General features: G+C 38.0%; 5 protein-coding genes across 10 annotated transcripts in view; all 5 read right to left on the reverse strand.

Annotated features, from left to right (window-relative positions):
• Nucleotides 1–4,751, reverse strand: part of LOC139147794 (monocarboxylate transporter 13-like) — a 5,005-nt gene extending 254 nt beyond the window's left edge. Inside the window, exons 1-4 of one of the 2 annotated variants that reach the window (XM_070718996.1) lie at nucleotides 4,289–4,751; nucleotides 1,996–2,139; nucleotides 749–1,552; nucleotides 1–66 (exon numbers count right to left, since the gene is read on the reverse strand). The exon at nucleotides 1–66 is cut by the window's left edge and continues 254 nt beyond it. In XM_070718996.1, the coding sequence (XP_070575097.1) occupies nucleotides 1–66; nucleotides 749–1,552; nucleotides 1,996–2,098 (973 nt within the window). In that variant the 5' untranslated portion in view covers nucleotides 2,099–2,139; nucleotides 4,289–4,751. The remainder of the gene's footprint in view (nucleotides 67–748; nucleotides 1,553–1,995; nucleotides 2,140–4,288) is intronic. The other variant, XM_070718995.1, reaches the window with a different exon arrangement.
• Nucleotides 4,752–9,133: 4,382 nt separating this feature from the next.
• Nucleotides 9,134–31,983, reverse strand: LOC139147796 (monocarboxylate transporter 13-like). Its single transcript, XM_070718998.1, has 4 exons — nucleotides 31,528–31,983; nucleotides 29,423–29,566; nucleotides 12,369–13,172; nucleotides 9,134–9,437 (listed from the first exon to the last, which is right to left on the reverse strand). Exons 1-4 carry the CDS (start codon nucleotides 31,745–31,747, stop codon nucleotides 9,220–9,222), a joined length of 1,386 nt encoding a protein of 461 aa, XP_070575099.1. The 5' UTR covers nucleotides 31,748–31,983; the 3' UTR covers nucleotides 9,134–9,219.
• A 1,134-nt stretch (nucleotides 31,984–33,117) lies between these two features.
• Nucleotides 33,118–41,291, reverse strand: LOC139147797 (monocarboxylate transporter 13-like). Of its 5 annotated transcripts, none has more exons than XM_070719002.1 (5): nucleotides 41,039–41,291; nucleotides 39,649–39,912; nucleotides 38,265–38,408; nucleotides 34,978–35,781; nucleotides 33,118–34,439 (listed from the first exon to the last, which is right to left on the reverse strand). In XM_070719002.1, exons 2-5 carry the CDS (start codon nucleotides 39,905–39,907, stop codon nucleotides 34,225–34,227), a joined length of 1,422 nt encoding a protein of 473 aa, XP_070575103.1. In that variant the 5' UTR covers nucleotides 39,908–39,912; nucleotides 41,039–41,291; the 3' UTR covers nucleotides 33,118–34,224. The 5 variants fall into 5 exon arrangements, with proteins under 5 accessions (XP_070575103.1, XP_070575100.1, XP_070575104.1 ...); XM_070718999.1 differs by having other exon boundaries at nucleotides 39,649–39,915; XM_070719003.1 differs by lacking the exon at nucleotides 41,039–41,291 and adding an exon at nucleotides 40,394–40,968 and having other exon boundaries at nucleotides 39,649–39,915.
• Nucleotides 41,292–59,613: 18,322 nt separating this feature from the next.
• On the reverse strand, nucleotides 59,614–68,097 carry LOC139147799 (uncharacterized). Its single transcript, XM_070719004.1, has 6 exons — nucleotides 67,269–68,097; nucleotides 66,302–67,099; nucleotides 64,474–64,714; nucleotides 63,182–63,325; nucleotides 61,947–62,750; nucleotides 59,614–60,785 (listed from the first exon to the last, which is right to left on the reverse strand). The coding sequence occupies exons 1-6, from the start codon at nucleotides 67,890–67,892 to the stop codon at nucleotides 60,565–60,567; spliced, it is 2,832 nt and encodes a 943-aa protein (XP_070575105.1). The 5' UTR covers nucleotides 67,893–68,097; the 3' UTR covers nucleotides 59,614–60,564.
• Nucleotides 68,098–70,812: 2,715 nt separating this feature from the next.
• Nucleotides 70,813–72,089, reverse strand: part of LOC139147050 (monocarboxylate transporter 12-like) — a 3,188-nt gene continuing 1,911 nt past the window's right edge. Inside the window, exon 2 of the mRNA XM_070717902.1 lies at nucleotides 70,813–71,627. Coding sequence (XP_070574003.1) covers nucleotides 70,813–71,627 — 815 coding nt within the window. The remainder of the gene's footprint in view (nucleotides 71,628–72,089) is intronic.

Raw genomic sequence — 72,089 nt, forward strand, 5'->3', positions numbered from 1 at the left:
AGACAAGAAGACTTCCGTAGAAATAAAAGGAGTTATCGTATTCGTCAGTGACGTCATATATGTAACCTTAAAGAGAAAGAATACAATTGTGTTATCTTACAGTGTATTTCGCGCAAACGTTAATAAGTTGTGTATGAAGCGTTAATATTGCTTGTGTGCGAAGCGTGATGGAGAGTGTACGAGCGTGAGCAGGGTCAGTAGCACTAACTTTTAATTATTTTTGTAAATTAATTTTGTCGTGTATGTCAATCGCATGTTCTACTCCCCAGAACATGTTGAAACACTCATCATTTAGCTTATCGACACATCGTTATTGTTCATTATTGTTTACATTTAAATTCTATAGTGCGGACTAGAATTCATTTGTCAACAACGATGATGCAGTCTATACACGTACAGGCTGGGTTGACAAGCTGAAGATTGTGTATGTCAACACACTTTACGGAGTAGAACAAGAGACTGAAGGAACAATCACGAAAAAGTAACAGTTACTGGCCCTTTATTTTTTCCCTTGCATAGTTGTATACTTTATATTTTTCTTTCCTTTGATATAAAAAAAATTCTAGAGATGTGATCTGCTGAATTTGCCCTTTTCCCGAAAGAACTGTAATAATTTCCCAATATGGTTATGCTTTGAAACTCGAAGGACATTTTAAATATTGCGTAGTCAACATTTGACACTCCAGGGATAGTCCATCTGAAATGATCAACCCAACTTGCAAATGATACAGAGAATACAATTCTATACCTCCAGTAGGCGGTCCTATTAAAGCTCCAAAAGCGATGCAAAACTTCATGAGACCGATGCCTGCTGTAACCTTTTCAGGGCCAAGAATGTCACGTGCAATTTGAGGTCTTATGCCCATTACTATGCCCATGAAAAGTCCATAAATGAATGCATAGGTGCTGTACCCTCCATAATTACTCGCCAAAGGACTGAACAAATTGCACGTCCCGGAGAGGACAATTGCGACAGAGTACAATTTTAGGCTCGTCGTGTACTTTCCCGTCAGATATAAAAGAATAGGAATTACAAGCCTTCCGATGATTGTTGCCAATCCGAAAATCGAGACGAGCAGCGAAATGTCTGTGATGGATCCGATATGTTTAGTCTTTGCGCGTGCCAGCATGTGTGAGGGCGAACCCTGGTATCCGATGCCATCCGATATTCCGGTTGCCAGCACGAAAATCGCGAATGTGGGAAACTTCTTCAGTAGCCAGAAATCGCAGGTATCGACAGCGCTTGTCAAGCACGTCCGTGAACTTTTTGCAATTTTCACATCTTCTTCCGACTTCGAAGCACTTCGATTATGCTCTTCCGGTGCTCTGAACAGGGCAGCAGCTATCCCCATTTGTGCATTCAAGGCGGAGAAGACTATGACAGCTCCTTTCCACCCGTAGTTGTCGATCAGTGTTTGCAACAACGGAGGAAAAATGAACACTCCAAGACCAGCTCCAGACCCTGCAAGCACGTTGGCAATGGGGAATCTTTTCTTGATGAAAAATGCCTTGATTCCAATGCATGCAGGTAATATAATAGCGTAGCCCAGTCCTGTATGAAACATGGTAAACATGGTTAGTACCTTTGAGTTGACTTTCATGTAGTTAATATTTATATCATGCAATATCTTAAACAAATTTATTAAGGAATCGCCAGCTCTTCTCTATGGATCTACCCCTCTGTATATTACATACATACACACAGAAAGGCACTGACAGAGAAACTCACAGATAGACACAGAGACAGATAATGATAATATATATATATATATATATATATATATATATATATATATATATATATATATAATGACAATATCGACAATATTCATCATATCATAGGGAGTTGAAGGATATTGGAAAATCTATCTTTAACTTTGTCAATATCTGCAAGCAGTGCAGGTGTTATACTTAATAGGAACAATATACCCAATCTTATAAACCAAAGCTAACATACTCATAGGTACTCAAATTTCCGAGATAGCAGTTACGCACCAATTGCGAGGCCGATGCTGAGGTACAGAAACTCTATGGTAGGAGCAAATGCACTGATGAAATAACCAGTCGATGAGATTATTGTTCCTAGCAGCACTGTCATCCGGAAGCCAATTTTCTTCACGAAAACATTTGAGATTGGTGCTGAGAGAGAGAGAGAGAGAGAGAGAGAGAGAGAGAGAGAGAGAGATTTAACAACTATGAAAACACGAAATGAAATACGAGCTGATGATGACTGGTACGACCATTGTAATGAGAACACTTTACCGCAACGATAAGAAGCTATTTTGAATTCTTTTACTGCCCGGAATAAAAAGGACGCGATGCGTTCTACGGACTCAGTACGCCCAAATAATCACGTGATGCCGGTACAAACAAACCCACATGTGTACTAACGCGTATGGAAATACACGTACGTCTATGCGCGTTTGCGCACATGGCTTTGTTTGTACCGTGGTCGATTCGAATTCCGGGTTTGGCCTATTCTTTTCGCGCTCGGATTAATATTATTACAACATTATTAAATACATGGAAGCAGCGCATAAGAATAATAACACAAAACATGACATTATTGTTAGTGTCACACATTCCTGTAAAACTTTCTTTTCGCCGCTGATTCCTCAGATTAGTCAACTGCTACGGTTTGATATGGATGGTACCAAATTTGTGAGCTTCGTTCAGGCGACTGTAGTAGCACAGGGTACCCAGAGGTCTGGCTGTTGTTGTTGTTTGTATTGTTATATATGTTTATTTGTGGTGTTTATGTTGTTATTGTTGACCAATAAAATTTAACGAACATAACTTGTGTTGTTTTTGTTACAAACGTAATGTGGATGTCATAAGGAACGCTACAAGGACACTATCATTATTTGACCCAATGCAACTCTCTGCCAGAGTACACTCTCTTCATGCCAAGTGCTATGTCCTTTTACCAACTTTGATCTGTTTTGGATTGAATTTGAATTGGATTTGTTTGTCTCATACACAGATCAGGATTGGTAGACGATATTCCCAAACGAATGAGTAATCCTTGTATCACAACAAACAATTTCAAGACGCTTCCGAAGCAAAGTCTTCACTGGTTGTATTCTAGAAGCGGCTTTTCAAAAACTTATTAAGCTTACTCCTAGGAGATGGCAGAAGGTTTTGCTGTAAAGAAACCAGGGGCCGAATCAACGCTGCTATTCATTTCAAGTGTTGAAGTTCCAAAATCGCAGGAACTTCGTTTACATGCGAACTGGGTCATATAAATCTGAGGAGTTAAACATTGTTTTATTTATTCAAGGATGAATAACAGTGCATTCGCAAAGCCCCTATATATGACAGACAATCACAGCTATATAGTGACCTACTTAAAGGGGCCCACAGAACACCTCTGTATGGGAATGGTTGTATTTGATCAGGGTAAGGAAGGACCAGTATAGTAGTGTAGCTGTAACTTTCGATGATTTTTTTCTTTTTATATCAATTGCAATTTCTTGTTCTATACATAAGCCTGTCGTTCATCAACAAAGTGTCTATACACCATGTAAAATACACTGTTGTTTACATTTGAATTCTAGTCCGCACAAGAATTCACTCGTCAACAATAACAGTGCAGTTTACACATGTGCAAGATGAGTTTACATGCTGAATACTGTGTATCTCAACTTACTCTCGGAACTAGAACTTAAAAATATGGTTGACATGTAAAACATCAACAGTGAATAAATCTTCAAAAGGTAATTTAGATTAGGCCACTTTCAACTTCAAGGAGCTATTAACCTTTCTGCTCCAGCAGTACCTAGTGCTTGCACTGAGGTCAGCTGTTGTGACAGAGGATCACAGCTGGTGACCCACTTTGGGGCCAAACTGAATCGTAACAGACAAAAAACAGTACTCTTTAACAAACACAACCACACTCTCTTCAATTACATGTTGTGGAAGACTTGCCATTAAAAAAACGACACAACAAACTATCGTTTACGAACATAACTTTCACGCGAGATCTCGGCGGCACTCCGGGTGTAGCTGTGCAACAACAAGCTGTATGCCCTTGTTTTTGCCCCAGCATTAAAGCCGACGCGTACTCTCGCTCAAAGCCGCCTGTAGTTATCCTTGAACGACTGTGCCCATTGCATATATTATAGCGAATAACTTACTACAATATTAGCTGCGTATCTCACATTTAAGCTCTTAAATGTCTGCTGATCAGATTTACGCTGGAGCAATTGACGGTATGCGCAGGTCCGCCCGATTGAAAGCATTCTCATACTTCTTGTTTATAACAATTCAGTTTCAACGAGATACTCACTTAACCCCTGGTCGTATGTTTTGCTCTAGTTTATACCTGCGTGTGATCGGAGACTGTTGGGAGCTGGATTTACGTTATGTAGATAAGTCGTCGACATACCTAACCCAAATTCTACAGACACGAGAAAGGCAATTATCCATGAAGTGCGAGCTGAGGTCTCGTCAAAATGACTCTGAATGACGACAAATAGCGGACCTATGGCCTGGAACGCTCCACCGACGAAAATGTGACATATGAGAGAACCCAGGACAACCAACCATCCGACGACACCGCCGTCCCTGGTCTGGGAATCGGGTGTCGAATCCTCCGAATCTGCAGCGGTCACATCTTTTGATGATTGTGAATTGGTCATTGTCAGCGGTATGTCGCAAGCCGAACCACATAAACATCGCTCTTGTTGTCACGAATCACCAACTTTCATGTTTTCTCCGGAAACGATAAGCCAATCCCCGGTGAGCGTTCTGTTCGTTCGGAACTATAGGTGGCGGTATGGCGAGCTTGACTCGTGACTCACGCGGGCCCATGTCATCAACAAAGCAAAGAGACGTCATTTGCCGTAAATCACATCGAAACGGACGCCTCTATATATTCTTGAAATGAGATAAACACTATTAAACTTCTAATCATAAAATCCATCATTCTATGAAAGCTGTGTCTCCTCTGAACTGAAAGAAATCACGACCCATACCACTTCACCATACGTGTTGCAAACTACAGCAACACTGTTTGATAGACCATGAAAGAAAGAATAAAATTGATAAAGTTTGTTGAAATAAATTCAGCGAATTAGTATTAACACGATATGAACTAGTTTGGGATAATTGGATCTTCATATTTTTTTCAAATTTCTCAAAAGTGTTAGGTGCCCTTTAGCTGAATGTTCCAATATTACAAATTACTCAAAAGGGAACGAGCACAATTAACGGCGAGGGGGTGGGGGGGGGGGGGGCTGGAAGAGAAAATATGTGGTGCATATATTTTTTACAGGCCCCCTAACACCAGCAAAAATTTTAGTGGCCCCCCATCACCGGCAACAAAATTTTTGTAGCCCCCCTCCCCCAAAAAAGAAAGATTACATAGGTACAAAGTTGTACACATATATATAATCCTTATAACTTTTAATGTATGCTTTAGTGAAAACAACATTCTTGCATTCTTGAAATAAATAATAAACAAATAAATATATAAATAATAAACAAACAAAATAACATATGTTCAAGCTTTACTACTTGTAACACCTACAGCTACTTTTCAGTATTGTGTTGTGCTATTTTAATCTCAAAGAATAATGAAAGTACCAAATACCTTATAAACAATCTACAAGTTCATTCAGTGCAGTTATAGTTGTTATAGTGAAGCATTGATTTAGACATAAATTATTTTTATTGATGACAGTGTTCACTGCACATCTGCAAGTTAGTCTAACAAGCTCAAGTCAATTTTCAATAATAATATTGCTAATTTTACACATAACAACTGCATTGTGAGGTTTGAGACTTGGTATTTCATCATGCTACAAGAAGTTTAACAAGGAACTCCAGCTTCAACAATAAACAAAAATGATGAAAAAATATTCTCTGTCTGTCATGGTGTAAAAAATTTTGGTGGCCCACCCTTTACCTTCCCTGGAATTTTCATGGCCCACCCCAAGAATACTCATTTTTTCGTGCCTCTCCCACCCCCATTTTCTCTTCCGCCCCCCTGCCGTTAATTGTGCTCGGTTCCTAAAAACAAGTGTATAACTTCAAAACAAAAGCAGATGAGCTTACATTTCCAGATTAAACCGACATTACTTCACCATCCAATTATCCCAAATTAGTTCCAATCGTAATAATATTATAATAGCAGCTTAAATGGCGCCAAATGCACAGTTCAGAACGTTCGATTTTCACGTTCGAATCTAATATACATGGAACGTTGAAGAAAGTATTAATCGGACAATATAATAATCTTTCGTATCTTGCTTCCTCTTCTCAAAGTCAAGATGCCACACAATTAATTTTATGATGGGTGGATAATGACTTCCGATACGAAGGCATTCATTAACCTTTCCCACTATCAAAAGGTCTGGCCGATTTTGCACCAATCATTTGTGTTGCTTCAGACAACTCTTTTATCATCGATTTTAAAACATGATTAAAAGACCCCTACGTTTTCATCTCTTTCCACACTTTATCAACACCTTACATATTATATCTTTTGCTGGCTCACCATTAAACTCTTGTAGATCTACTTATATACCATCTTTATATATATATATACTCTTTACTATGAAAAACATAAAATTTAGTAACAATGAGTCTGCAACAATTTCCAAATAGGAAGGAGGCAATCTAGGAGGGAGGGTCGTCCCGTCTTCGGCTGTGCGACTTTCTTGTTGATAAACATTGGCGGTGAACGTAGAACAATGTGAAGAATATTCAGCATTTTATACAGGATAATAGTTCACCAGTTTTGTGGCTTTCAAATCAATGCAATACTTCGCCAAATAAGCTTTTGCCGCGTTCCTTTGTTTATATGAAGCGGTTACCGGTTTCAGTACAGTCTCCGTTTTACAATTTTGGACATGAACAAGGTGTGTCGTGTATAGTATACGGACCCGTCGCGTGGGTCACATATCACAGAGGCGGGACGAACTCCCACTCCCTTTAACCGTGATTGTGGAGATTTCGATTTCTGGTCGTCAACGAGACTGATGAAATGAACAAATGACGTTAGTGACACTCGCAATACCTACCGGGAAGGAGCATCTAATCCAGCATGTAAACAATGTAGAGTAATCATCAGTTGGTTACACAAAAGCATAAGACCGTGGGCGATTTCTTCAGCTCGCATTATTCAGGGAACGTCTTGGTTGGGGTCACTCAGTCAAAGCAAGTGCCTCGGTAGGTCATTATCACACAATCTGAACTTGCAAATCACAGAAAAATTGGCCTTTAACCAGCATTCTTATACTTTTTTGTATTTAATATATACAAGATCATTTACCAAAATTTTGATTAGAGATAAGTTGGTGAATATGCATGATATAAAATGTTTAGAAAACTTAGGAAATTTATTCAGCAAGGTGACAAATTAAGGTGAAGTGAGGAAGATGGTTATTTTGCCTTAAAATTTAAAACTAAATGAAAATAATGTTAGTGAGGTCATTTGCTCCCAAAATACAGAGAATGTTAAATGGCAAATATTTAAACGTTTCTTTCTCTTTCATCTTTACATGTGCACTCTGGTTGCATAATCGACAAGAACGATTGGTTTTAAGTACAGTTGAATGGTAGTTTTATTGATAAATTGCAATTGAAGTCGTGATTTTGGCACGATTTAAAGTATAAACGCGTCTTTGTACAGCAAGGCGAGGATAGAATTGGAAGCATTTGTTGACGTTATCACTTTACTTTCAAATAAAATAATAGACTATCATTTTAAACACACTAGATCATTGTCCGTTTACCTATCTTCGATGATGACGGCTACATCGATACAAACTTTGCTCGAAAATCCGACAGAGAAAGATAATTGGAAGTATTACTGTAACTGCTTGAAGATTTGTTGGTTCATGATAAAAATTCGCTCGGCACCTCTGTAGCTGTAGCGAAATACCGAGGAACAGTGTTGTTTTCCTCTGGCAATATGAATAATAGTTTCGCATTTCCTGAATTTCTCGAATATTACAATCATCATCTTAAAGGAGTATAGTAAATATTATATATTACATGTATTATACATGTTTAATAATCGAACTATAATATATATATATATATATATATATATATATATATATATATATATATACACACACAGATAGATAGATATATCACTTATTCTGTCTGATGATTGCAGGATGCATGAAACTTAAGTAACATATAACAGTAACATATATCATTACCTTGTATATATATATATATATATATATATATATATATATATATATATATATATATATATATATATATATATATATATATATATATATATATCCCTCCTTGCATTTGCAATGTGAACTTAAAAAACTTATTACATAAAACCGAGTCAAAAATTGGTCAACCCTGACTCATATCTTGAAAGAAAATTATGATTCCAAATCTCTTCACATCACTCATGGATTATGTTGTTAGTATCCAAAATGAACATAAAAACGTCCCTTGAAAATATTAAACATTTATTTTGTTACTTATTACTGATGTTAATAATTTTTAATTGGTAAATTTGGATTCACGTATTGAATTTTGTGCACCTGATTTCTGATAAATTCTCAGAGTTTGGAGTAGTATAATAGTATAATCGTCAGTTGATGAAGCTAAGTGTTCTAGTTTTCTTAACCCCTTTTTTCTCTACTACTCTCGAACATTTTGGTAAATGTTGACAAAACTTTAAAGTATACAAAATTAAATATTTTGACGTAGACTTTCAATTTTTTGGTGATTCCGATGCAAATCAACATGCATCGAGTAAGATCAACAGTCCGAGACGAAAAAAGAGCAACCTGTCAGATGAGGAAAACACGTATCACATACGTGACAAACTGTCATTTGATGAAAACGAAAATCTTATTAAAACGCGACCTTTCCATACTTAAAGAAAGCACGATCAAATGAAACTTAACAACAAACAATCCACCGCATTTGTAAACCAAAAACGACAGCAAACTCATATTTTCAAATCATCATGGTATTGGACAACCTGTGTTCATTTCGCTTACCAATGATATGAGTTAATGTATTATGTTGGGTTGTTTTAGCAGATTGTCACCAGATGAAAAACAAAACCTATTGCTATACTTGCAATCATTTTTCTGAGTATGAAAATCAAATTTGTTACACAACATTTGACAAAATTACTACCCTTATGCAAAATGGTTGCTTTCCAAATGGCACAAATCACACATGCAGAGCAGACCATTAACGGAAGACGACGCAGTAGGTAACAGAAAGTTATAAAGAAATTGTGCCAGTTTGTGTTGCCACCTCAACAAAGTATACTTCCGAACAGCCGGGATCTTCCATTATTACACTTGTAGTACCCTCTGGCGTTCGCTTAAGTCTCCTCGTGTAAGGTTCCAAAACAAATATCATCAATCCACCAAAGCAGAGGAGACTTCCGTAGAAATAAAATGAGTTATCGTAGTTGCCAGTGACGTCGTATATGTAACCTTATAAAGGAAAGAAGAAGAATTATTTCGAAATGCATAAATTTTATTTTCGTGCTTTTCATTGCTAAGGTAGAATGCATCTTGGGAGGAGAGATCAGATTTGAAAATTGTCCAGTACTTTTCTGGACAACTTCCCCTATGGACTCATTTGAAGCTCTAAGAGTATAAGAACATTTCACCTTTTTTGTGTAACTTCGACAATTTGATTTTCCCCTGTATGGTTAACACTGAAATAGCGACAATTTTGGATTACATATATTGGTAAATGTCTCTCTCTAGCTCCAAAATTTCGACACTAAACTCTGGTTGTATTCTTGATTTTGTAAGAGAGTGGTTCACCTTTACGTGAGTAACTGATACGTCGACGTGTTGAAGCTTTTGAAATGAGAAATGAACTGTCTCAGAATACCTCTCTCAGGGACCGTGGAGAACGAAAACACGAGTGTGACAAGCGATACTAGTTGCGTGTAGAATGCATCTAGGGAGCCTTCAGTAATTACATTGGGGTGGGCCGGGGAATTTCGTGCGCATCTGTACTGTAAAATGTGACCCTCACCCTAACGCCTTGTCTAAAATGTGACCCTCCCTCTTGTCTGACGTTCTAAAACTTGACCGTCACCCCATCACTGCAGTATTATCCCCACGAATAACTGAACCAGTACCAGCTATTTTACATAACTATCATTGGTTGTTATGTAAATTATAAATTACGGGGTGGGGGCTGGCATTTTGGGAGGGAGGGTCGCAATTTATCATGCAAGAATTTTAGGAGGGCCATACTTTTGCGGGAGAGTCACCATTTGTGCAACTAAAAGAACGCAAGATGTGGCTGATACAATGCTTCATCCAAAAGTATCATATCATAATACACGGAACTCTGTCAGGCAAACTTTTGACAATTTTCCCTGCAAAACAAGCTATATCTCTACATTTATAAATGTTTGATAATGTATGTGTATCTAATATGCTTGAAGTGGGAAGTAAAACGTGCGTGTGTGTACAAGAAATTTGATTTTTGAATTTCACTGAAAATGTTGATTGACTATACATGGTAGTCTATGGTGAAACTATGAATAATTTTTTTTACAATACAAAACTGGGTAAATCTGTGTTAGGGTGGTTACATGAGGATGTGTGTGCAGGAAATTGAATGTTGGACTTTTACCGAAATGCTAATTCACTATACATGGTAGTTTACGAGGAAAGTATGAATAATTTTTTTCGGGTACCAAACTAGGTAAATCTGTGTAAATCTATGTACTCATTATTATTGATTTTGATGTACTTGATTAGACTAAAGTGGTTACAAGTGGATGTGAGCGGAAGAAGTTAGATTTTGGAATTTCACCGAAATGTTAATTTTCTATCATGTACACTGTAGTTTATGAGAGAACTATGAACATTTTTTCCAACATAAAACATAAACTAACAGTATGCATTTCTAGATGTTTAATAATTGATATACACTTTGCAACCCGATTCATATGCTTTTGTCTCTTGTATTTCATCAGTTTTAACTGTTCAAGGTGTTTAATGTAGGATACCACTGCAACTCCTTTGCTTGTGAAGCTTGTCGATGTGTATGTATTAAAAAGAATCAATGTATTTCGTCTGTGATTTCCAATTGAGGAAATATCACATGGAAAATCGAAGGTTTGGCCGTAACATCAGCTTCTGTTAAAATACCCTCCGCCCAAGATGGGTTTTTAAAAAATGCCCCCCCGGACAGTTTTCAAAAAGTGACCCTCCTTCCAATCCCTCCGGCCCACCCCCTGTTATTACTGAAAGCTCCCTTAGAAGAGAGAAGGTGTTATAGTGCTTACTATATGCCACTTAAACGTCATGGAAATTGCATATATGCGTGATACTCTACGTATACATTATCGTGCACATATGGTTTTAAATATTAGATGTTCAAAAACACTGTCAGCATTTGAAAACGCCACTGGCCCATTTCAGTAATTTATCGTAAAAAGTCTAATTTCGTCGTCGAAATTTTGCGCTTTCAAAATTTTGTTGAGGGGTCGGAAGAGGGTTTGTCTTTGTACGCATTCGGAATAGGTCCCATTTGCCATAAGCTTTTTTCAATTATCAACGATACCTGAGTTCGCCGTCAGGTCTGTTGCCTGATTTTCAATTTCCCCTTGTATCTAATCACTTTGTAGGTCCCTAGGTAAGGTATCAGTAATTTAGTTAAATTATTGCGAAACTTATAAAGTTTTCTTAGAATGCGCCTCGAGGACAGATACTCGGACACTAAAACTTCTTCAATACTTTTCTAATGTACCACTTGTTGGTGCTCAATTTAAAGCTCTTCGAGTGAGAAAACTTCTCAACGTTTTAGTTTTTCGAAAATATAAAAATGTTATTAACACAGGGTTGGCGGCCATTTTGATTATCGAATATGGGTAAATATTAGCATATTTGATTCTCTAGTACTAATATTTGCACGCTAACCCCCGATTTTTATTCTTGATTTTAAAAGAGAATGGTGTAAATTTTTTTGAGGAAAGTTTAAGCAAAAGTTTTATTCTTTTATTTTAAGGCGCGAACTACCGTAAGTTCAAGTTTGGTTTCAAATTGTTTTGTAATTAGAAGATATGTCAAGTGTTAAGGTAGAATGCGCCCCGGGAACAGGTATTAAGACTCTCAAAGTTCTACAATGTATGTGTGTGGTGTACCGCTTGCGGGGGCTTATTTTGAAGCTTTAGGAGTAACTTAGGAGTAAGTTTTCATCGGCTCATTTTGTAAAACTTAAAAAATTTATTTGTAGTCATCGAGTTCAACACAAGGATGGCGGTCATTAATTTTGTATTCCAAACGCTGGTAGATCATCAGTCCGATGAAAAGTTAAAGTATTTCAGTTTCGAGGCGCGTACTGCCTGAAGCTTTACATCTAAATTCAAAAACACAGAAGGCTTGGTAGTTTACCTCCAGTAGGTGGTCCGAGTAACGCTCCAATAGTCATGAATAATAAAAGTATGCCGGTGCCAGCCGTGACCATTTTAGGGCCAAGGATATCCAGGGCGATTTGTGGTTGTATTCCAAAGAAAATTCCGACGAAAATACCACAGACAAAGGCGTAGGTAATATACGTTGCATAGTTCATTGCCAAAGGACTGAAGAGATTACAGATTCCAGAGGAAAGGAGCGCGAAGGCGTAAATTTTTACACTTGTAGTGAATCGTTTTGTGACATGTAGTATTATTGGAATCATAAGTCGCCCAATCATCGACGCTAGTCCGAAAATCGAGACAATAAGAGAGATTTCTTCGCTAGATCCGAACTGTTTAGTCTCTGCACGTGCAAGCATATGTGCTGGTGAACTTTGGTAACCAATACCAACTGATATTACTGTCGCAAACACATATAGTGTGTGTGTTGGATATGCTGTTATAAGGCCAAAATCGCAGACATCTCTGATGCGTATCCAATATAGTTTTAAACCTTTTGCGTTATTAAGCGTCTGTTCTGGTGCAGCTTTATTTCGAATTTCCTCTTCTGGAGCTCTGAACAAGGCGGCAGATATACCCATCTGGGCATTCAAGGCCGAGAACACTATAAAAGATCCTCTCCAGCCGTAGTTGTCGATCAGTGTTTGCAGCAACGGAGGGAAAATAAACACTCCGAGTCCGACCCCGGACGCTGCAAGAACACTGGCGATGGTAAATCTCTTTTTGATGAAATGTGCCATGATTCCAATGGCTGATGGGAAGATCAGTGCGTAACCAAGTCCTTTTTGAGAAACAAAGAAAATAATTCGAGTCAGAAAACTGAGCTGACGACACTGTATGGAATTCAAGAATACCTTTATGAAATACGCATAGAACGATTACATGAATTGAAAAAATGAAAATTAGGACCAATTGCCTATCTGTGCGGAGTCACTCTTCAAATCTCGTAAAAGCCAGGCCTATAGGAATCATATCAGCTATTTGCAGTCAATGGATCTTTATTTATTGATTCAAATTTTCACAAGAGAATCAATTAATGAATAAGAGTGATGGCTATCGAGGCATTTGGCTTATTCACTACTGTTTATTTTTGGGTTATATGCAGGTTTTTCCAACCCTGCTAGTGGGTCAGACCTATAACGCCACCTAGATAGTCTGTAAGACTCACTACGGCGCGCCAAATGTTTCAAAAATATTTATCATCATAGAGTAAAAATAAACTGTCAATTTTTCTTTCTAAATAGTGTCTTAAACGTGTATGAATAATAAAGAAAAAAAATCTTTCGTCCATATCATTTTATTTTATTAATGTACTTTTTCACAAAAATAACATTCATTTGAAAATATGTGTCAATAAATATTTGAATGTGTCTGTACAGATAAAGATGACGTGCAACCGTCGTCCTCGATTGAAATAAAAATTAGATGGAATTACGGAAGAAAAAAAACGAGAAAAGTATTATTGCTTTACTGCTTTATTGACACACTTTACCCTAAGGAAAGGGTAAACATCGTCATACATAGAGACTTCAAAGAAGCAATACAATAAGTTGCCAAAAAAAGTCAAAATCAGAAATAAATAAATAAGTAAATAAAGGTACATACATAAATGGAACATAAACTGGAAAGAATATTTGTTTTTCATCGTACTTGTTTGTTATTGATCTCTCAGAAGTAGACACTTGTTAATGTACATTGCTATGGGAATGTATAATTTCTTGTTATTCATCATGAATTCTAGTTGACTGTTATGTGATAATGATCGGAATGTTGGGTGTACTGATTGAATAGTATTGTATAATGTATCTCGTTCTGATTTATAGTATTCACAAATAAATAGGAAATGAGTCTCATCTTCAATATTATTATGTGTACATCTTTTGCAAATTCTTTCGTTGATAGGGGTTTTAGATTGTCTTCCAGTTCTATGTGGAGTTTATGGTTACTGAGCCTGAATTTTGTTAATGTGTCTCTCAGTTGTGGGTTTTTTATTTCTATAAGGTATTTTTCAAGTGCTATATCCTTCTTGAATATTCTATATGTTCTTAACTTGTTTCCATTTCCTTTTTTATTTTCAGGTGTCACAAAATATATCTTCTTTCCATTTGGACTTAAAGATATTACACAACTTGTTTTTAATAATTGATAATTTACTATCTGTACAGATGTCGTGGGAATTTAATATTTGTGATTCTTCCATTTTAGTTAAGAGTGACTCAATTTTAGTGTACCAGTTGCTTTTGCTATTTTTATTCACTATCACGGCTTCTTTTATCAATGGATTTTGGCTATTTAGCACTCTATTATAATATTTGATCAGTTGAGTTTGTACAAAAGTTTCAATTGGGTATCTCCCTAGTTCACTGTATATTGCCATCTTAGGGGTATGCCTTGGAATTTTTAAAATAAACCGGCAAAAACTTATGTGCACATCTTCAATAGACATATTGTATTTACTTTCATCAGCCCATATATCACTACCATATGTAAGAATCGGTCTGATCAATTTGTCGAATAAACTGAGTTGTAGGGGAATGCTTAAGTTGATACCCGGGCCTATTTTTCCCTTAAGAGCAAGGAGAGCCTTCATACCTTTTTTCTTTAATATATTTATGCCTGTTTTAAATTTACCATTTGGTGTTATCGTGACTCCCAGGTAATTAAACTGATTCACAACATTAAGTTCCCTTCCCTCAAAAAAAAAATATGTTGCTACATAGAAGCCGATTTGTCTTATTAAAAATCATTACTTTGGACTTGTCTGTATTGACATGTAATTTCCACTTTTGGGTATATGTTGATAATTTGTCTAAACAATTTTGAAGGCCTGTCTTTGATTTTGATAGAATTACTACATCATCCGCATAAAGTAGACAGCTAACTACTGTATCAAGCAATGTAGGAGAGTCAGAGCTGTCATTTACAAAAATATTTGGAAGATCATTTATGAAAATATTAAAAAGGGTTGGGCGTAAGTTACATCCTTGTTTTACTCCTGTTGTGGACTGAAAGGTTTCTGTTAATCCCTCACTCGTTTTTATCCTGTAATTTAAATTATTGTACATATTTGTTATGATATTAAACATATGACCGCCAATATTATTATTGTTTAACTTTTGATAAAGACCCTCATGCCAAACACTGTCAAAGGCTTTCCTTAAATCAATGAAACAGGCATACAATTTATTTGATTTTGGACCTTTACCATCCTTGGTGTGTTTACTATGTAAATATTTGTTGATAATTGTTTTCAGTATAAACAAGTTGTCTGTTGTTCGACAGTCTTTCCTGAAACCGAATTGTTTGTTAGTCATTAGATTATTCATGTTTAAAAAAGATACTAGCCTAGCATTCAACACACTGGTGAACAATTTACCAAGGCAGCTAGATATTGCAATGCCTCTGTAATTTGAAGTGTCTGTTTTAGACCCGGATTTAAATATTGGTACTATTAACCCAGTATTCCATTTCCGTGGTATTTTGCCAGATTCAAAAACAATATTAAATAATTTTTGTATAGCTTTTATCAAATAATAACTTCCACATTTAAACATTTCATTACATAATTTGTCTTCTGCTGAGGCCTTGTTATTTTTAAGTTGACTGATAGCTTTTCTGATTTCGCTTTCCTGTATTTTATCATTTATAAAGTTATTTTCAGATGGGTTGGGGATTGGTTCCTGAGTATCTAAAGTATCTCTACTATTATCAATATCTGTCATGGGGTATTTATTATTGAGGAGATTTTTAAAATAGAGGAGCCATTCATTAGGGTGTATTGTATCGGAAGTTGGGCTGGAAGATGGGATGTCATTCATTTCTTTCAGTATTTTCCAAAATTGTGCAGGCTCATCTTTTGAGAATTCCAATTGTTTTATCTGGGCCAATTTAAGTTCTTTCTTTTTCTGTCTAATGGTTTTGTTATACAGTTTTTTCAAAGTAAAGAATTTTCCTCGTATTATAGGGTCAAGAGGGAATTGTTGAAGTATTTTAGTAACGTTTTGGAGTTCTTTCCGGAGTTGGAGACAATCTTTGTCGAACCATTTTTTATAAACCTTTTGTTTTTTCCGTTTTCTAGGTGCAGACGAGGTTGTTTTTACGCATTTTTCCTGCTATACTGTTCAGCATTGCATCAAACTCTGCTGCTGCTTCATTTGCATCAGTATACTTATTTTCGACAAACTTGTTTATTTTATTTATGTCTGCCTGTAAACATGAAACATAATCTCTTTTGGTTTCTTCATTCCAAAGATATTTAGTTGGGAGGGGACTAAGAATATGTTGGGGCTCAGGTGCTTTATTTTCTATTATCATGGCTGAAATAGCAAGGGAAATAGAACAATGGTCTGACATATGTGTTAGGTTATTAACTTTGAAATACTGTACTGCTTCATTAAGTGATTTTGATATGATTCCGAAGTCAATTGTACTGCTTCCATTGTGAGAGTAGTAGGTATACTTTCCCATAGAGTCTCCTATGGTACGCCCATTTAGAATAAGTAAATTACAATTTAAGCATACCTCTATCAGTTTTTTACCAAATTTGTTTACACTACATTTTGATAAAATATCATAATTATTTCTTGTATTAAAATTGTCATTTGTATAGTTAGGTGGATAGGGATATACTGGTTGTTTGTGTCGTCAATTATGTCATCAAGCTGACCAATTCTGGCATTAAAGTCACCAAGTAGTATTATATCTCCTTTCGAGGAGAAAAATAAAATATCCTGTTCAAGTTGGTCGAATGGATCTATATTATTTTTGTGTATTACGGAATTATCCGGGGGGATATATATACATCCAATGTAGAGATCCTTTGGGTTGGCTTATTTATAATTTTTTTGTCTATTTTACACCACAGAAAATTGTTAGATTTTAACTTTTCTGTGGAAATAAAAGGCTTTAGTTTGATATTGTAAACTATCGCAACACCACCTCTCTTACGGTTGCACTTATTCCTTTTGGTTCGGTCTTTTCTTATGATTTCAAACTGATCCAGTTTACTTGGTAATATTATATCCTTAAAATTATCATTTAACCATGTTTCTTGAATACAAACAACATCATGGGAGAGCATATAGTCAATAAACTCATCTTCATACAATTGTTATATAGGCCATTTACATTCCAACTACCAAATTTGAATGAGGTTTGTTGCTTTAAATCATTATGGGATCTATTATTTGTCCTGGTTTTCATGAGTTAGATTGCACTGATATATCAAATTAGAAAAAGGTCAAAAAAGTGAAAAAAGGGAAAAAAGATACTAACAACAATATAAATTGGATTACTTTTCCTTTGAATTAGAAACCTAACAAGCGGGTAAGTAAAAAAAAAAGTGATTCAAAGTACGCTCACTATAATTGCGAGAGTCAATGCAGCAAAAATCGTTATATTGTGACTTCGGTCAAAGTTCTATTGCCGCTTTATGTAGATTAAAGTTTTAGTCAAAACTTTTGTTTAAATTTTGAGGTAAATTGTACCAGAAGTGAATTCCAATTGTTCATATGAGTGAAGGTTATGAGTTCAGGGGGAAAAAAAAAAAAAAAAAAAAAAAAAAAAAAAAAAAAAAAAAAAAAAAAAAAAAGTTTGCTGAAGCGGTTGGCAGAGCCAGACCCTCTATTTCTATGATTCAATTATTATGAATTTATCAAGTTTATATATGTATATATTTTTGCAGTGGTTTCAATAATTCATATACTTTACAAAATCAATTAACTTAGTAAATAAATTAGCTGAATCAGCTAAATTATTGGTATACTCATTGGATATCGGTCGTTCTCTAAAGTCTCTAAGGGCGTACCGGGATCTTCGTTGTTGATAGTGGGCTCTGTGCTGATACTGGTTACTGTCTATATAACTTGGGTTATGTCCTGCATTCCACGTCTGTTCTCCTTGTTTCCAGCTGGTCCCCTCTCTGTAATTGTTGAACCGGGAATTCCTATATGGTGGTCTGGGTGGTACAATGGTGGTTGATTCCGAGTCCCTTTGCTGTGGTTCATTCTGCTTACGTATTGACTGCTTGATATCACCCACCAGTTTGGCAGTGCCGTATCGGTTGATGTGTATCCCATCTTCAGTATATAGTCTTCTAGAATTGGACAGTTCACCATGTTGAACTATAATTATGTATTTGTTGTTCTCTGCTAGGGTGTGCAGTAGGCTGTTGAACTCTCTGATTTTCTCTCCCAATTTGGTGTCCGCAGGACAGAGTAGTACTTCTGACAGAATTATTTCTGTATTTGGCATGTTAGTTTTTATTGCATTAACTAGCTTGGAAGTTTTGTCGATACACATTCTGGGGAGTCTCATTTCTTAGATTGTTTATGCCGAGATGGCACACAACGGTATCGACTGTATTAGAGCGTACTCCTGACAAAGTTGTGACAGCTTCATCGACTGTTGGAATCCTAAGGTGGTCTGCTGGTGTACGTGGAAACATGCGTCTTACCGATAAATGTTTTGTTATAGAGTCCCCGATCACTAGTTTACTCGCTTGTGTTACGTAATTTATTGGAACACGACGTGTGTTTGCTTCCATTTTGCTTGTTGTTCCCATTGGTTGAGGCATTTGAGGAGTTTGCACTGCTGGTATTCTGTTCTTTTGATCTGTGGTGTTTGGCTGTTTATTAACACCATTTGCTGAGTCATTGGTGCCATCTTGGATATCTATCTGTAGCTCTCTTAAAGAATCATCAGTTGGGTCTTCAGCAAAGTCAGCAGGGAAACTGTTATGAAGTTCTATCTCACTTTGTCTCGGTACAGCCGGTGGCTCTCTATCAGGTCGTTTCATGGTGTTGCTTTTCTTGGGTTTCTGGAAGTTCCAGTCATCGTTATCAATCACTGGTGATAGTATGCTCTTCAGATCGTTTAGTTGTTTAGTAGTTTCTTCATTTTTTTGTTCACACTGAATACGGTGTATATCTATCTGTATCTGATATTTATTTTCTAGTTCAGTTAGTTTCTTTATTGTGTTTCTTTGATTGATGTCTTCTATTTCTTTTATTTTATTGTTCATCATAAACTCCACTTTGTCTATACGGTCTCTGAGTTGCAATTCAAAAGCTGTCTGCATCGCAATTATTTTATTGTCCATTGATTTAAGTACACCTTCTCTGTAGTTTCTGCAGTTGTGGCATTCGTCAGATAATTCATCCACATTTTCACAGATAGATTGTGTATTTTCTTTCAATTTCTTAATATCTTGAGCATTTTGGTCTATGATTTGGTTTTCCTCACTTCTGGAATCCACCAGCTGGGTGTATTTATCTTCAATAAGCTGTATACTACTGTCATATATTTGTGTTTTTTCTTCTACTTTTTTCAAGTGTTCGGCAATCATAGTCTGCGCTGTTGTTTTCGCATTTCTGTTACTTGTACTCTGTATCGCCTCATGTAATGATTTCTCAAAGTTACTTGCCTCATTTGTAGATTCCTCCGTTTCCTCGATTGTTTCACTGTCCGAATAAAGTTCACATAATTTGGTTTCTATCTCCGTTGATCCATGAAGCCTGCAAGTAACGTCATCGGCGTTGTGCGTTGGGAATGCGCAATCAAGATGGCGTCGTTCACTACTTTCACTTTCAGTTTCATTGTCATGTTCGGCGACAGGGTCGCCTTGTATCGTAGAGCTCAGCGATCCAAAGAAACGGTCAGCATCTTCTTTATTGTGAAATCCTTTGAACAGAGCACTTGGATATTTGTCGACACTACGATGGCATTCATTCCAGGACTGAAAGACGCCGATCGATCGTCCTCTTATTACTTGTTGTTCCATTGCTGATTGTCGTCCGTCGTCTTCGTTCGCAAAATCGGGATTTCTTGGTTCTTTCCACTTTCTTACCTCGTCAGACATGACCTACGTGACTTCCCTTCAGGCTGGTTTAGGTCTCACACCTATTTTCTGGTGGATTCATACAAAATACCTCGAAATTTGCTGTGGCTTTACGGAGCAGAGCTAAGACACGTCATGCTGCGTCAGCGCCCTCACACGTCATTATTGCAAAAAAGGGGAGAATGTTATGTAATACGTAATTGTAAAATACCCTTTAAACCGTAATGAGAAGGTAAACTGTTTGCAAAAATTTAAAAATACCACAATCCCATACTTATTGACGTACATACACGTGTATTTGATATAAAGGTGCAATGAATGCTGATTATAAAGGAAAAAAGTAGAAAAAAATCAAGCACACACAAAAAAATATTGAAATGCTTAAAAACAAAACCAAAAATAGTACTTTCACTGCTACAAAAAAACAAAGGGAACCACCATCAGGTCTGACTGAAGAAAGAAAGAAAATCACAACTGAAAAGTCAACCGAGATCGCGCTGGCGTTGAGGCTGAAAAGAAACCAAAACGAGGTCAGCTTGAAAGAAACCAAAACGAGGTTACCCCCCCAAAAAAAACAAAAAAAACCCGAAAACGAGGTTACCAAAAAAAAAAAAAAAAAAAAAAAAAAAAAAAAAAAAAAAAAAAAAAAAAAAAACCAGCAGAAAAAAAGAGGCCCGTTCGAGAAAAGAAATAGAGTGGGACACCCTGCAGAAAAACCCCAACATGTAAATTGAATAATTCTCAATCTGATTGTTAGAGTTTAGTGCCAGAGGGTTTTGGATCATCACACTCGGATGTTGGACAAGATATTTTGGGTATTTCAGCGATGACTCTCAGCTTCTAGTCTTCAATATCATCTCATGGACGTCCAAGTTACCGACACGTCCCATTCTATATTAAACAGTTACAAGTGGACAAAACATTCGTGGTGGTTCGTCGGCTGCCAGCGGTCCCCTCGCTCATGGCGTGCCTCAATGTACCCCCTTGAGATGGTAAGCTAGCGGCCGGCGGTCCCGTCGCTAGTACAGTACACGCCGCGCCGGCGACCAGCGATCCCCTCGCTGTACAGTGTAGGGCCGCCTCTCCCAAACCATAGACAGTCTGTGCCAAAGCCATGGAGTCCTACCCCAATAAAACGATGGCTGGCCGCTAGCCCACGGTTACGTGTGTGATTCGATACAAAGCGGCCGCCGTGTGGGTATGCATACTCGCATAGTAAAATTGCACGCGGCGGCCGCTATGTATCGAACCACGTGTAACCGTGGGTTTAGCCTCTAAACGGAGTGTGGCAAAGGAAAAAATACTCAGGCTAAAACACTCCGTTTAGATTCGAGGCAACGTTTTCAGTAGTACATGTAGAACGCGATCCCGCCCGACTTGACAAACACTGATCAAGCAGCCCCTATTTCTCTGTATAACTGATTAATGTAGCTGTGGGTGGCAGGGCTGTGAGTTACTGGCGTTACACGGCCAGACCGTATATAAACGCCGGTAACTCACCGCCCTGGCACCCTGAGCTATGTATAAGCTACTGCACAAATATCGTAGCTCCATATATTGGACTTTGTGGAAATAAAGCTTTCTGCAGTGGGGATCGACATGTTGTGTATGTGCCGGTCTAGCCCTGCGAGTATAATGAGAGTGTCTGGCGTTGCGAAGGCCGGACACTCTCGCCATACTCGTTAGGCTTGTGCCGGTCCTGAGGGATCGCGGTTGCATCATAGTGCGTGACACTGTTTATAGTTGCGTCGCTCGTCTTGTCGAACATGGAAAACGATGGACGTTCTCTCAACACGCCGGCCACTATGTATCGAACCTCACGTAACCGTGTAGAAATCATATAACGGCGATGACAGAGCGGCTCAGTGCAAGGCCTGCATGTGAGCCCCCTACCGTACTGCACCTAAGGCATCCATATGTTCGCAGTGTTGCTATAAAGGGACATGGGTTGTACGTCTCGCTCGTGATCTGAACTGTGGACTGTCTCAAATTGGCTCAGTTATCTTGAATCTCTGGAACTATTCACAGTTAACCTGGACGTTCTTTAGGTGACATTGCACTTCACTTCATCAAGTACGGTTTCAAGTAGCTCTGCTTGGCAGGGCCCAGCCAAACAGAGCTAGGATTCAAGATGTCAAAGTTATCACTGAAATGCTCAATTAATATTTAGTCAAACATTTGAGTATGTGGTGATCGGATTCCCGGCTGTTGGGTTCATCGATCGCAGGAAACGTGAACCATGAGTTTTTTGAATAAATTAATTGTAATTTCGCGCGTTTGGGTTTTTTTGTGTGGCGAGTGTGTGAGTGCTCGTTATTTTCTTTTTTTTTTCTTTTTTTCTTTTTTTTTTGCTGTGGCGAGTGCTCATTTGTTTTTTCTTTCCACAGGCCCACGCGTTTTTTTGTATTTGCTGCGTCCATGGCATTTTTTATTTTTTTATTTTTATTTATTTATTTTATTTATTTTTTTTTAGTAGGTGATGTCCACTTTCGTCTAGTCATCACTGCCGAATTTTTTCTGTGATTTTCTCTCTTTACTGTTAAAAGCGGCTGGTGGTTCATATTATATTTTTGATTATCTACAATACGTTTTTTATGAGACGTACTGCTTTTTAATTTTCTTAGGTACATAAATAATTTTATGTATGCATGGCTTTTTTGTCTGATTCTTTTATAATGATTTTCTGTATGTGGTTCACATTTTAATTTTTTGTAATTTTTTTTCCGAGTGGTACTAGTGGTTTTTTAGTAATTTTCCTGTGATTTTTGTGTACGTACCACTGTAAACATCTTAAACTTTTTTCGTAAAATCAGCACTAATTGCACCTTTTACGCGAACTATTATACGTGTATGTATGTCGGTAGGTATGGATGTATGGTCAACTTTTTCAAATCGTTGAAAATTGTTTATTTCCTCATTACACTTTAAAGAATATTCTCAAGTTAAAATGAAGTATTAAATGACATTTCTGTCTTTTGGTTTTGAATTATACTTTTCTTACTTATTTCCTTCCGTAATGACACCTAATTTTTATTTCAATCGAGAAAGACAGTTTATTTTTGCACTGAATCGATAAATATTTTTGAAACATTTGGCGCGCCGTAGACTCACACTGGGCAATATGGAAAATCATACATTGACGTGACTACGGCGCGCCAAATGTTTCAAAAATATTTATCGTCATAGAGTAAAAATAAACTGTCAAATTTTCTTTCTAAATAAAGTATTAAACGTGTATGAATAATATAGAAAAAATTTCTTTCGTCAATATCATTGTATTTTAATAATGTACTTTTTTCGCAAAAATAACATTCATTTGAAAATATGTGTCATTAAATATTTGAATGTGTCTGTACAGATAAAGATGACGTGCAACCGTCGTTCTCGATTGAAATAAAAGTTCGATGGAATTACGGAAGAAAATAAAGGAGACAAGTATTATTGCAAAAAAGGGAAGAATGTTATGCAATACTTTATTGTAAAATACCCTTTAAACCGTAATGAGAAGATTAACTGTTTGCAAAAATTTGAAAATACCACAATCCCATACTTATTGAAGTACATACACGTGTATTTGATATAAAGGTGCAATGAATGCTGATTAGGCCTATAAGGGAAAAAAGCAAAAAAAAAAAAAAAATCAAGCACACACAAAAAAAATATTGAAATGCTTAAAAACAAAGCCAAAAACAGTACTTTCACTACTACAAAAAAAAACAACAAAGCGAACCACCATCAGGTCTGACTATAAAAAGAAAGAAAATCACAACTGAAAAGTCGACCGAGATCGCGCTGGCGTTGAGGCTGAAAAGAAACCAAAACGAGGTCAGCTTGAATAAAAACCAAAACGAGGTTACAAAAAAAAAAAAAAAAACGAAAATGAGGGTACCAAAAAAAAAAAAAAAAAAAAAAAAAAACCAGCAGAAAAAAAGAGGCCCGTCCGAGAAAAGAAAACAGAGTGGGATACCCCGCAGAAAAAGCCCAACATGTAAATTAAATAATTCTCAATCTGATTGTTAGAGTTTAGTGCCAGAGGGTTTTGGATCATCACACTCAGATGTTGGACAAGATATTTTGGGAATTTCAGCGAGAACTCTCAGCTTCTAGTCTTCAATATCATCTCATGGACGTCCAAGTTACCGATACGTCCCATTCTATATTAAACAGTTACAAGTGGACAAAACATTCGTGGTGGTTCGTCGGCTGCCAGCGGTCCCCTCGCTCATGGCGTGCCTCAATGTACCCCCTGGAGGTGGTAAGCCAGCGGCCGGCGGTCCCGTCGCTAGTACAGTACACGCCGCGCCGGCGACCAGCGATCCCCTCGCTGTACAGTGTAGGGCCGCCTCTCCCAAACCATAGACAGTCTGTGCCAAAACCATGGAGTCCTACCCCAACAAAACGATGGCTAGCCGCTAGCCCACGGTTACGTGTGTGATTCGATACATAGCGGCCGCCGTGTGGGTATGCATAGTAAAATTGCATACCACGCGGCGGCCGCTATGTATCGAACCACACGTAACCGTAGGTTTAGCCTCTAAACGGAGTGTGGCAAAGGAAAAAATACTCAGGCTAAAACACTCCGTTTACATTCGAGGCAACGTTTTCAGTAGTACATGTAGAACGCGAACGCGCCCAACTTGACAAACACTGATCAAGCAGCCGCTATTTCTCTATATACTGATTAATGTAGCTTTGGGTGGCAAGGCTGTGAGTTACCGGTGTTACACGGCCAGACCGTATAACGCCGGTAACTCACCGCCCAGGCACCCAGAGCTACAGTGTAGGCGGGGTCCAGACACTTCGCACCAGAACCAGTTCGCCCCACACAACTTCGTCCCAAAACCATTTCGCACCAAAACCACCTCGTCCCAAGTACTACCTCGTCCAACGCCACTTCGCCCCAAGTACCACCTCGTACTAAAACCACTTCGCTTACCGCAACTCGTCCTAAAACATCGATGTCACGATGTATCTTGGCTACCATGAACCATTTATTCTTCCATGAAACCATACCATATATTAGAAAAAAGAAACACACAAACTACTAAATGGTACATTTCAGGTGCCGTGCGCGGTATTGCACGATGCGATGTCATTTTCTCGAAATGTGTACAATTTCAAGATTTCAGTCCTGGGATGGTAGAAAGGTGATTAAAACTTCACTGGCACTGGCAGTGGTTGGTTATTTTCAGCTTTTAACGGTTACTGATAAATTGGGGAGTTAAGTCGTGTTTTTTTTCGGGTCGCAATGGTTTTAGGCGACGTGAATTTTGGGGCGAAGAGGTTTTGGTACGAGGTTGTTTTGGTGCGAAGTGGTTTTAGTGCGAAATGGTATGGGACGAGATGGTATGGTGCGAAGTGGTTTTGGTGCGAAGTGTCTGGGAACTGCATAAATATCGTAGCTCCATATATTGGACTGTGTGGAAATAAAGCTTTCTGCAATGGGGATCGACATGTCGTGTATGTGCCGGTCTAGCCCTGCGAGTATAATGAGAGTGTCTGGCGTTGCGAAGGCCGGACACTCTCGCCATACTCGTTAGGCTTGTGCCGGTCCTGAGGGATCGCGGTTGCATCATAGTGCGTGTTTATAGTTGCGTCGCTCGTCTTGTCGATCACGGAAAACGATGGACGTTCTCTCAACACGCGGCAGATTTCTTCAAAACTATTCATTTTTAATGATTTGGGTGATCTTTGAGGATAGACAAGTAATTATCAAACAACCAGGTGGTTTATTACCATGGTATTTGAATTCATTCCATCGTAGAAATCCACAGTTACATGTGGTTCGATACATAGCGGCCGCCGCATTGTATGCATACCACGCTGTGGCCGCCGGCCGCTATGTATCGAACCACACGTAACCGTGTAGAAATCATATAACGGCAATGACAGAGCGGCTCGGTGCAAGGCCTGCATGTGAGCCCCCTGCCGTACCGCACCTAAGGCATCCATATGTTCGCAGTGTTGCTATAAAGGGACATGGGTTGTACGTCTCGCTCGTGATCTGAACTGTGGACTCTCTCAAATTGGCTCAGTTAACTTGACTCTCTGGAACTATTCACTGTTATTACCTGGACGTTCTTTAGGTGATATTGCACTTCACTTCATCAAGTACGGTTTCAAGTAGCTCTACTTGGCAGGGCCCAGCCAAACAGAGCTAGGATTCAAGATGTCAAAGTTATCACTGAAATGCTCAATTAATATTTCGTCAAACATTTGAGTATGTGGTGATCGGATTCCCGGCTGTTGGGTTCATCGATCGCAGGAAACGTGAACCATGAGTTTTTTGAATAAATTAATTGTAATTTCGCGCGTTTGGGTTTTTTTGTGTGGCAAGTGCTCGTTTTTTTCTTTTTTTTTTTTCTTTTTTTTTTGCTGTGGCGAGTGCTCATTTGTTTTTTCTTTCCACAGGCCCACGCGTTTTTTTGTATTTGCTGCGTCCATGGCATTTTTTATTTTTTTATTTTTATTTATTTATTTTATTTATTTTTTTTTAGTAGGTGATGTCCACTTTTGTCTAGTCATCACTGCCGAATTTTTTCTGTGATTTTCTCTCTTTACTGTTAAAGCGGCTGGTGGTTCATATTATATTTTTGATTATCTACAATACGTTTTTTATGAGACGTACTGCTTTTTAATTTCCTTAAGTACATAAATAATGTTATGTATGCATGGCTTTTTTTGTCTGATTCTTTTATAATGATTTTCTGTATGTGGTTCACATTTTGATTTTTTGTAATATTTTTTCCGCGTGGTAGTAGTTGTTTTTTAGTGATTTTCCTGTGATTTTTGTGTACTTACCACTGTAAACATCTTATACTTTTTTTTGTAAAATCAGCACTAATTGCACCTTTTACGCGAACTATTATACGTGTATGTATGTCGATAGGTATGGATGTCCCCCTATGACTTTTTCAAATCGTTGAAAATTGTTTATTTCCTAATTACGCTTTAAAGAATATTCTCAAGTTAAATGAAGTATTAAATGACATTTCTGTCTTTTGGTTTTTAATTATACTTTTCTTACTTATTTTCTTCCGTAATGACACCTAATTTTTATTTCAATCGAGAAAGACATTTTATTTTTGCAGCGAATCGATAAATATTTTTGAAACATTTGGCGCGCCGTACGTGACACTGTCAAGGAGAAAAAAAAAGGCTACTTTGTGTGAAGATATACTATGCATGTGCAAATGCTCGCACGTTTTCAACGCTTGTAACTGATTCAGATTTATGCTAGGGAAATGTCAACTTGGGGACATGTCACTTTGGGTGTACCTCAAGGGTCCACTTTAGGCCCTCTGTTATTTATACTTTATGTAAACGACATGTCCGAGTGTCTGAACCATTTAATACTATCACTATATGCTGATGACTCAAAAGTTTTCATGCATGTGAAAGATAGCTCATCTTGTGTTAATTTGCAACGTGGCAACACCCGTGTTGTTAAGTGGATGGAAAATTGGAAAGTAACAATTAATGTTCTGTGATTTCTTTTACCACGAAACGGACCCCCATCACCTTTCAATATAGATTCAACAAGCGCACAACCATAAGTTGTATACATTGTGTGAAGGATCTCGGTGTCTTCTTGACGAGTAAAATTCACTGGGGCACACATATCAATCACATTGTAACCAAGGCGTTCAAAATGCTTGGGTCTTTTAAACGAACATGTTAACATTTTAATAGTACCAATGTGTTAATAATTTTGTACGGGTCTCTCATCAGAAGCCATCTGGAATATTGCTCTCAAGTTTGGTCTCCTCACCAAACGTACTTAATTGTGAAAATGGAGAGAGTCCAGAAAAAATTTATAAAACATCTTTGCTACCGATCCTCACAACCATATTCTAATGAAATGTACAACAACCTTTGTAAAAAAATTCAGCTGCCCACATTGGAGAGCAGACGGGCATTTTTAGATACTACATTCCTGTACAAAATTGTAAACTCTAATTACAAGATATCTGATGTACTTGCACAGATTAATTTTATACTCCTCCTATAGCTCTGCGTCGTACACTTCTTTTTAGACCTGCTTCTTATCGTACGAATATATTAAAATATTCTTTTTCATCACGGAGCCAAAACTTTTCTAATACTATTTTTAATGAACAAAATTTAGACATTTTTGGTAATTCTATTCCATTTAGACGCAATTTACTTCAGCTATTGACTGATTTATACACGGTGTAACCTGTTTTACTTGTTTTTTTTTCTTATGTTTATATTTTGTTTTCATTGTCCATTTCTGTCGTGTTAGATTTTCTTGTTTTTCTTTGTCATTTTTATCTTTCTCTTTCCTTTATGAAATGAACCTGTAAATGGGGCAACCGGTTGGTTCATAAATAAATAAATAAATAAATAAATAAATAAATAAATAAATAAATAAATAAATAAATAAATAAATAAATAGACTCTGTACATTTTGTGAACTGAATGAAGTTTAAGATGACTATCATTTTTTTGGTCATGAGGTGCTCTTTTTCGATCAAGTGAGAAAGAAAGATACACCGAGATATATTGTTTAAACCATCCATCTCAAATAAGCTAATTCAAGCACTTTCCCATCAAGATTTACGATTGTTACAAAGTTTTGGCGGCGTACACCTTTAATGCAAACGTAGCAATGAAAATGGGATACGAGTGCTTGTACACTAACTATTTGCAACCTCAGGTTGTAAAGTACTATTACAATTGAGCAAGTGGGGGCCTTGAACAGAGAATAGCCCATCCTATCGGCGGTGACAAGATGCAAACTACAGGATATAATAATGGCAGTTGACTTTCATTTTTTGCTGCTAATATCCGTTTACTGGAGACAATGGGTATTGTATGTTGCTGTAAATATTCAGGTAACATATTCTATTCCCTAAATAATGTTAAAACTCCTAGTTAGCATATCAACATAGCATCTATACGTGTGAAATGCACTATTATTGTTACATTTGAATTCTTGTCCGGACCAGAATCCACTTGTCAACGATAACAACGCAGTTTACACAAGTAAATTCTGAGTTGACAAGCTTAGTACTGAGTATATCAACATGCTTTCTGGAGAAGAACTATGGTTGATACCCACAACAAAAATAGTGAAAAAACACCACAATTTAGTATTACTGGCTCTTTAAAGTTTCCCGGCCTATTAAAGTCAAAGACAAAAGTGTGGCGAACTCCTAAGAATTACTTACCTATTGCAACACCAACGCTGAGGTACAGAAACTCTATGGTAGGGGCAAATGCACTGACGAAATAACCAGCCGATGAGATTATTGTTCCCAACATCACAGTCATTCGGAAACCCATCTTCTTTACACAGACATTTGACAGAGGAGCTCGGATAGATAAGAAATAGAAGTAAAATTAATGAAATTGATGTGTGATGAAAGAAAAGAAAAGAGACAAAATTCAGATGCACAATAATAGGACAAATGAGACAAGAAATTCCTTAGAGAGATGACGTAGTTATCATTCATGAATTCAGATTGTTATCTTTGAAAGTGCAAGTGACTTATACAGCTGACCACTACGTTATTTAGATGGACCAGATATAAGAAATATTTTTTTGCAAAAACCGAAATTTCTAAACAAAGTCTGTCTTTAATCGCTCGACAAGAAATTGTTGTTAGCAGATTACATTTCCGCTTCATATCCTATCATATTCATCTGGACCCCGACAAAATAAAATCTAAAGCAGCCTTAAGTGTTTAAGACTTAACTTGTAGATTGAAGTTAATACAATGTTATAAACATGCCAATAGTGCAACTAATATAGCATTAAACAGTCTACATCAACTTAAGCCATTCCTGACTCTTTGCACAGAAACTTCGATTGACCTAAATTATTAGTTCATGTGAAGGCTTCCAGAAATAAAACGAGAAAATGTGTCCACAAGCTGTGTACAAAGGATATGGAACATTAATTATCGCTTGTGCTAGGTTTGTTTCATACAATATTCCAGTTTCGCAATGTACATCTTTTCTAATATTGCAATTACCCCTTAATTAAGACATTGGTAAAACATGTTATGCAGAGGTGATACAAGTACTATGGAGTTTACGTGAAAATAGCACGTAGAAAGTATACGCTCGTAGCATGGTGCCCAATCTATACTACTTTCCTATTTACTATTCTGAATTCAATTTCACAATTCAACATTAACTTTACAACTCGACATTTCTCTCGACTTTCTGTGATACTATTCTATACGGAATGTTGAGTTGTCAAATTGAAAATAGAATGTTGAGTTGTTAAAATTGAATTCAGAACAGTAAAATAGAAAGTAGTAATTTTGGCATGGATTGGCCACCACACTCGTAGCTGCAGTAAGTATTCGGAATAAAACTGGATGTTGAAACACACACACTTAAGTGTGTAAGACAATGACAATGTACGCAAACACACACTATTTTAGGGGGTCTGTCCAGTAATGATACACTTATTTTGATCACCGTTAAGTTTCAAACATTATAAAGAGTGTGTATCAAGCTAAGGCAGTAGCTAACCTGAAGAAAACGGGGCCCAGACTTTCCTTTAAAATGAATTTGTTACATAGGGGTACCCGGGAGCTTTGTGAAGCAACTGTACCCTCGATCTAGGATTATCTTGATTTGCATAAGTTTAACAGTATGAGCAATGTATTCTTTTAGTCTTACCAATACATTGCAGCCGGTGACTTCTGACCTAGACAACCACAAAGGGTAGTCATTGTTATTTTACGATACCAACCTGTCCTTACATATATACCCCTTTTTAGGTCAGCTGATGTATGAAAACAAGTCTACCATGTCCCAGCGTCGAGAAGTGCACTTTTCACTATGTTTATGGCCAAAGTGTGAAACAGTATCTTTCACCAAGGTATCATTTACGCTTTTGACGATCATGACCCAGGGGGGGACGCACTGTACCGTAGCATGCCAATCGTAGGGTTAGCCCTGACCCGCAAAGCTGCATGTCGTCGTGATGCTTCGTACGTAGTTGTCATAATTAAAGCAATTCCTAGACTGTTGGGTCAGTCACTAAGAAACTTCCAACCGACTGACCCACTTTCAAGTTCACACAATGCATTTTGATAAACAAAACATTTTCAGACAAATTATCCGTCAATCTTCTTATTTTACTAATCCCTTTCTCATCAGATAACGCTAAAGCTGTAAGCTTCAAACATTTACTTATTTGCTAATCTCACTGCCTAGCTTCCTTTTATTTGTACATAGATGCCCGTAGTAGGAAATCTTTATGCGTAAAATTGGCAGCAAAAAGCTTTTTATACAATATATATATTCATTAACATACCTAATGCAAATTCTACAGAGACGAGAAACGCTATTATCCATGAGGTTCGGGCTGAGGTCTCGTCGAAATGGCTCTGAATAGAAACAAATAGTGGACCAATGGCTTGGTACGCTCCTGCAAAGAACAAGTGACATATGTGGGAGCCAAACACAACCAGCCAGCCGATGACGCCGCCATCCCTGGTCTGCCCACCTGGCTTAGGATCTTCTGGGATCTTCATTGAACGTAAAAGGGCAGTACTGGGCACACCTAGAACAGCATACACGTATCACGTATAAACAATTCTCAAGCGTATATCTTCCTGGACGAATGATTGCCTCTCGGTCCATGTGGTTCAAATCTCGCCGCTAGGTGGCCACATAGCCTAAATTCGACTTTCTCTCATACTTCCTTCTACAGGTGCTTGCCACGTAGCTTGGATTGTCGATCGAAGGCTCGGACATCGAAGTCTGGGGCCGAAGGCTGAACCTCGGTAGAAGTGTTAGGAATAATTATAAAAGGTATGACATGACAAATCCGCGAGAAGTCCAAAACTAAGACAAAACAACTGCTCCTCAAAATAACATCGGACAGGCGGAAATATCTTTAAAAGTTCAAATCTCTACTCTGATAACTGCATTTGACTGATACTTGCCAAATTCAGGCTAAATTCACTGTTGGACTATCTCCGCATTCACCGTTTCACTCGGAGATCATTCATTTACAAAGGATCGTGGGAGTGAAAACGCACATCTCAATGACAGACAGGGGTCGGTTAATGCAGAGAATTGCCCGACACTTCGATGCTCTGCATTCGATCGACTATGCCAGCTACGCCGCATTGCAAGCACCTGCGCTTCCTTCACCCTTATATGAGGGCAATGGCGATGCATTGATGGTCCTGTAGATAAAAATGTTTATAACTTGCCTCTCTCTTTCTTTCAGGTCATAGTTCATTGACCGATTAATTTAATCCCCTGATAATTTCAACAAGGTATCTCATTTGCATCAGGCAGTATTTAAGGACATACGGCAGAGTGTGGTCAAGTGATCAGGGGTTCCAAATTAAAGTACATAGACCAATAATAAAAAAATACATTTCTTTATTGGAAATATCTTTCTTTTCGGGCCGTTCCCTACGTTATAATAAGAGGAGATGATAGCTTTATTGATGACAAAATCACTGTCGACAAATGTTTATTATTGATTCATTCTTTTCCATACCAGCTAAGACGCGCCTCCCATAAAGACATCGAAAGCAAAACCTACCTTGTTAACGTTGACTGATCGTGTGTCCATTAAACTATAATCGGATTCCTAAACTGCTGTTTTTGTCCGTATTGAATGTCAGCAGCCTAATATTGAAGGCAGTTGTAAGATTACTAAGGTTCACATTCAAATGGAACACGCCAGCAGCGATGAAGATGAGATAAAGTGCGTGATGATTATAAAGTACGTGGCTCTCTGAACCAAGATCATGTAATATCATGATGATCTAATGAACGCTTTCAGGAACATACATAAAATATTAAAAACTTAAAACAGAGATTGTGTGAAAGTGACTCTTATTATAGTACACCAACAAAGTTAATAAACAGCAACTTTCCAACATTATATTAGTACACTTGATGATTTATTTGCATAACTGACAAAGGGGGGGGGATGACGATCAATAATGTTTAACATTTCAGACAACTGATCGTAAAACCATGGCGAATCTGTATCAATTTGCCAAGCCTTAAGACTTGTGGATGGAAATGTAAAAATAAAGAGCAGCTGTTCACCCTTAAACAGGTAAATGTCAAGTAATCATGAAATCATCATGCAAATGATGAATTTGAAGGACAGATACTATTTAGATACTATTTATTTTCTTCGGGCACATACAAGAAAGTAAAGGAGAAAAAAATCACGTTCCGTACTCCTTCCAATGCTACTATATTGTAGATAAGCATTTTGGAGGTACGTTGTAACTTCTTTACTTATTTGAAAAACCTCAAAAACACAAAAAGCTAAATGTATAATTTATAGTCTTCGGCTTTTTCATACTGCCCGATCTACATATGCGAAGACAGGAGAGAAACTTCACCGGGCCGCCGACATACTTAGGATAGGATAGGATAAATAATTTATATATAGCGCCTAGTATCCATCAGCAATGTTCACTGGCGCTTTACACTAGGTCACAGGTAAGCTCTCTTGAAGAAATGAGTCTTAAGCAGAGATCTGAAAGTGCGAATGTCCGGGGCTGATCGAAGAGGAGCTGGCAGTTTGTTCCATAGAATTGATGAGGAATAGGAGAAGGATCTGTCACCGTATGATTTTAACCGAGTTCGTGGAACTTTAAGTGTGGTTTGTAGACTTGATCGGAGAGATCTGCTAGGGGTGTTGACTTCAATGAGTTCAGCCAGGTATGAAGGAGCGAGTCCATGTATTGATTTATATGTGAGAAGTAGGATTTTGAACTGAATTCTGTAAGACACGGGGAGCCAGTGAAGTTCCTTCAGGATTGGTGTAATGTGATCCCTTTTCCTTGTTTTTGTGATGAGACGGGCATAATTGTGGCACTGTTGGTCGCACTGACATGAAAATAAAAGAACTGCCATGCAAAGAAAGTTTATTTAAAATAAATTGCAAACAGATGTTCCCTGAATCAGTTTGCACATTTCAGACATGCAGAATGACCACGGAAGGTGTCGCAGTGAGTAACATAAATTATCAAGAAATTACGCCAGTTTGTGTTGCCACCTCAACAAGGTATACTTCCGAACAGCCGAGGTCGTCCATGGTCACACTTGTAGCTCCCTCTGCCTTTCGCTGAAGTCTATTTGTGAACGGTTCCGAAACAAACATCACCAACCCTCCAAAGCAAAGCAGACTTCCGTAGAAATAAAATGAGTTATCGTAGTTACCAGTGACGTCATATATGTAACCTTAAAAATGAAAGCCAAAAAGGGGATTATTTTAAATACCGTTGATATCGTGTATCGTGTTATTTCGTGTTACTATTTTGTTAATGGCATGTCAATGTGTGTTTTCCGTTACAGTAAATTGTAATGATTTACATATTAGAGCCGAAATCAGATTTTGTCATCAATCGACTATCTTTTGGACATGCATTCCAGTCTCTGTCTGTAAACACCATGTTGATCATAGTGACGAGTGTGCCAGATTACTAACTCGACAGGTTTCAAATTCGTTGTATCGACAATTAGGGACTGTAAAATGGTCCGAGATGGTAAGTCTTCGACTGGCATCAGGCCAACTGTCTTGTCTTGATAGTTCCCTACATAGATTCTTTTATAGACCCCCGTGGATGATCTCATTAAGGTTTGGTCAAATCGTTTCGAAATTTCAAACATTGGAAAATTCCTCAGAGATGAATTTTTGGTATTGTCTTTGTCAACTATTAGGTCGACAACAAATATTCCAATCGAACTTCAAAATGAAATAAATGATGCAGTGTTTTACCTCCAATGGGTGGTCCAATCAGTGCTCCGATAGCCATGAAAAATGTCAGTATCCCGGTGCCAGCTGTAACCATTTCAGGACCGAGGACATCAAGGGCGATTTGTGGTTGCATTCCCAGATGTAAACCGATGAAAATTCCATAAAAGAATGCGTAGGCAGTGTATGTTTCATAATTCATAGCCAAGGGACTGAATAGATTACATAACCCTGAGAGAAAGAGTGCAAATGCGTAGGTTTTGATACTTGTTGTGAATTTTTTTGTAAGTAGTAGAACTATTGGAATTAGAAGCCTTCCTATCATGGTCGCTAATCCGAAAATCGAGACAAGAAGCGAAATGGCTGTTATAGATGCGAACTGCTTGGTTTCGGCACGTGCTAGCAAGTGAGCTGGCGAACTCTGATATCCTATCCCAACTGCGATAGTAGTTGCGAACACAAAAACTGCGTATGTTGGATATTTTGTCATTAGCCTTAGATCGCATGTATCCTTAATACATATCCAGTTCATTTTTAGATTATTGGCGTTACCGGCCTTCTCTTCCAATGGAACATTACTTGGAATTTCCTCTTCCGGCGCTCTGAACAAGGCGGCAGATATTCCCATGTGGGCATTCAAGGCCGAGAACACAATGACAGATCCTCTCCAGCCGTAGTTGTCGATCAGTATTTGTAACAAGGGAGGGAAGATGAACAACCCAACACCGACTCCGGACGCTGCAAGAACACTAGCAACGGTAAAGCTCTTCTTGACGAAGTGTGGTATGATTCCAATGGATGCAGGCAAGATGAGCGCATAACCAATACCTTTTTGGAATAAAATATTATCACAATTATCTTATGCGCGTTGTGCTCATAGCTATATAGGAATTCAACCTTACTAGGCCGCACACTATACTAAGGAAAATAATGAACTGCAATTTGTAATCTATGAATCGATGACACTAATATAAAGAGCCACCTCTCTGTCTTATAACATGTCCGTTGACAATCTGTCTGTGACAAACGTATGGGGCTAGAGGGGGGTCTACGTGCACCGCAACAGTATAACAAACCTGTATTTTTCAGAAGCCTTGGGATCCCTACAAGCCGAAATGGAATTTTTATAGAAAAAATATAGGGATGAAATACCTGTTACGGTCATGTTTTGAAGGATACCGCAAAATAATGATTTCGCGGCCGACGTGCATTTTTGTCAAACCTGTCTTCTTGTAAGTTATCTGATGAGCTTATTATTTAAGATGACCTGGCTTGTTTGGTATCATTAGACAGGCAATTTATTCCTCTAATTTACCACACAGTTTTCATTAAATATGACCAAACGCTACCCCATACCCCTATGTTTTATATAGTAAATTACAGTTAATCTCAAGTTCTGCCAATTTTTTTAGCTAAACATAATAAAAAAGCGCTGCTTTGTATGAAATCTGTTTTATTTGCTACAAAGAAATGTCAGAAATATGAAATAGACTTTTAACAGAAAAAAAATTTGGGATTCTATAGCTTTTACAGTCATATTTTGAAGGGTACCGCGCGCATTGCCTTTTGTATAAAAAGTTAAAAAATTATAAAAGTCGCTAGAGTTTGAGAGTGGCTGTAATTTATTATGTACATTTTGCGGTACGGAGTAAGCTTTGGTCACATTCAATGAAAACTTAAGAGGATATTGCATATTACAATATGTCATTTTAAAAACTGATTAATTGCATTTCTAATGATTTCAAGCAAGCCAGGTAATGTTAAAAAGTAAGCTAAGCAGATGACTTACAAGAAGAATCATTCAAAAAAAGGTTCCAGTCTGCGGTAATGTGATTTTGCGATACCCTTCAAACTATTACTGTTAGAGCTATTTAATCCCAATATTTTTATGTTAAAAGTCTATTTCATATTATAGACGTGTTCTCTAGCGAATAAAACAGACTTCATACAAAAATTGCCCTATTTTCATTATAGGTAGCTTAAAAATTGGTAGAATTTGACGTTAGCTATGACAGAATAAACTTTGAGGTATAGGGTAAGGTTTGGTCATATTTCATGAAAACTGTTCAAGACATTGCATATTATTATATGTCATTTTAAAGTGCAGTGGCCTGGATTACCCTTCTAAAGATACCAATCAAACTAGAGTATATTTAAAAGCAAGCTCAGCAGGCGACTTATAAGAAGACAGGTTTAGCAAAATCGCACGCGAGTCGGCAATACTGTGATTTTGCGATACCCTTCACAATATGACTATTAAAACTATATAATCCGTATATTTTTATGTTACAAGTCTATCGCATGTATCTGACATATTTGTGAACCAAATAAAAGAGATTTCATACAAAGCACTGCCTTTTTTACTAAGTATAGCTAAAAAATTGATAGAATTGGAGATTAACTGTAATTTGCCATGTAAAACTTTGGGGTACGGGGTCAGCTTTGGTCATATTTCATAAAAAATGTACCAGATATCGCATATTAGAATAAGTCATCTTAAAGAAGAATAAATTGCCTGTTTAATGATACAAAACAATTCAGATTATCATAAATAATAAGCTCAACAGATAACTTACAAGAAGATAGCTTTCACAAAAATGTACGTTGGCCGCAAAATCATGCTTTGCGGAACCCTTCAAAACATGACCGTAACAGCAAGTGCATCCCTATATTTTTTCTATTAAAATTCCATTTTGTTTTCTAGGGATCCCAAGACTTCTGAAAAATACAGGTTTGTTATCCTGTGGGGGGATACACGTAGACGCTTTCTAGTCCAAGGACTATTCCTGTTGCTTGTCTAAATGCCTTTCTGTCTGTCAATTAACTTATCCATCCATTTTTCTCTCCGATTGTATTCAGTATCTCTACCGAAGGGAGTTGAATAGACCTAGCCACATTATAGTAAGGCCGTCCATGACACAGTTCGGCGCACAGTCATACTTTGAATGGTATAGCATGAGTCTTTTTTTATTTGAAACTATGTAAAGGCAGTGAACAAATCAATTTAGAATCCACCGTCAGTGAACATGTATCACTGTATTAAAATGCGGTGTTTGTGTTTACTGTACTTGTGTGGTTATTTTCTCTGCTATGGGAGCAAGAGCGCAATTTAAAACGATAGCATACTGTGGCAAATTAGTGTTGACAATACATACATCGCGGTCCTCCGCCTCAGACAGAAAAAGATTCTATTACTAATCCTTGGTTTATTTTGAATGAAATAAACGTTAGACCAAAGACAATATTGCCTATAGTTAGACTAAGTACAACGCAAGAATCGAACAGTTCAATCATCTGTGCAGATTACCTACCTACTGCAAGGCCGATGCTGAGGTACAGAAACTCTATGGTGGGAGCGAATGCACTAAAGAAGTAACCAGCAGATGAAATTATCGTTCCCATCAGCACTGTCATCCGGAAACCAATCTTCTTTACAGAAACATTTGACAGTGGACCTTAGATAGAGAAAAAAAATGAAGTAAAAAAGAAAATGGACAGGAATGATAATCGATGGGATAAGACATCAGATTCCAAAGCAGAATAAACAAAAAAAAGTAAATCATTAGAGAAAGGATAGCTATTCATCATGAGTTTAGGTACATAATTACAAGGTGCCTCAGGGGCGCTCAAATATTTTTAATACCTTTCTGGTTCACTATTCTTGTTAGTTTATTTTAAAGGGTTTCTTAGACTAGTAAAGCTAATTTTCACCGTCTTAATTTCTAAAAATTGAATTTTTTCCTCAGTGAATGAACATAGGGATGGCGGCCATTTTGGAATTTCAAATATTGGTAGATATTAGGCAATTCATTTCTCTATTACATAATTTTGAACAGTGACCCCTGATTTCTATCCTTGATTTGGTAAGACGATGGTTGAAGGTCTCGATGAGGGAAGTTTTAGCAAAAATGTAAATATTTTACTTTTCAGGCATGAACTACCTCGATGAACGAATATCTGTTCTTGCATCAAACCGCAATATAAGACCTAAACAGCTACAAAAACGTAACATTGTTAGAAGAATCTTCATTTCCATACATCAAGTGGGCGAAAACAAAGAACCCAGTAGCAATAATAATTATATTAAATTATAAATGCGTCCGTGATCACGAAAATATATCCACACGCGTCCACATCAGCATCATTAACATTTGACATGACCACTGGTAAATTTCATATAATCCTGTACGCTATTAACAGTACTATTCATTTAGCAAAGTTAACCCTTGAAGTTGTTACATCTCCTAATCTATGCCTTGACATCTTCAACAATAACCTTGAGGGGGTCGTTGGTTTCATTTCAGGACGCATACTTTTCTGCTCCTGCGACGTTCACTCGTTGCATGGAGGAGGTCAATTATTATGAAGAGCATGTGGACCATGACACACGTTGGAAAGGGAACGCTTTCACTCTGCTTATTCACCGGATGTTATTAAGTATGTACTTGTGCAGCAAGCTATCATTTACATTTTTTAATTCCACGTATTAGGAACACGCACGGTGCTAGAACACGGCACTCAAAACTGTAATTTTGCGCTCAAATCTAAGCAAAATTACCCCCAGTGTTTGACTTATACAAAACCTGTACGTATGAAAAGAGCCTGCCAGGTTTGCCATTCGTTAATCACATCTGTACGACACTGGTGTAAAGTTGGAAGTTCAAATTTTGTTACATAAGTATATCATTAACATACCTAACCCGAATTCTACGGAGGCGAGAAACGCAATTATCCACGAGGTGCGAGCTGAGGTCTCGTCAAAATGACGTTGAATGACGACAAATAGCGGACCTATGGCTTGGTAAGCTCCTCCAAAGAATAAGTGACATATGTGAGAGCCAAAAACAACTAGCCAGCCGATGACACCGCCATCCCTGGTCTTGCCATGTGCAGTGAGTGTAGAATCTTGTGAATGGGCAGTTGTCACCTCCTTTGATGATTGTAAATCCGTCATTGCCACTGCTTAGAAGAAGTATTAAAAATAGCGTCAATGACAATTTGCTCACATTTGATTAGATGGAGACCAGAGAGAGTACGAACTACGTAAAGTTTTTTTGACAAAATCAACAGAAAGATGTGGAATCTTGAAGACTGAACCTCTGAGTTTATTGTTGAGATGCTCAGACAAAGAAGAAATATCAGGATTGCAGTCTACTGAACATTCATCTTTCTGGAAATCTTCGAGAAATAGCAGTTAAAAGCATCAGCAATAAGAGATGGATCTGTGACAGAGGTACCACCTACCTCAATCAATCAGTAGCACTGGACGCGGGCTGGTGAGTAAAGGGCCGATGTGTACTGCAACTCGCAGTCATGCCTCCAGCATTCCCGACCAGCGCCTTGTGAACCCCGACCCCCACCCCTGTATGTGCGAGAGACTATACCAATAATAGCAAAGAAAAGGCACAAAGGACTATCGACAGTCTGGGCACAGACTTACCATATAAGCTCTCTTTGATATATACATACACTAAACTTTGACTATTAAAGCTTTCAATGTAAGGTAATGCACAATCGCGTATATAGATCAGAAAAGAAATGTAAAATGTTTGAGAGCCCGATTCTGTCCCCTAGGCGCATTCTACCTACTGGTAGAGTGATGAAAGCATCAAGGGCGATTGAGTGTCTGCCGTTCCTTGATAGCGTCAGCTAGTGATTCACGGAAAGCACTTGAACTGTTTCTGAAGAACCATACACACACCGTCTCGTTGGTTTTAAGAGCAGGATATCAAGAATAATGTGTTCTGTTTGTTTTCTAACCAAGACCGACGTGACGTGCTTTTACAGTCTTCAAAGATTAAGCAGTCCGTGATGCATGACCTGCATCTAGAGTGATAGTATTGTAATAGCTATGGCAAGGATATAACCTGGTCAAAGTGAATGACGTCAGACGCTTAAACTCATCGTGTTTGTAACACAGTTTCAATTACATTTCGATACAGATAAAACAAACTGCATGTGTTGTGAATAAAGCCTAAAATAAACCTCAAATCTAAATCTTTATTTAACAAGAATACACGTTATCTGAAAATACACGTTATTCTGAAAACAGCATTTTTTCTACGGGAAATTCAAATAAGCTTACCATAAATACTCGTCTCCGTCACACTATTTTACTGCCCATCGGTAAAACACCAAAATCGAAGCCAAGATTTTTGATCAACCTGCTTCAGTTTTTCAAAGTTGACCGGTGACGGAAAGTGCGGGCTCTCAAAGTCTATGAATACTGCTTTACTGCTCTGAAAAAGCAATCTACAGATCATTCGGTACAGTGTCCTGCATTGGAAAAGTGTCTCTGTCGACGACCCTTTTGTCGGTTTCTACTTATGTTGATAGTCTGGGATGACCCAGCAGAATGCCAATTCAACGCCTACATGCTATTGATATTCCGAGTTTAGGGTCGTTGTACTTAGATTCAGCCTTGTGTAGTGTGAGGTTGAAAGGGTGCCGCTGTGACAGAACGCCGCCAAATGGATGAGTCTCTTTTATCCTAAGGAAGTGCTAGTGAATGTAAGAGCTATGGCCCTGTATCAAGGCCAAAATTCAAACCACCATTTTTGATTCGTGGTCGCATTTCCAACTTTTGAACTCTAATTTTTGACTAACTCAATTTCGGATGCGTAATAGAATTTTCAACTTTCAAACTCTTTTTTGACTAACTTCCATTTTCGACTAACTTCCATTTTGGACTCTTAGTCGCATTTATAACTTTCGTACCCACAATTTTCAAACTCCCATTTTGGATTGAAAGTCGCACCATCGACGTTTTTCTAAGTGGTCTTTAGCATTTGTGTAAAAATCCCTTTTAAGTAGCTCCATTGTATAGTTAGCCACGAACGCGCCATAGACACGTCCAATGACGTTATCGGATTATTCGAGTTATTCCTGTGTGATACTCTAGAGGGTCCACCGGAAAAAATTGCACCAGCTAAACGACATGCTCAATACAAAAGTCCAGCAAGACAGTCACACCTATGTGACACATCTCCTTCGTCTGTCAGGCTGGACAAGAGCTTGTAGCTACCTTGACAAACTGCTGACACTAACAAACTTAATGTGGTCCATGTTCAAAATTTAACTTCAGGGTCACCACGTATTTGGGACTTCTCAACAAAGTGATGATTAACTTCCTGAAATACGAAAATTTTGCAAGTCGCGTTAAAACTTTGACTATGCGTATGCTCATTTTTGGCTTGTGTTCGCTAGCTAATGTGCTGTAGGACCTGTATGAGTTAGTGGAAAATACGACTTCGAGTCCAAAATGGGAGTTAGTGAAAATGAACATTCGGAAGTTGAAAATTTTATTACGAATCCAAAAAGGGTTTTAGTCAAAATATGAGAGTTCGAAAGTTAAAAATGTGACTACGAATCAAAATGGAGTTCGAATTTCGGCCTTGATTACGCGCCATATAACATTTGTAATGACTCCTCGTGTGTGTTCAGCCTGTGCTGTCCCTTTCCCGAAACAAACAAACAATCAACAGATTGTCTGCTTCCTGCCACTTGATTATCTTTCGAAATATCCGCACTCCTACACGGTATTCATCAAGGTGTCTCGTCTCTCGAAAATGACAAGCTTCAAATAGGGCGCCATCCTTGCCGCACTGACATGACATTGTACCCAATAGATCTCGCGGCACCTCGGTAGATGAAGAACACGCGAACAGTATATATTGAAGACGTTCAGAAGCCTTTGCATTCAAAGTAGACAAGGAAGTAATTTATCCTAAAAAGTATACTTTCATCGTCGAAATTTTGCGTATTTTCAAAATTCTGTTCAAGAGAGGAGGGAGGGTTTGTCCTGGCACACACTCGGAATAGGTTCCAGTTGCCAAAAGCTTGTTTTAATTATCAACGACACCTGAGTTCGCCGTCAGGGCTATTGCCTGATTCTTAAGTGCCCTGTATATCTAATCAGTTTGTGGTCCCCGGTAAGGTATCAGTAAGTTAACGTTAGTCAAATTATTGCTAAAGTTATAAAGATAAAGTACTCTTGAGGTTCAAGTTTAATTTCAAATAGTTTTTTGTTAAGGTAGAATGCGCCTCTGGGACAAATATTCCGACTCGACTCTCAAACTTTAACAATAAATTGTTGGTTTACCGATTGAGGGGGACTCATTTTGAAGCTCCAGGAGTTGACCTAACTACGTTTTTCATTTGATGTGCTTATACAGTTAACAGAAAGATGGCGGTCATTTCAGGCACCGGCGGGCAAATCTTAGGTAATTTTCCTTTCTTGTACTAAAATATGCACGGCCAATAGAGCAAAGGGATGTGGTTTTAGCTTTACAGTGTGTAAACTATACTGACCTTTAGCATGACTGATATATTGACGGAACGAAAAGTAAGAGTGAAAGGTTGTCTGATAGGGTCAACGCGTCATGATATTTCTAAAGCAGTGTTTTGTGTATGTACGCATTAGGTCTCCAGCAGTACGCACCACTAACAAAGGCAAACACACTGATGTCTACATAAACTTTTGTTGTCAAAGTTTCATCGGTTCACATTGTGCATTCAAAACGTACTTTATGAGGTCGAGCAAGGATGTCTCAAACATAGCTATGAGGAGGCAGTCCATGGCTCCGAGTCTTTCATTTATATAGTTTATTTTCGAATATTGGTAGCGTTTCCTTTCGTGTTTAGTCACATATATGTGAATAATTAGCGTCCATCTACTTTATGGACGTGCTCTGACACAGGTTTTTAGTGCTTCACCCCTTTCTATATTTCAGGTCATTAGTAAATTCGCAAGACGTTGACCAACTGCTTTATACCTTATAATTTCGACATGGTTACTGATTTGCATCAGGTAGTGTGAACGGACGAAGGCTGCGTTCACAAATACTGGTAGGGGGTTGGTTGGATGGAGGAATTCAGGGGGATTCGAAAATTTTAGGGGTAGTAGAGGGTGGACTTGAAAGTTTTGCCTGTTTATGAGGGGAGACCTAAAAATATTTTGGTTCCCTATGTCTTTTTTGAATTTTCAGACTTCATAGTTTGGTAGGTAATTTAATAAAAAACATTTTTATGCCATCCAGGAGTTCTAATGCTAGTTATAATTAAACAAAATCTAGAACATTTTGTCGCCTTTCATGACTTCTATTTCGAAAAAAATTAAAAATGTATGAATGCCCTTGAATTTGTATAAGAAAAACAAGTAAGCCTTGTAACGGGGCAAAAGCTGCAACTGTTGATAATTTTTTCTATACTTCATGCAATGTACAAATACAGCCTGAGTATTGATATACCTAATTATCAATACTAATAGTATGCAGCAGTCTTAGGGCATTTTGACATTTCGATGTATATTAAATGCAACTCGCAGCCATATATTTATAGATACCACATATGCAGATTGTGTTAATAGGCTGAATAATAACTTCTTCAACATAATAAGATGGAAAACGAGATTGAAGTTAATACATAGGCAAAAATACAAAAAAGTATCAAATTTTATCTTTGTAATACTGTTTGTTTAAGGGTGTATGATCAGAAAAATTGTAGTTACTGTTAAACTTTTACATTAGGGATTTCTGAAATCGGGTATATTAGAATAAGCAACCAGATATGAACTGAATATGCTCACGTGTTTTACAACAGGTTCATTAATAGTAGTTTGCTTCACAGAACAATGAGATATATGTTATCACTATATGTAGCAGGTGTTTTTTCAACTTCGCACATTACCCTCAGAGTTTAGTCACTAATTACAAAACTTTTATTTAATATGCAAATGAGCTGTTAATTAACTTGACACTGCTCAATGCTTTATGGGACAATTAGATATCCATCAGATCAACATTTGAAGCACGTTTTATTTAATTTAATGCTGTAATTTTAGAGTAATGTCACTAATTACAAAGCTCATTAAATATGCAAATAAAGCCTAAATGAACTTGACACTGTTCAATGATTCATAGCACAATTAAATAATTATCAAATCAATATCTGTAGCACGTTTCACAAAATTTTGTGCCGAAATTTCAGAGTTATATACCTATTGCAAAGTTTATTAAAAATGCAAACGAACCCTTAATTATCTTTACACTACTAAATGCTTTACAACACAGTTAGATATCTGTCGTATCAGTATGTGCAACAGTTTTCAACACATTTGATACAGTTATTTCAGTTATTTTGGAGTTATATGACTAATTATAAGACTTCATGAAATATGCAAATGAGCTTATTATTAACTTGACACTGCTCAATGCTTCACAGTACAATTGGATATTTATCAGATCAACATCTGTAGCAAGTTTCATCAAATTTAATGCTGTAATTTTTGAGTAATATCACTAATTACAAAGTTCATTAAATATGCAAATGAACCCTTAATTAACTTTACATAACTTAATGCTCTACACCACAATTAGATATCTGTCGGATCAGTATGTGCAGCAGATTTCATCACATTTGGTGCAGTTATTTTGGAGTGTTATCGCAAATTACAAAAATTCATAAAATATGCAAATAACCTTTTTATTAACTTGACACTGCCAAATGCTTCTCAGTACAATTAGATATTTATCAAAACAATATCTGTTCCCAATTTCACTGACTTGGATGCCGTAATTTCAGAGTTATATACCTTATTACAAAGTTCATTAAATATGCAAATGAACCCTTAATTAATTTCACACTACTAAATGCTTTACACTACAGTTAGATATCAGTCGGATCAGTATGTGCAGCAGATTTCATCACATTTGGTGAAGTTATATAGGAGTTATATGACTAATTACAAACCTTCATAAAATATGCAAATGAGCTATTTATTAACTTGACACTGCCTTATGCTTCTACGTATAATTAGATATATATGATATATATCACATCAATATGTGTTGCAAGTATCATCAAGTTTGGTGCAGGAATTTCAGAGTTATCTCACTAATAACAAAAGTTCATTAAATATGCAAATGAGAAGATAATTGACATAATACTAACAGTATCATCATAATGTTCCTAGATTGTCATCTGTGAAAAGTTTCATGAAATTTTGTGCAGTATTTCTTGATATATGTCTACATTGTCATTACCGTCTCCATAGAGAAACCATTGTACGGAAAAAAACGATATTGCATAACTTCATTAATATGGAAGCCACACTAACCAAAATCTAATCAGTTCTTGCAAGTAGCATATGGTACCTGTGTACTAAATCTGACTTGAATGCGTAAAGGCGTTTTTGAGTTATCGTGTAAACAGACAGACAGACAGACAGACAGACAGACATCGCTATGACATTAGCCCACGTGTTTATACATGTGAGCTAAAAATCAATAAGAAAACAGATGGGTCACCATGCTTGATTTCCTAGAAATGTACTGTGAAAGTTTTCCCACAAAAATCACATCATATAAAGCCATTCATTTAAAGTACATGCAGTGAATGAAACGTTCCCATTCCAATCATATAACAGTAAAGATTCTAATTTAAATGAAATAATTAGGGGACATTTTCATTTTCAACGAAATATTTATTATTACACCCAAAATTTTAGAGATTTAAGTTATATATTTGAAGGACTAGCAACCCTTCAGTATTTTCAATTTTGTAAAACTTTTTAAAGTAGTATCTAGGATATATATGTCTCGAACTGTTCGTAGAAAATTTTCTCTTTAAGGCCACCCTGCTTAGTTTTTTACCTTATGGCAAAGCCTAAGAATTCACGATTTGCGCACTCTCTCGTGATCGTCATTTTGGGTTTTGAGAATTTTTTTTCTGAAGCCATTACAGGCTTAATTTTTTTCTTTTATTTCACCTGGTGACAATTTAAAGTAACTATAGTGAGCCCCTGACCTATACAGGCCATTGGATTACTTCCTCAGCAGAACTAATATGCCTGCCGGTACCGGTGTTTATCGCCTACGGAGACCATCATTCTTCAGTTGATCAAATGCGCACTTCGTACCAAAAAATACACGACAGCCGCAAAAGTGCATCACTGTCAACTTCATAACTATAGAACATATTGAAATACACAGTGAAACGTTTAACAACGTAAAAAATATGCCCAGACCGAGAAACAAGATGGCGTCCGTTTCGATTCTTCAACTCAGATTTTGTCCTACAGTTGTGCGCATGCGCAGACGGTAGCTTTAGCGAAAGTGAGTCAAAATCAAGTAAATATTAAAAAAAATGGATAAAAATATTGTTTAAAAATAATACAAGGCATGTATCACCGAATTTTGAACATTTCTGACGGCATTTCAACTATACGAACACCCATGCCAAATATCACAATAATCACATCAGTGGTTTTGAGGAAAAATTGAAAATAGTGGTTTTCACAAAAAAGCTAAAAAAGTGACTTTAAAATGATTCAATCAAAAAAACAAAAAGACCGTTTGAGATACATGCCCAAGTGACCACTAGACCAAATTTCAGAAAAAGTTACTGAAGCGTTTCTGAGATACCTGCGTCCACAGCATACGGCCCACTGTATGCGACAACAGAGGCCGCGTCATCACATTAGTACTTTGTGCCCACAGGGCACAAAGGACTAAAAATGTACATACAGCTACGTGATCATTTGACACCGACCAATACCCAATGTTTTGTCAATGAGATAATGATATCAGATAAGTGATCTCCCAAATTGTTATTGAAAGCGTCATTATAGGGGACAGTTTGTATGCACAATAGAGGAGTTGGATAAGTAGAAATCATGACAACTTAAATCAACGTGGCTGCTTGGATCATCAATACATTGTTTATTATACCCTTAAACTTGCGCCCGAAGGGCGCGCCGAGAATGGAAATGACAGAAAAATGAAAGTGCCAGGAGGTATTTTTTCTTTTTTTCAGTATTCCATATTCTTTAATACGTGCACATGCAATTTCAGCTTTGATGCATAAAAAAGGTGACCCTCCCCATAGGCTTGCACAAAATTTTATGACCCTTCAAAAATGCTTGCGCAAAAAAGGGTGACCCACCCCCAAACAACACCGGCCCACCCAACCCCTGTAATTTGTGTCCAGTTCCTAATTATAATCTTCGAAATCGCGAGAAGGTGAAATGGAGAAATAGCGAAAATAGCGAAATAGCGATGAGTTTCTTCGGCCTGGGTGGATTCATTGGGGGTCACCCTTTTTTACTTTGGTGATAGAGGGGTCACAATGTTTTTGAAATGCAAAATAGGGTTGGGGGGGTTAGTGTGTTTTTGAATTTCGACACGGGCTCATACTTGCCTAAAATGCATCGGGCCTGCAACAAATTTCATCATTCACCTGCATTTTACGGCGTGCCCTTTGGGGGCATAACTTTAATAATAATAAGACATATTTTTCAGACCCCCTCCAAGCGCGAAATTTAATATATCAGACATATATACATCAGATATATCAGTATGTTTAAAATTTTTCGGCGTGTTAAAATATCAAACATATTTCTCAGCATGCCCTTCATTCCCTTTTTTTTTCGGAACGCCCTCCGGGCGCGGTACTTTAATATATCAGAGATATTTGTCAGGTATATCCTGATGTATGTAAATTGAAAGTCTTTTTTGCAAAGTGTACTGAACATTATGAAATCTGCAGTTCGTATGGAAAGCATGACAAGTTCCTGATACTTTTCTGTTTCTCTACGAGAATTCAGTATTGGAAAGCAACATGTTCCGAGAATTCAGTATTAGAAAGCAACATGCTCTAATATTTACACAATTACATTTTTTCTTACAAGAGTTTTGGGCAATTGGTTATGCATAGTGGAATACATTCACAGCTCATATAAAGTACTGTATTCAAACTTTAGAATTGACACTTCTAACTTCCTATCTTACAACTGACATGACAACAATCAGTTAACAGAAAATGTCAGAATGTTTAAAATATACCCCAAAATTATATATATATATATATATATATATATATATATATATATATATATATATATATATATATATATATATATATATATATGAATTATTGAAATTATATTTCACCTTTTGTTTTACCTTTCTCTCGCGTGGAGGGGTCACCCTATTTTCGAAAGTTTGAATGGGGGTCGCCTTTGTTTGTCGTCGGCAAAAACTAATCCACCGCCCCCCAGGCCGAAGAAACTGACCAGTCCCTAAGGTACTGGACAGAAATTAACGGGAGGGAAGGCTGGTGGTTTTCAAAATGACTCTGCAAAAAATAATAACCCTTAGAAAGTGTTTGCAAGAAAAAAGAAGCTCTCTCTAATTTCTATGTCAAAATGCCTGCCCTCCCTTCGTTTAATTTCTCCCCTACTCTTACTCACTCACGGCTGCTGTAATAACAGGACAATGGAGAGCGAGTGGTGCAAGTAATACATCGAATGGGCCGTCTGGTTTGCTGCTTGTCGGATTTATTTAATCTTATTTCAGTTTCTTTATTTCTTTATTTATATATCAATTTATTATTCAGTTCCTCTATTTCTTCATTTCGCTATTTCACCATTTCGCCGTTTCGTGATTTCGCCTATTATAATCAGCCAAAATATCCGCACTTTATACGGCGTTCAAAGTTTCAAGGTGTATCCTCTCCCGCCAATGACTAGCTGCAAGTAGGACGCCACCCTTCCTTGCGTTTGTATGGCATAATTTGTACCCCATAGATCCCTCGCCCGGGCCGGCACTCCCCCAACACCTCGGTAGATGAAGCACACAAGAACAGCAATATTGAAGATGTTCGTTCTTAAGCCTTAGAATTCAAAACAGACTGAAAGGTGAAAGGCAAAATAAGTCTAAGTTATTAGGGACTGGACACAAATTACAGGGGGTGGGTGGGCCGGTGTTTTTTTGGGGGTGGGTTGCTATTTTTCGCGCAAGCATTTTTGAAGGGTCGTAAAATTTTGTGCAAGTCTATGAGGGAGGGTCACCTTTTTTGTACATCAAAGCTGAAATTGCATGTGCACGTATTAAAGAATATGGAATACTGAAAAAAGAAAAAATGCCTCCTGGCACTTTCATTTTCTGTCATTTCCATTCTCGGCGCGCCCTTCGGGGACAAGTTTAAGAGTATAATAAACAATGTATTGATGATCCAAGCAGCCACATTGATTTAAGTTGTCATGATTTCTACTTATCCAACTCCTCTAAAGTACATATAAACTGTCCCCTATAATGACGCTTTCAATAACAATTTGGGAGATCACTTATTTGATATCATTCTCCCATTGACAATACATTGGGTATAGGTCGGTGTCAAATGTTCATGAAGCTGTATGGACATTTTTCATTTTTTGAGGACATTGACAGAATACAAACTATTCAGAATAGTGCAAAATGTCATCAATAACAACTGGAAGCTTCAGATCGAACAACTTTTGAATAACAATTTAGGATCAGATAACCTATGAGTTATTTGTAGTTTCCTCATAGCCTACAATGTATAGTGAATCAACATTTGGTGAAATTCCAAAATCAAATTTCTTGCACAACCATGGACTTGAAACCACTCTAGTCTAATCATGAACATTAATACTAATAATTAGGTGTACATAAATGCACAGATTTACCAAGTTTTGTATTGGAAAAAAATTATTCATAGTTTCATCATAGGCTGCCATGCATAGTGAATGGACATTTCAGTGAAATTCCAAAATCAAATTTCTTGCACAGCCATGGACTTGAAACCACTCTAGTCTAATCATGAACATTAATTTTAATAATTAGGTGTACATAAATGCACAGATTTACCTAGTTTTGTATTGGAAAAAAATATTCATAGTTTCATCATAGGCTGCCATGCATAGTGAATGGATATTTCAGTGAAATTCCAAAATTAAATTTCTTGCACAACCATAGACTTGAAACCACTGTAGTCTAGTCATGAACATTAGTACTAATAATTAGGTGTACATAAATGCACAGATTTACCTAGTTTTGTATTGGAAAAAAATATTCATAGTTTCATCATAGGCTACCATGCATAGTGAATCGACATTATCGATGAAATCTAAAAATTACATTTTTTGTACATGCATGCACTTTTTACCTGCAACTTAAAGCAAAGTACATTTACATGAATTATCACACACATATGATTTGATATTTTTTGGACAAAGCGTTATATCGGCCGCATTTTGCCTTCCTTTTGGGAGGGGACTTCAAAAGTATAGCAAGTCAGAAGGAGGTCTTGAACACATTGCGGGTTTGGTTTTTTTTGGGGGGGGATTGAGTAACAGGGGAGGGTCACTTATTTTCATGCACGGATAAGGGGGAGGGTTACTAATTTTTGTGCATGAACTTTTAAAGGGTCACTATTTTTGATGCAGCGGTGTTTCGAAAAAACACCGAACCCCCCCTCTGTAATTTATGTCCAGTCCCTTAATACTGTATAGTCTGACACTAACACAGCCTTTGTTTCACAAGGTCACCATTTGTTACGCGTCCGAGTCTGCTGAAGAGCTAAACAAGCAAAGGTCAGGAATTCATAACAATTGCATCTTGGCACATCCATATAGAGTTCATACACAGAGGAAAGAAATATGTCCCCTGGGGTGGGGAGGGAGGTTTTTGTGCAACGGTTTACTTTATTTGATTTTATTAATTTTGACTGTGATATTTCAAATAAAGAGTTCAACTCCAAACCGTCTGACTGCTTTCTTTATTACTACAAGTAATTTTATTAATTTCGACTGTGGTATTTCAAATAACGATTTCGACTCCAAACCGTATGACTGCCTTCCTTATTACTACAAGTCCTCTCAAATCTGTGTTAAATCACTGTAATTGCTCCGAAAACACTGCCAACTTTGCTAAGCCGACCAAAACGCAGTAAAATAAATTAAAATTGAAATCAATTAAAAAATCAATTAATCCGCTGATACGGACAGCGGATTAGCAAGTTGGCAATGTTTTCGGAGCAATTACAGTGGTGTATACACAATTTGGAGAGGAGATATGGACTTGTCGGTAATATATAAAGCAGTCAGACGGTGTGGAGTCGAAATCTTTATTTGAAATACCACAGTCAAAATTAATAAAATCAAATAAAGTAAACCGTACGGTTGCACATAAAACCACCCCTCCCCACCACTTTCCCACTCCAGGGGACTGATTTCTGTGCCCTGTGGTTCATAGAGATTTTTCGTTTTGTGTCAACACATGGTCCCGGCACGGTTAAGCCAAGGTCACATTTGTAGCGCCCTCTACCGTTTGTTGCCTTGTTGTCGTGTAAGGTTCCATTACTGTGACAAATCTCCGAAGAAAAGGCAGACTTAGAAATGAGACGAGTTATCATATTGGCCGATGACGTCATACATTACTTTTAAAAAAGAAGGAAACAATGGAATTGGTTGAAAATCTTTACTTTCTTTGGGATATCTACGTCTACAATGGTATATTTTTTGTTTGTTTCAACCTTAAAAATTAGTACCAAAATAACAGTCACAGACTGTGGTCGGCCATCAATAAAATGTTCGTTCTAAATAAAGACGGTATTGGAGATGTATCACATCAGTCGCTTTCGACATCATTTGATTCAAAGTTACAAGTGCTGCAAAACTTTCCTGTGGAATGACTTCTAGGTTTGTTTCCGAGCGCCGTCCATGACTCGGAGCTTACCGTGACGAAATATGAGATGGTAGGATTGTCGTCCGACGCCGCACCCGCCTTGTTCAAAAGGCAGCTGGTCTGATTGCTTTCATATTCAGTTTTTTTTTATCTCTAGGGATGATCTCATCGAGATTTGGCCGAGTTCAAGGAAAGTTCAAATTGACAGAGTCGCCTTGGGGACAGTCAGTCGCACTCTCAAACTTTTACAATTATTATAGTCTTTCGGCTTACCACTTGTGGGGGCTCGTTTCGAAGCTTGTGGGGTAAATTTAATTTTTTCCAGCTCAGTTTTGTGAAAATCTGAAATTTTAATTTCGAGATAACACAGGAATGGCGGCCAGTTTGAATTTCAAATATCGGTTAATATAAGGTAATTTGGTTCGTTAGCAACAAGATTTGTACGGTGACCCCCCCCCCCCGTTTTTCATTCTCGATTTTGACAGAAAATGGCTAAAAGTTAACTGTAGGAAAATGTGAGCAAAAGTTTGATGCTTTTCATTTAGAGGCACATACCACCTTAAGGTAATTCGCGCCTCGAAAGTGAAAGACTTGAAACTTTTGCTCAAACTTTCCGTAAAGAATCTTTCAACCATTGTCTTTCGAAATCAAGAATAAAAATCGGGGGTCACCGTGCAAATTTTGGTACTAGGGAAACAGATAACCCAAGATTTATCGATATAAAATTCAAAATGGCCGCTATCGCTGTGTTAAATCTATGAAGGAAAAAAATAAATTTTTCGAATTTCGAAATTTACGCCGGTAAAAAGTTTTCTTACACCAAAAGCTTTAAAATGAACCCCACAAGTGGTATATCAGAAAAGAATTGTAAAAGTTTGAGAGTCCAAATTTATGTCTCCGAGGCGCGTTCTACCTCAAAGGGCAGCAGCTACACTCTTCATGATGTGTTTACTATTTATGTTTTTTGTGCCCATCGCAAGTGTTTGCTCCACTCCAAAAGCGTGTTGAAACACCTGCCATGCAGCCTGCCAAAACTGCGTCTGTACGTGTAAAATGCATTGTTATTGTTTACATTTCGATTCCAGTCCGTACCAGGATTCACTTGTCAACATTAACGATGCGGTAAACACACAAACAGTGAACTGACATGCTGAAAATGCTTCGGGGAGCAAAACGAGAAAGAACGGTTTACATTAATCATAATAGTAACTAGTCCTTTCAGGTCTACTTTGTTAAAGCGTTTTTTTTAACAATAAGTGGGAAGTTATAAGTTGCAATTGCAACCGAACTTAATAATGTCAAAAAGATGACGTTTTACCTCCGAAAGGTTGTCCGATTAGTGATGGTCCAATGGCCATAAAAAATATCAGTATGCTAACAGCTGTCGTAACCACTTCGGGGTCGATAACATCACGGACTATCAGGGAATGCATTCATAGGAATACATCGACGAAAATCCTGTACAGATATACATAGGGGAATTCGTAGTTTATTGCGAAAGACCCGAAGGGATACACATTCCAGCGAAAATGAGAGGGCGACGCAATACACCTTGATATTTGCCATGCATTTCTCCGTCACGCACAGTATCATGGGAATTACGAGCCTTCCCATCATTGTCGCCACGCCAAAAGCTTAGACAAGAAGTGATGTATTATCACTTCAGATCCGAATTTTTTTAGTCTTAGCACTTGCAAGTAAGTAGCCTACGCCGGTGAAACATGGTGTCCAACACAAAAATAAACTAAACAAATGTCACTTGACAAAGTGAGAGTCAGATTGTATTCAAATTCTATTGTTGCGGCAGTGTGACAAGTGCCACAATGAACGAGTTTGGACTATCATGCGCCAAGCACCAAGGGGTCTACGCCCCCTCGCGTTATAACACACAATTGATCAAACTTGTCACTTTTATTATCCACTGCCTATGCAATACGTCATATTGTCATACAGAGTTGTACGCATACGATATCACGTTAGCAAGAGTCAGGTAGTGTGCGCCTTACCTTTGCTTATTATATTTATACATATTAAATATTAAAATATATTTATACAAACAATTTTCTTTTCAAAATTATGGATAAAAATCAGGAGGGGGGATGGTCACGTACACATTTCCTAAGGGATGCATATTTTTGCGAAAATGAGAGAGCGACGCCATACACGTTGATATTTGCCATGCATAAATTCGTCCTGATATACCTATGAGGTGAAGACGTTTTTTATTACCAGGGACAACACATCGCTGACTAGACGGAATACTGTCTGATTCCCTTCACTTTTGATTAATTTGCTGTCAATGTCACCGGTACAAGTCTTAGTTTGACCTCCAAACTGCTAAAACATTCTCCCCTTCTCATCAAATGCTACATGAAACTGACTGGCACATCCGGATTGACATGACCATCCATAGCTGTCAAAATATGAACACTTTGCAGTTCCCAATCCAAACACTTTGCAGTTATAAACAAAGACTATATATGACGGCCCTCGTACTGTCTATATGTTTAAAACGCCACGTCACCATAGTCTGTCGTCTGCTGCTTATCATTTTCCGTCACAGGATCTGCTTCCTTGACGACAGTGCCTACACCCTCAGAAAACAGTAAGGGACCGTTCAGTTTTTACGGCCGGGGGGGGGGCGGCAAAATCTTGTCGCCGGTTTTCAAAAAAATATAGACCCCCCCTGCATTTTTTGTGAAAAAAGATGACCCCCCTTTGTCAGACGAAAACATTTGATGACCCCCCCCGGCGGAAAAAATAACCAAAAACCCATATGTCAAATTTACTCACACGGTTTGGATTTGAACTCCGGTACGCGGTGCGCTTTATCCGTGTAGCAGAGATGCCAGTGCACAAACTTCTTAGCTACATCCATGCAAACGTCTGTTAATTAGGACAACTGTAAGGCAATTTTAACTTCATTTCCATAGAAAACTTATGTGCATCACACTGTTATGCAAATTCCCCTTTTTGTCTCAGTGCTACCATTCAGGGTCGCGAGCATGTAAATGGTCTTTCAAAGATAAGATAGGCACTTAACCAGATACTACTGTAAAATGAGTTGGCCGCCGAAGGCAGCCCGCTGCTTATTATAGTGGGTTGGTTTCCTACCAGTGAAAAAGCGATGACCCCTCCCCCCCCCCCTTTGCGGATTCCAAAATTACGATGACCCCCCCCCCCTGGATTTTGCGCCACCCCCCCCCCCGGCCGTAAAAACTGAACGGTCCCTAACCTCTTCCTTACGTTTTCTAATGCATTTTGAAATGTTCTGAAAGTTGCACCAGTCTTATTTAACACGTGGACATCCCGACGATCACAGACGTCGACCAAGCGTCGTTGCAGTACAGCAGCTATATTCGTCAATATATTTCGAGGATATTGCGTACCATCTTTTCGCTCTAACCAATAATCTAGGGACTACAGTAAACCAGGTTCAAAGCTAGGTATTAGCAAATGATGGTCTCTAACACTGTGAAGTTGAACTTGTCTCCAAACAGCCAAATCATGTTGACCCAGCCCAACTGTTCTGTTTGCATGCTTTGTTCGTTCAGCTATCTTTCACTGAGACTTTGCTGATGTTGGTATTCTGTCAAGGCTTTAAATCGTTTCAGAATTGTCAATTATCTATCCTCTCATTTTCACACAGTTGCTGAGATGAAATCGAATCTAGCGGCGTTACTGTGACTTCGTTCGACTCGAAGAACCCGAGATTGAAAGACGTCTCGCGGTATATAATAGGGCCCCGCGATCTACACTCAATCACTGCCTTTGCTCAACTTAAAGTGTTTACACCAAGTGCCAACACAACAATAAACTAAACAAACACTTAACTTAATTTTGGCTTGCCACTTGACAAAGTGAGAGTCGGATTGTATTCAAATTGCTATTGTTACGGCAGTATGATAAGTGCCACAATGAACGAGCTTGGGCTGTTATGTGTCAAACACTCGGGGGTCTACGCCCACTCGTATTATAATGCACAATTGACCAAACTTGTTTATTATAGTACCACTTTGTACTTTGTACCTGCCCACTGCACATGTGTCTTTCCTTCCGCCTGTCTGCCTATGAATTCAATTATGCAATACATCACATTGTCATACGGTGTTGTAGCGTACGATATCACGTCAACAAGAGTCAGGTAGTATGCGCCTTACCGTGGCTAATATTTATATAATTTTTCATTGAAATATATTTATACAAATAATTTTCTTTTAAAATCCAGCTTAAAAATCAGTGTGGGGACGGAATGGTCACCTACACATTTTGGTACCGATACAAATTTGAGAGTCTGAATATCTGTCCCTGGAACGCAATCTTAGTGGCCGTATCCATTTAAAATCTGCCACGAAGGAGCGTGAATGATTGCGAAGGTTACTTATCTGTTAACGATTTAAATGATTCATATTACCAATGCACTCTATAAGCCATAAGCAAATGATTCCAATATTGACACTGAGTCCGAACGCGACGGCGTTTGCATGGCCCGATTCTCTTAACCTAGTCACGTGACTTAGATTTTAATCTACGCCATATCTGCCAGTTTCCAAATGCTGTTTATTTTGCCCGACTGCTGGTTCAAGAATGGCTGGACAAAGTTCAAACTGAATGGAAGTCTTGTTAGAGACCTTGGTTACTATAGCGGCTGTTGTAGTTAGGCTGCACAAGTTACCTGCATTCTTTTACAGTCGTTTATTTTCAAAAGTCGGCATCAGAATGCCAAGGTCAACAGATTGGTTTGCCCCCAAAATAAACAAAATGCAATGAAACATTGTCCATTGTATATCAATGGAAGCATTACACATTGAATTTCACAAATCACATGATTTCATTCATAACGCGCCAACATTTGAATGGCTCCGTTTATTCTTGAGTTTTTTGGTCAGTGCAAAGGGTCAACGTCCTTTTAACTGCAATCTGCAGCGAAATAATTTAATCGAAAAACAGCAAAGCGTGCCATAGTTTATCAAAATTCATCATGAAATCGAGAAATGCGCATGCGATTATCCATTAGGTCCGCGCTGACATCTCGTCGAAGAGGCTTTGAATCACGTGACAACAGATAGCTTGCCAGTGGCTTGGTAAGATCCTCCGAAGAATAAGGGAGCCTTCAGTAATTACAGATGGGGTGGGCTGGGGACGGGAGGGTGGTCACATTTTGGAAAACTGTCCGGGGGTTCATCTTTTATAAAACTACCATGGGAGAGGGTCACTTTTAACAGAAGCTGATTTTACGGCCAAACCTTCGATTGTTCATACAACCGCGGCAAAGCCAGTGCATAGGTAACTGATTGTAATACAAACACTAATAGTAATTAATATGTAGTCTAACTGCGCCTTGTTTATCTATACTTTGTCGCTGTCAGTAAGAAATCTCAGCAGGGTGGCGTTAAATGGTACTGTCTTCAGGAAGTCCATGCCAAGTTGAATTCTTATATTTACGTTTGGCAAGGAGACTTCTCATATCTAAACCAAGCACCCCGTGGTTTATTAGCTCTTTATCAGTAAAATAAAGGTGCCGCTTCTATACTTTAAGGTTTTCCAGTACTTGTTGCTATTGTAGTTTCTGTTTGTATTACAATCAGTTATCTATTCACTGGCTTTGCCGCGGTTGTATGATAGTTCCTCAATAGGAAATCACCGACAAAATACATCGATTCTTTTAAATACATACACATTATCGACAAGCTTTGCAAGCAAAGAAGATGCATCGGTATCCTACATTAAATACCTTGAACAGTTAAAACGGATGAGAGACAAGAGAAAAACATGTGGGACAGGTGCATATCAATGATCAAATGTCTATAAATGCACAGATATTGTAAGTTTTATATTGGACAACAATTCGTCATAGGTCTTTTATAGACTACCTTGTACAGTTAATTCACCATTTCAGTGAAATTCCAAAGTCCAATTTCTTGCACACACATCCACGTGAAACCACCCTAGTCGCATTAAGCACATTATGTCAATAATCAAGAATACATAAATACGCAGATTTACCCAGATTTGTATTAGAAAGAAATATTCATAGTTTCTCCATAGACAACCATGTATAGTATAGTGAATCAATATTTCGGTGAAATTCCAAAATCCAACTTCTTGAGCACACATCAACTTGTAACCACCCTAGTCTAATAAAGTACTTAAATATCTATAATCAAGAGTACATAAATAAGCAGATTGACCTAGTTTTGTATTGGAAAAAATATTCATAGTTTCCTCATTGACTACCATATATAATGAATCAACATTTCAGTGGAATTCCGAAATCCAATTTCTTGTACACACATGCATGTTTTACTTCACGCTTCTAGCAAAGTACATTTACATGTATTATAAAACATATATAATTGTACAGATAGAACTTGTTTTGTACGGGAAAATTGTCAATAGTTTGCCCGATAGACTCCCATGTATTACGATTTGATATTTTTAGGTGGATCACTATATCAGTTACATCTTGCCTTCTTTTAGTTGCGCATAATATAGTGACCCTCCGGCAAATGTATGATTCTTCAAAAATGCTTGCGTGATAAATTGCGACCCTCCCCCCTCGTGTAATTTTTGTACCTAACTGACATAAGCATAAAACCAATTGTTAATATATGTAGATCAGCTGATACTGGTTCAGTTATTCCAGAATGAATACTGCTTGGGAAGGTCAAGTTTTAGATTGTCGGACAAGGGGGAGGGTCGCATTTTAGACAAGAGGTTAGGGGGTAGGGTAACATTTTACAATACAGGTGCGCACGGAATTCCCAGGCCCACCCCCTGTAATTTCTGAAAACTCTCTACGAGGCGCACAAAGATCCGCAAACAACAAGCTAGCCGATGACATCATCATACCTCGTATGGCCACATGCATTGTGTTAAGGATCTCCAAAATTGACAGTTTACACCTAGTTTGATGACTGTAAATTCGTCATTGCTGACCGGTGAAAATTGTAAACGGCGCAAAATGGGCTCTCGTATTCTGAATTGAAAACTTTTGACCTTGCTCCGGTAATAACAAGATCGGTGAAAGTGAACTGAAGGTTCAAACCAAACTATAGCTGGCAGTACTGTCTCTGTTTTACTTGGTGACTTTACACCATTCATGTTTATGTGTGGCCACTGTATGCATTTGTATGGCTAGAGGACACAAATACAACATTGACGCAAGAGACTAAGATTATATTCTTTTTATTATATTTTAACTGTTAGATATACGAAAACAATTATCATCATTCATTCTAGTCAAAATACGATAACTCGAATTCAGTTGTAAAAGTCAAAATCTCAAACGCTTACATTATACATGAATCAAAAGAGATCAAACGAACCTATCTAAATTTTCAGCCTCTGAACTGAGAGTTCAAGGTCTTTACGGCCAACTAATGTAAAGAGATGTCTAAATATTTCTTAAAACGTGCTCTAAACCTAACAAATGCACGCATGCATGTATAGCAATCTTACATAGGTACGCACGTACGCACGCACGCACGCACAGTATATGTATGTATGTATGTATGTATGTATGTATGTATGTATGTATGTATGTATGTATGTATGTATGTATGTATGTATGTATGTATGTATGTATGTATGTATGTATGTATGTATGTATGTATGTATGTATGTATGTATGTATTTTTCCGTCTTTAAAAGGGAGCGGTTCGTCCCGCCTCTGTCTGAGCGTCTTTCCTGTTGATAGACATTGCCCCTGCCCCTTCTAGTAAAAGAGCAAATAAGAAGCAACTTCAGCATTTGATTGTTCACCAGCTTTGTAGCTTTCCAATAATTGAAAGACTTTGTGAAATAAACTTTGGCTGCGTCCCTTCATTTATATGAAACTGCTTCGGTCGTGGTCATTAATTTCATTAAAGCGGCCATTTCTAAAGTTTTGACAGGCGCAAGGGAGGTTGGGACTCCCTTGCTTAGCAAAACTCACGTCATATGAATCCAATACGCACGGCCGCAAACGGGACAACTCCCTCCCTTTAATTGTTAAACGGTTCGTTAATTGGATGACTCAGAAACAGACAATATAGAAAAGACGTATTCTACATCATCTTTCTTTTTGATTGACACATTCTTGCAAAGCAATTTATACATGGAAGATGACATCTGTGACAAACAGTTATCTAGAATTTCTTGAAGTCAACGTTGCCGCCTCTGCCACATACATATTTTGCAATTCGGGGTCATCTGAGGTCTTTTCTTTCGTAGTGCTCTCAGCAGCTCGTTGACGTCTCGACGTGCAAGGTTCCAAAACAAATATCAGCAACCCTCCAAATGTAAGGAGACTTCCGTAGAAATAAAATGTGTAATTGTAATCTTGAGTGACGTCGTAAATGTAACCTGTGAAAAAAGCAAGAAACAAGTCATCTTAGGAAAATATTTTTATGCTATATTTGAACATGTGTTTTCCAAACGCAAACAAACGCAGTCGCTGTTACATACTGATACGAAGCTGTGTAATGTTACCAGAAACTGTCGTTTCTTTATTCTTTCTACAAGAACTTTCACTGAATATAGTTTTTCCTTATTACCAGCCAATCAAGCCCTAAATAAGATACCAAAAAGTATGTTTAAACTTGCATTAAATTTGCATTTTATCCGACTTTATTTATATATATTCTTTCTGAAAAACTTGCATCCTGCTAATTTAGTCGATTTCGGTTTTGCGTTTATTTTCTATGGCTTTAACTGAATTTATCAAGTGAAACACACTACCCTTTTTCTGGTGCACATTATGCTGCTGATCATAGCTTTAGTTATTAATTACTACAACGATAGCAACATTACGACAACGAACACTCTTCATCGGAACATAGAAATTTTAATCAAAAAATTATCAATAATCGGTTTGAAAACCCCCACACCGTCTGCTGGCTGATTAACTTGAAGTAATGAAAAGACATCTAAGGGAGGGGTCGTCCCGTCTGCGGCTGTGCGGATAGAAACCATACGACGGGTATATTGCTTTGCAGAGTATATTTCTTTGTGCATATCAAAATAATACTCTGTCGAGCCTGGTGACGGCCGCCAAAGCAGCTTCCTATGAACAAAGGGACGCAACCAACGTCGATTTAGTAAAGTCTTGCAGTGATTAGAAAGATACAAAACTGATGAACTATGAATACGCATCAACTGCTGACTTTTCTTCACATTTGCTAAACATTCATCGCCAATTACTAGGAAGAGGCAATGTTTATCAACAAGAAAGTCGCGCAGCCGCAGACGTCGGGACGACCCACTCCGTATATATGAAAAACCCATACGATACCGCATGAAGGTCCTGTATATTCATGTATTGGAATCAGGTGATGAGCTTAAAACACCTTTGTGATTAAATTTTCATATTTATATTCGTATTTCATGCCGTAATTCAAATGTTGAGAAACTTAAGTCCAACATGGTTTTACAATCGGGATGCAGTTTCGTCAATGATTTTACATGCGTGTAGTAAACTGTCTATAAAACGGTCTGATGTTCAAGAAATGTATCATTATAGCTAACCTCCGCAAGGTGGTCCAACCAATGATCCCAAAGCGACGAACAGTGTTGTTACGCCAACACCGGCTGTCAACAGTTTAGGGCCAAGAATATCTTTGGCAACTTGTGGCATCAGTCCGGAAAAGACGCCGACAGGAATTCCAAGAATGAATGAGTAGGTAATGTAGGAGATGTAGTCCGTTGCTAGCGGGCTGGCCAGGTTACACACTCCAGTAAAACACAGGGCGAACGCGAACACTTTGATGCTTGCGACGTACTTTTTCGTTACATACAGAATCGATGGAATTATGAGTCTTCCGATTATTCCCGCCAAGCCCATAACTGAGACAATCAAGGCAATTTCCGTGCTGCTACCAAGGTTTTTACTCTCCGCTCGTGCGAGCAAATGTACAGGTAGACTGGAATACCCCATTCCAATAGATATGGCGCAGGCAAGTAGAAACAAGACGAAAGTAGGGTAATTTGTAAATATTTCCAAATCACAGACGTCTGCAATACGAGTCCAGTGCCTTTTAAGACCTTTAGCTTCAGCGCACTTCTCTTCGGTTGCATCATTTTCCCGAATATTCTGTCGCGGCGCTCTGAACAGGGCGGCTGATATCGCCATCTGCGCATTCAGGGCCGAGAACACTATGATGGCTCCTTGCCAGCCGTATTTGTCGATCAGTGCCTGCAGTAACTGAGGGAAGATGAATATCGCGAGCCCAGCTCCGCTCGCTGCGATCACATTTGCAAGTGCGAATCTTTTCCGTACGAAGAACGGAAGGATACCAATGCATGCAGGTATGATAAGTGCATAACCGAATCCTAGAGGAGTAATGCAGAAAGACAATATCATTGTTGTGTGACAAGGTTACGGCATTTAGTGGAAGAGTCTGAAGCATGTATACGATCGAAAGAATAAGATATTGTTTAAGTGCCATGAATAACGAAACACACCCAGATATACATATAGATAGATTGATGGGTGAATGGATTGACAATTTTCCGCTTTGAGAGATAGTAATTAGAACAAAAGCAATTCGCGAGTACATCTGCATACTGCTTGTCTCGTGACACTGACACGATAAATTAGATGCGATTAGCGAATGCACTTTAAGAAGTAGCGTAAGAGATAGCAACAAACACATCAACAAACACATGCAATTGACAAACATGTCCCTCAATCTATCGTCAATGTGTTTTCGTCCAATGCCAAGATATTGTGTTAAATGACGGGACTTTGCAAATACACATACCTACAACAAGTCCAATACTGAAATAAAGAATTTCGATTCGATCGGCAAATGCACTGACGAAGTAACCAATAGATGAGATTATTGTTCCCAGCAGCACTGTCTTCCGAAAACCAATTTTCTTCACGAAAACATTTGACAATGGTGCTATGTGTATGTACGTGTGCGTGCGTGTTTGTGTGTGTGTATATATGTGTTTGTATGTGTGTGTGAGAGAGAGAGAGAGAGAGAGAGAGAGAGAGAGAGAGAGAGAGAGAGAGAGAGAGAGAGAGAGAGAGAGAGAGTTAGTTATATTACATCTTTATAATATTAGTTGTTTTGATATACTTGACAGTGCCTAGGGTGTCACACGTCGTATAAAATCTGAACTGAAATGTTTGTAAAATATCTGATCGAGAATGAATCATTTTTATCAATATTTGTTATTTGCCTCTGTGCCTTGCAAGGATCGCCATAAAGTCGCCAATCAAGGGTCGAAAACAAACAAACGAAGAAAGAACTGAAGAGTAACGCATAATGTAAATAATGTGATGAATGGATGAATAAATAATGAAACAGACGCATATACGGCATGGGAACAATGCGTAGGATATAAATTATAGTGAGCGTCAAAGATATCATAAAATGTCACAAAGTTTGTTCAACTGTTAAAGCCTGGATATGGTTGCTAGGGAATAGATAAATCTGTCGGGATGGAGATATTTCAATGCCACTTGTGATGATGACAGTAATGATGATATTGATGTTCTTCATCTAAGGAGTGACAAATTAAATGAAGTAAAATGATACTGTAGGCGACAGCTGATGGTAATATGTGTCTTATATAGGTGACAAGTTCGGAGCTCCTTTGTTCAATCCCAAAGGAGGCCAGGTTTTGTTTTTCGGAAATGAAATATAGCCCGACTCAGTATTCACACGTCAATCTCTCGTAAACTCCGACTTCCTCATACCAGCTCCTTTGAAATGTTTCCTCACCATCCGGGGCCCTAACACGCCTTAGCGATTTATTGGTGTATTTCTATTCTGTGCGACAAGCCTTCAAGTGTTATGTCGTGTCCATTGTCAAAGGAGGACCGTTATCTGTAACTCGATAACCTCACACCATTATCAAATGTTTTACAATTGCTACTTTTATTCAGCCCTTAGAGCATTTTTAAAAATAGAGTGTGCCTCAATTACGATCTCTTTCCCATAACACTGTGAAAAAACGAGATAAACGGAATGATTATCCTAATTATATTTTAGGGTCCGGAATGAAAATGGTGTGGATGCATCATAATACCATTATATCTTACCTAATCCGTTTTCTACAGCTGCGAGAAGTGCAATTATCCATGAAGTTCGGGCTGAGGTCTCCTCGAAATGTCTCTGAATGACAACGAACAGTGGGCCTATGGCTTGGTATGCACCGAATACGAATAGATTGCATATGTGGGCGCCGAGAACGACAAGCCATCCGAGGCACCCACCGTCTTTGCTACGCTCACCTCGCGTGGGAACTTCGGTATCAGCGGCAGTCGCCTCATCTCCTCTCGGCTGCGAACTCGTCATGTTGTAGACAATAAAAAAAGTTATACAGAATGAACACAGCTGCCAGGAATGAGTCGACAACTGTTGAATTCAATCGAAGAAAGGAGGCTTCAAATACATGTGTCCGTCAATTCCGAAATGGACAATACGTAAGTGCTGCCAGGTAAGCATAAAATGGCACGGGAAACACTGATAAGCCCACGTAGGGGTGTTTACTTATTTAAATTGGGTCAAGAGATAGTCTAACCAGGGGTGACAAACACATTGTTTTAAGGTATGTGGAGAGACTATGGGTCCAGGTCAGGCCAAATAAAAGAATATGCGTGTTTCAGGTAAGCCAACCTACCCGATTTAAATCCCTCAGACCCTCAACTTTCATCCCTCTTTAAAAAACTGACGCATGGTTTTGCGAAATATTGTTGGAGTTTCGATAGGTTTCACCTCATTAAATATGAAAAATATTTACAAATTCGTTCCCGACCGACCTACTATATTTTATGAAGGCATATTGAAGGAAACATAAATAAATTTATTTTGTCCCAAGTGAATTTAACAGGCGGATAAAAATTTTCCCCATTGTTTTTTTCACTTGCATAAAATTTACGCGTGATCAGCAAATGCCGAACACTCGGCACTGTACAATTATTAGTAGTGGTTTTATATATATATATATATATATATATATATATATATATATATATATATATATATATATATATTATATATATATATATATATATATATTATATATACACAGGCTATATACAGGCTATATACAGGCTGTATAGAGATAAGCATATACATATATACATATATATAATATATATATATATATATATATCATATACGGATAAGCCATATACAGATGAGAAATATATATATCTCTATATTTTATATATATAATAATATATATATATATATATATATATATATATATATAATATATATATATATATATATAAACAGATTACTTCAAGTACAAAGTAATGGAATCTATTACTTAAGTTTCATGCATCTGGCAATCCTCAGATAGAGTGAAAGGATTACTAGCTCGACACTCTTACATATATGATTGGGACGAACCATTCTATTTGTAGGTGGTGTTAAAATTCGATAAATAATATTTGTTTTGGTGGCGACATTTTGAAACCAACTCAGAGCGTTTGTTTAACGGTGTAGATTTGTCAGCATTGATAATGTGCAGCTTTTCTGATATACAAAGATTACATCGCTTGTTCATGTTAGAGTGGCTCAATGCTTTATCAATGATTGACCATGAAATGTCAAAGACTTGGCCCTTATTTCCATACAAATTTTGACAACTCGGTGTCGTTTTTGTATCTCTCGTTACGGAACGATTTCATGTGATTAGTGTAGAGCGTCTTGAAGGTGTTATCAGTGAGGCCGATATAAACCCTCTCTCCGTTGTCCTCCGTTGATACTTTGGCCTTGTACACCACGCCTTTGACTTGACAGTTACCCTTCAAGGGGCATACAATCAGCTTGTTGATCCTTACACTATTCTCTTGAGATTACCCTCTTTTTATGAGATTTGATTATACTTGCCATATTCTTCATAGAGCTATAACTCACTTTAATTGTGTTTCTGTTGAAGGTCTTGTGAAGTTTAGACCCCTTTGGAAAATATTTGTCAACAAGTTGGAGAAATTTCCTGCCGATGTTAGTTTCCACGTTCTTGCTGAAAGGGGGATTGAACCACGTGATATGACGCTTCCTGTTATTGCTTCTCCTCGCTGATTGGTTGGTCCTGGTGAATTCAATTTGCTCGGTGTAACCGCTTGCCTTTAGCGCCGTATTGTATTGACCTTTATATTTACCAAAGATGCCCTTATCACTAGATATTGTTGAGATGCGTTTGCTTATTGCGTCAGGTATGTGATTAATAATGATTGGCGGGTGATTAGACTGCTTACGGACATACATTGTTTGGTCGTTTGGTTTACGATACGGGTAGAACTTGCCGTCGTTCAGATTAAATGTCACATCCAAGAAGTTTGTAATCTTCTGGTTTGTCTCGATCGTGATTTTCAGGCCAATGTCACGAAATATCTTTGTGATTTCCTTTCTGATCTTATCCGCCTTGCTGAGTACACCAAGCCCGTCATCCCGGTATAAGCCGATATGATTCTTATCATACTTTTTGGCGAGTGTGCCAAGTATATACAGACCCACCAGTTCGCATATTTCAGCACCATCGAAGCTGCCCATCGCCACATCGAATAAATCCTTATTCTCTCTTTTAATCCAGGGTGTTATGTCGTCAAAGAGGAGGGTCTTCCTCGAGTGCATTATGATATCAACCACTTCATCACTCATCAGAAATTGAAGTATATTCTCTCGCAAAATCAAGCGATTTACGCAAGAGATCTTCTGAAATGGATGGATAGAAGTTGACAATGTCAAATGTAATGAATCTACATTTTAATTTACCTCGTATCCCCTTGAACCAGTCAATGACAGCTGATGAATTCCTCCATTGGTTCACACACGTACGTGATCTAATATCATTGTTGATTGTGTCAAGTAATTGTTTACTTACTTTGCCCATCTCGCTTTTGGTCGGGTTAATAAGTCTACATGTTGGATTGTTCATGAAGTTGTCTTTGTGGTGTTTTAAGGTAATGAAGGCCTGGCGCTTAGCGAGTGTGTCCATCCTTTCTGCAATATTGAGTTCACTTGCTATTTCCTTCGCCTCACTATTAATTTCGTTGTAAACGCTGTTGTTCGCTAACTTGTATGACTTTGTTATGTTGTCACGTAACATCTTCTGATAACAATCAGCACTAACCTTGTAGAAGTTACGTGTCTTGTCGGCAGGGACAAAAATCTTCCCCGATTTCTTGATTTCACGGATGTCAGATTTGAGTTTTCTTTGGAAGCTGTCATTCACCTTCCTGAATTTGATATTATCCACCAAATTTAACACAGCCTCCTCAAAGGGTTTCAACTCCTCGACCTGCGGTGGTTGCTTTCTCGATCTAAATCCATATTTGCCATCAAAACTCCGCTGGTCGTCACTATCATCCTTCTTGTTCTTGTTAATATAAGCCCACCTAATATTTCCAAAAAAGCTATCAACCATCGCAATAAACTGTGTCATGTAGGCTTTGATCGATGGCATTGGTATGCTCTTCATAGAGTAGTCGAAGCTAATTCTCTCCATACTTGATGTAGATCCCAGGCAGACAAGAGTGCTCAACCAATAAAATCAGGAGCCCGTAATATCGAAGTATACAGATGTCCTCGTGGGAAATTACAGTGACAAGACAGCTTCCAAAGAAAACTCAAATCTGACATCCGTGAAATCAAGAAATCGGGGAAGATTTTTGTCCCTGCCGACAAGACACGTAACTTCTACAAGGTTAGTGCTGATTGTTATCAGAAGATGTTACGTGACAAAATATAAAGATTACATCGTTTGTTCATGTTAGAGTAGCTCAATGCTTTATCAATGATTGACCATGAAATGTCAAAGACTTGGCCCTTATTTCTTAAATTCCATACAAATTTTGACAACTCGGTGTCGTTTTTGTATCTCTCGTTACCGGAACGATTTCATGTGATTAGTGTAGCGCGTCTTGAAGGTGTTATCAGTGAGGCCGATATAAACCCTCTCTCCGTTGTCCTCCGTTGATACTTTGGCCTTGTACACCACGCCTTTGACTTGACAGTTACCCTTCAAGGGGCATGCCGACTTAACCCTGCAATTACAATCAGCTGGTTGGTCCTTACGCTGTTCTCCGAGTATGCCTATAGTACAGCTGTTTGTATGCCCATCTTCGGCCAAAACATAAACATATCATTTCCACTTTGCTGATTAAAACTGCCTTAATGCGTGCCTTTATTTACTTGCTTAGAAAAGATACTAAAGACAGATACTAAAGTTTATGCAGACCGCAGTGTGCTGACTTCAGAGAATCAAACCTTGTAGCGAACCCCCTCTAATGAGAGATATTTATGGAAAGCCGCCGCGGTAGTTGATACACGTTATTCTAACAGGTGTATTGTTCTTTGCTATCAAATGACGTCATGCGCATATTTCAATTTCCAGCTGACGGGCAACGTGCGCGTTCCGCGTGCAGTATGCCGTACTACAGTGTATACGACAATGCCATTCCGTGTCTTACATGTGTGCGTGTATGGCTATAATAAATCGATCAAAGAGGGAAGTTTGAAAAACATTTTTTAAGATACCGAAGGGAGTTGTACACAAGAGTGAAAAATCAAGAACGTTGAGAGTAGACTTCGACGTGGAAAAAGGCTTGTCAACCTGTCCGCATCTGATACCATGTTGTTTTGCCCGTCACTTGGTAACAACCATATTGTGGATCGAATGTTCAGGTCACGTGGTTGATAGTAAAGAATTGACTTTACACAGACTGAGACAGTTTTAACTTTACATTCTAATGAAGTAACATTGGTCTACTCTGGCAATAACTGGTGAAATGAATTAAAGTGCTCTATATTCCCTGCAATGTAGGTCTGGTTGATATTCTGCGTGCATGATTGGTTAGTACAGACTGAACAAAACACAGTGCAGTGCAAAAGAAACCAACTTACACAAACATTTGAAATTTAAAGAATGTACTTCAGCGTGTAGCAATAAAATCACGGACAATAGTAACCGCAAACAACGAAGAGCAACCAATAATTCATGTCAGTTTGTGTTGCCACTTCAGCAACGCATAGTTTATCCAGGTCCAGGTTACCCAAGGTCTGTCCTGTAGCGCTCTCAGCTATTTATTAATTGGCGTCTTGTTGTGTAAGGCTCAAATATGATTATCATCAACCCTCCAACTGTAAAGAGGCTTCCATAGAAATAAAATGAGTAGTTGTAGTCGGTAGTGATGTCGTATATGTAACCTGAAGGACGTAAACAAAAAAATCCCGATTTTAAAAAAATCCCATTTATGTATCCCTCTATTCTCTTCGTTCATCTCCGAGCAAAGTAACAAAGAGTGACGCGATCGTAACTTCACTAATATTTTCTGTGCTAAAAAGAAACAAAAGAGAGTAATATAAGTATTTTAACGCAAAAATTCACTGCTCATTGTTTCATGAATTAAGTTCACTCTAGCTACATCGCGTTGCTTTACACCTGAACTACATTTATCCTGGTATCAATACGCCATCGGCACTTTATCACACATCATTTCAAGGTGTGGGTAGCGATAGCGACTGGCCTGATACACGCCCACGGCAACTTATGGACAATTGGCCAGTGTCCAGTGCGCATCGATTTCAGAAATTCAGTTGACTCAGTTGAAGCTATTTTCCAAGCAAATCGGCGTCCAAATCCGCGTACTCATGGACGACAAAAATGAAACCCAAGGCGACATTGTTACTAATTTTGCCAAACCTTCACATTCGTTAGACGCCAATTTCAGATGCGGGTGAAATAGTACTCTTAAAATGCTATTTCTTTAAAACTACAGACCCAGCAGGTAGTTATAAAAGAAGTTCCAACACAACGAAATTAATAGAATGCAGACGCAATGTTCTATTGATGTATAGCAACTTGAGTAGAAATCGTATTTTTCGTCCAGGTTGAAAGCTTTGTTTGCTCTTATAGAAATATATTTTTTTATGACTTACTACCAGAAGAAAATATTGCTTCAGTACCTTTTTACAATACGGAAAAATACTGTATATTCGATTCGTATCATGGTTTGATAGCATGGTGTGCGGACTCTTACCCCGTGTTAGGAATGACTATAAGACAATCGAAAGACTATTATCTCAGGTTACTTGCGAATATTAATTTTAAAATCGTTTGTAGATGAACTTAAATTTTGACAGGGTTTGAATAAACTTAGGTAGTTTTTAAAGCCCTTCAATTATTATCCTTAATCACTTTCTCTTGAAAGTGCGAAGTCGGATATGTATCTTCCTGTAAAATAATTCGTTTATAGTCTCATTGAATGTCATAAAATGAAATAAATATAATTATATTAAAAAAGTAATTCGAACTTTGACTTTTTTGTTAAAAGTGATTCACTTTCTATAGGAGTAGACAAGACAAGGGTTTATCAAGTAGCAATTGAAATAGCAACACATAAGACGAGACATTGTAAATCTGATACTTAACCTCCACATGGCGGTCCAATCAGTGATCCGATGGCGATGAAAAATGTTCCTATGCCAATACCTGCTGTTAAGAAGTCAGGACCAACGATATCTCGTACTACTTGTGGCATCAGTCCGAAAAATGTGCCGACAGGAATTCCAAGAATGGATGCGTAGACCATGTAGGAGACGTAGGTCTTTGCCAAGGGACTTGCCAGGTTACACACCCCGGCAAAACACAAAGTGAGCGCGTACAGTTTAAAGGTTGAAACGCATCTTTGCGTGAAATGCAGAATCACTGGAATCACAAGCTTTCCGATTATTCCCGCCAAACCCATCAATGAGACAATTAAGGATATATCTGCACCACTACCCAAATTTTTATCCTCTGCACGCGCCACAAGATGTGCCGGTAGTCCATAATAACCTATTCCAATTGATATAGTACTGGCAACGGTAAACAGGACGAAGGTAGGATAAATTTTAAATAGCCCAAAATCACAGGTATCTGTGGTGCGTGACAAGAACAATTTCAGACATTTAGCTTCACCAGACGTCTGCTCTGATCGATTATTTTTGTTATTTTCCGGATCCTCTTCTGGAGCTCTGAACAAGGCGGCAGATATTCCCATCTGGGCATTCAAGGCCGAGAACACTATGACAGATCCTCTCCAGCCGTAGTTTTCGATCAGTATTTGTAACAACGGAGGGAAGATAAACACAGCCAGCCCTGCTCCGCACCCTGCAAGCACGTTTGCAAGTGCGAATCTTTTCCGTATGAAAAATGCTATGACGCCAATGCATGCAGGCATGATAATTGCATAACCGAATCCTAGAGAAATGAATGTAATACAGAAAGACAATATCATTGTTATGTGACGAGATTACGGCATTAGTGGAAGAGTCTGAAACTTATATACGATCGAGTAGAGTAAGATATTGTGTAAGTACAAGAAAGAATGAAACGCACCCAGATATAATAATAATAATAATAATAATAATAATAATAATAATAATAATATATAGCGCACATATCCGCAAGTACATGTGATCAAGGCGCTTTACAATTATTATTACCCCTGGCCACTGGACCTAATATGATACCACTCAACTCCCTGCGGAGCAAACAACAGCTCATATGTGCAGCCAAAAAACGCAGCAGAGCTAAACGTACACATTACAGCCACTGTCCTACCAGGTACCCATCACTCCTGGGTGCTGAGAAGCAATGAGGAATAAAGTGCCTTGCTCAAGGACACAACACCATAGCCATGCCAGGGCTCGAACTCACCAT

The sequence above is a fragment of the Ptychodera flava genome, chromosome 13 (assembly GCF_041260155.1).
Source record: "Ptychodera flava strain L36383 chromosome 13, AS_Pfla_20210202, whole genome shotgun sequence".
NCBI classification, from domain to species: Eukaryota; Metazoa; Hemichordata; class Enteropneusta; family Ptychoderidae; genus Ptychodera; species Ptychodera flava.

Coding starts and splice junctions, on each gene's coding strand:
- LOC139147796 (XM_070718998.1), bottom strand. CDS start 31,747: ATGAAGATCCCAGAAGATCCTAAGCCAGGTGGGCAGACCAGGGATGGC. Junction 29,567..31,527: donor CTCTGTAGAATTTGCATTAG/GTATGTTAATGA, acceptor TATCTATCCGAG/CTCCTCTGTCAAATGTCTGT. Junction 13,173..29,422: donor CAGCGTTGGTGTTGCAATAG/GTAAGTAATTCT, acceptor TTTCTCAAAAAG/GACTTGGTTACGCACTGATC.
- LOC139147799 (XM_070719004.1), bottom strand. CDS start 67,892: ATGGAGAGAATTAGCTTCGACTACTCTATGAAGAGCATACCAATGCCA. Junction 64,715..66,301: donor TCAACAGAAACACAATTAAA/GTGAGTTATAGC, acceptor ACGAGTTCGCAG/CCGAGAGGAGATGAGGCGAC. Junction 60,786..61,946: donor GGTTGGACCACCTTGCGGAG/GTTAGCTATAAT, acceptor CTTTTTTCACAG/GTTACATTTACGACGTCACT.
- LOC139147797 (XM_070719002.1), bottom strand. CDS start 39,907: ATGACGGATTTACAATCATCAAAGGAGGTGACAACTGCCCATTCACAA. Junction 38,409..39,648: donor CTCCGTAGAATTCGGGTTAG/GTATGTTAATGA, acceptor TCTCTATCTAAG/GTCCACTGTCAAATGTTTCT. Junction 34,440..34,977: donor GATTGGACCACCCATTGGAG/GTAAAACACTGC, acceptor TTCATTTTTAAG/GTTACATATATGACGTCACT.